The sequence below is a fragment of the Colias croceus genome, chromosome 3 (genome assembly GCF_905220415.1).
Source record: "Colias croceus chromosome 3, ilColCroc2.1".
Taxonomy (NCBI): Eukaryota; Metazoa; Arthropoda; class Insecta; order Lepidoptera; family Pieridae; genus Colias; species Colias croceus.
Genome location: NC_059539.1, coordinates 6043111 through 6114315, shown reverse-complemented (window position 1 = coordinate 6114315; position 71205 = coordinate 6043111). Strand labels below are relative to the sequence as shown.

Below are 71205 nucleotides of genomic sequence, written 5' to 3'. Positions count from 1 at the left end.
GCACTGCGCACTACGCGCCATTCACACTGCTCTGCCCAATGCGAATTGGCCTTTTACAATTTTTTTTAAATATAGATCTCATACTTCTCTGTTTTTAGAATAAATGCTTCGATATGCTTCAATAATAGTGGTGATATCAATATTGCATATAAAGCCCCTCTAAAAATTAAAAAATTACATAATAAACCAACCAAATAATTCTCAGGCGCTACATTTCATTTCAACTAACAATTGAAACGATTCTTCTAACATACTAAAATGTTATTGAAATCTTAATCTAGTATAAAACGTTCTCAAATGTTTACTAAACGCGAAATATAATCGAGTACCTACGGCGTGTACCATTCTCGACGGAGAGCAGTGCACACGGCCGGTCCCGGGCGCTCCCCGTGTGAATACAACTTGTTGCGCGAACTAGTTCCACTTAAACGCAACCTGTCGAATTACTTCCTCCTTTAATTATGCAAATTTATTGCACTGCTGTGTTGTACATTTATATACATAATATATCATTTACATAATCTTCCCTTGAACTCTTGAGACTTGCATTCACAGTTTTTATTCCGGTGAGATATTCACATGGCTACGTAACTAAGGCGTCGGGAATGGGTTAAATGATTTACTTCCTTTGGAGATCCATCCTACTTACCATTTAGTACCTGACCTGATAACTTACATTCATACACCATTATAATTATTGTTGCACTCCCATAAAGTTATAAAGGGCTCAGCGGAAACTGCTACCTGTCTTGTGGGATTTGACAGCGGATGTTGCGAAAGGTGCTTAGTTTTTTACGCGTGTAAAGATTTGTACAAAAGTATCAGAATTTGAGGATGATTCCGTCTCCTGTTAAGAGTCTGAAAAAAGTTTCATTGACACATGTTTTGGTTACAAACTCTTTTTTAGTGTTACTCTCACAGTATTATATTCTAACCTTTTTGTATGCGTCAGAAAGCGTGATTTTTATAAAACTATCCACCGGAAAGACTTTGAACTGAAACAGATTTTTACATAAATGAATTAAGTTTATCAGCATAGACGAAAAACATCGCAATTGTATTATGATTATGTAATAGAATAGGTACAAGTAATCCTACAAAGTATTTTTGTCTAGTATAAGTATGAGTATAAGGCATAAGCTCTCACAACTCTTCAAGCACGCGCTACATTGTATAGTAACATGCGTAATATAAACCTACATCTAATCCAAGCCATACGAAAGCTTTCACGTTAATCACAGCTCGACATCGTTTTGCTATTATAATTTGAATCACTTAAACCCATAGAAAGTTCAGTGACTTTGTTTCGTTATCTATATCATAATAAGGTATTAACAATATAAAAGCAATCTATCATTTAAAATTAATATGATCAGTAATCGGCGCGGCGCGGCGCGACGGATCGCCGGTAGATATGTGCATAGCTGGGTGGAATGGCGGTTAATCAGGTGGCCCGTTATTTTACATTGTGCTCGCCGTGAGTTCGAACCCGACAGAACAGGTTGCCCCAATGACAAAGGAGCAGATTCCATCGTCCGCGATCCGTGTCCGAGAGCACCACATAATAAATAGTCCCGCGGAATAATCCGCTGCACGTCACTCTGGCGCCCACCTACGTAGCCATGTACCTACGTTCAGATTTTAATTTGTCTAGTGCCTCACTAAGTACCGTTATTAATGATTCTTTAATCTAAACGTGCTCATTAAATTATATTTACGATCATCATAGTTGTATCAAATGTATCATGTGATGTAACCACATTTAGAAAAACATTCGATGATAAAATTTTGCAGTCTGAATTTCATTTTACTGATACCAGTGTATATACAATACGAACAAATATAAAATGTATTATTATGTGTGTAAATACAGAAACTTCCCACGTGAGCGAAACAAAAAAATGTATTGAATACTATTATAAATCATAATGTAGGCTACGCCGACAATGGTTTAAACTATGTATTTCCCACAAACAAGTTATCCTAAAATAGTAATAAACTTGGCTAATAGCCGTAGTACAGTATAAACAATCGACTTTCATTTAGGAACAAGGATCTGTGCGCCACCTGCGCGCTGACGTAGCCGCAGTCAATACTTTACTGCTATTTGGAACAATGGTTGGCGGCTCGCTATACTATTGTTGTAAAAGCACATGGTAGAGCCCAGAGCTATGTCTGAGCGCAGCACCTGATTTAAATTACTTTATGAGAATGGTCTCTCAGACATGACTATTGACTACAAGCTAGCAAGTGTTTCTTTGGAGTAAAGACCATCTGTGAGACTTGTTTAAATGTACGTTAAAAGACAATGTTTTGTTTAAATTAATGCATAAGCAAAAAAAACACAGTCAATTAAGGTATTTAATTCTAAAAAGGATAGGCGAAATAATATTGGAATTGCTTCATACTATACAACATAACTACCTATCATAATATGCATGCTAAATCGTTTCTATCCAACGACTAGAATAATAATTAATTATTTAAATTTTAAGCCACAGAAATTCCAAATGTTTATATTGCATACGTAAAAATCATAAATTCAAAAGTCAATAGTAGCTGATATTATTACTCTAATAAAACACCGTTTTATTACACAACAACAGAAGTAGCAAAGAAATTTTAACGAATGCGGCATATTCAAAGATCTATAGACTAGATTACACACTATTTTAAAACATAATGCGTGTAACACCCTGACTAAAAGGGTTAATCGTGTAACGGAAATTGATTTAAATTGTGTTATTAATAATTTTTATATTCAACCCGATCGTAGTTTTTATGTAAAATCCGGTTCGGTTCTAATGGAATAATTTAATGCTAGCGCCGTGTTAATAAAAAAATTAATTATATAGATCATGCCATTAATTGTAGGTTTTCTTTAGTTTTATTTATTCTTTAATTATAGAAACAAACTGACTTAACAAGATTTATAAGTTTTAGATGAAAATGAAATACCGGTGTAGTGAATTACTTTTTAGAGAAACTTGTAATTGCAAGTGCAATTATTGATGACTTACCAGAGCTTTGGTCGTTTATATTTTAATTATTTTACATTCTTGTTGTATAGGTGAAGATCTTTTTATGATGAATGCTTTTCATTGATTTAATTTTGTACTGATTGTACAATTACTTAAAATGTTATCAAATTAAACCCTAAAATGTATTATTATAATAATTTTCAGCAATTTATTCAAAAAGCATATGACAACATATATTTGTCTTAAAACTGCGTACCTCTACTTACTTCGTATATTCCAGTTTATAAATTTACTCCAACAACTTAAACAGATAAATTGGTTATTGACCCATTATTAACGTGGTGAATAAAAAACCTTAATTTAGGAAACACTGTGTTGGCGGTCAATTATTGACCCAGCGGGCGTTATCCCGATTACAGTTCAACAGATGGTTATTTTTTATCAATCGACCCGTGACGGGGCGCTGAATGCGGGGGTGCGTTCTATAACCGTATAATTATAGGTTGTAGTTACGCGAGCGCTTGCACTCACAATTGGTCTAAACGAGTGTTTGCTTTGACGTGCCGCCGCACCACGTCTTGACCACGATTGTCCACGTGCGGTCGCGGTTGCCGGCCGCAACCCGTTCTAGCATTGGAGCTTATTAGAAAATGCCGCAAGCTATTTAACGGCAAAACATACATGCTCGACATGTCGTTAATAATTAGAAGTTATACCTATTATCGTACCTACCCATTTTCGTTTTCGTTCCTCTGTAAATAGTTGTTTTATTGTAATAAATTTCCATACAAACATTACAGGTTTTTTTTTTCGAGTTTCTTCTATTTATTATTTTGAAGCGTTTAACGTTGTCAATTCAACAAGTCATTAACTATCTGTGCCATCTCTTGTTTACAGTTATTAAATACAAATGCCAAGGGCTACATCGATCAATCCAATGCTGTCGCAAGTGATTCTTAATCGATATCTATAGTCGAAAGTTGAGCAGCAACGTCGTGATTCCGAACTTAGCCTCCTTCGAGTTTCGACCGACACATCAAATGTTGTGAAAACGTTGCGTCCGTTTTCGTTCCGATAATCACGGCGACAACTCATAAAACAAAATATTAATCTCTTAATCGTGACTAACGATTTGGATCATCGGTTATTTGCATGTAGGTCAAAAGTCCAGATTATTGCTGGATATTTGAAGTGTAATACTTACGTACTTTCAAATGAACCAGAAAGTGGATGGTTCACATTGTCTACTGTCGTTGGACCGGTCACGCGCTGCGAACTTAACCTAGGTGTAAGGAGACAATGTTCTAATAATAATTGACTCGCTATTGCGAAACAGTTGCATTCATGCGAATATAAATTAGAATCAGCAAATAAAAAAAAAGAAAATAATAAAAATATACTTAATAACAGTAAATATTTACACCTTTTTAGAAGCATTAAATTATCTTATATGTTACTTATTAGGAAAATATTATAACAATTTAATATTTACGCAACTATCTTTTTACAGGATTGTTATATATTATTGTTTAAACATTTCAAGATTGGACACACCTGTTATGAATACACGTAGGTATGTTAAAAAATATTACATTCTATTGGACTTTAAAGTGAGCGCGATCTCTCATTGATATCCAGGAACAATAGCGCTGATATAATAACGTGATGATGCGGCGAAAGGTTTAACAGCTCATATATTACGATTGGATATCGTTTATCTATGGCAGGTGTTGCTGACCGTCTATACTACATTTAAACGCACCTTAGAACACCCATCGTATGCTCAAAAATGATGAGTCCACTTAACACCTTGATCGATCGTTTTGACGGTTGAGATAGTTTACAAGGCTAATGAAATATAATAACTGCTGATAAGTATCACGAATGAACAAAAAGGTATTAATCATATACGATAAACGGGGAGTATCGCAAGCATAGATATAGGCTCGGTGATTTATCCACCTGTTATATAATTCTTCTTATCTACTTCTTCTTTTTGTCTATTCTTATGAACGTACAAAGGGTTACTAAAATATACTCAATTTTTAACCCAAGCTACTGTAAATTGGAAGTGAGAGCTTTTAGAGTCTGTTACTCTGAAAGCTTCTTAAATAATGTATGACGCCGATAAGTGAGGTAATAATTCACTAGTTGTGTTAGAACACTAGCTTTCCGCCCGCGGCTTCGCCCGCGTTTTCAAAGAAAAACCCGTTCCCGTAGGATTTCCGGGATAAAACCTATCCTATGTCCTTTATCGGGTATCAAAATATCTCTATACCAAATTTCATACAAATTGGTTCAGTAGTTAAGGCGTGATTGAGTAAAAGACAGACAGACAGAGTTACTTTCGCATTTATAATATTATTATAGTATGGATAATTTGATTGAGCTATCGCTAAATAGATTTGCCAATCAAATTATGGTTACATAATAATCAGAGCAAGAGTAATTAAATTTCTTATCTCACCATCATTAGGGCGCCGAGTTTGAGGTCAAGTATCGCGATGTCAAAAGCCATTTTTTGATTCTACACGACTTACAACAAAGCCGTTTCGGTTACACAACTCAGTATTGAGTATGTAATTCCTTCATTACACTATGCTGAATGCATACCGCTTATTAAAGCTTATTGTTTTAAGTTCGATATTGCTCCATGCGTTATAGAATAAGTTTGTATCTAGGCTAGCGAGATAATGAGAGATAATACGGCACAATGAAGCACGCGCCACACCGGTTCGTTAGTGTAACTGTTGAGTCACGGACCCAATGATCACCTGACGGGATCCTTTGACAGATATCGAAGTGGAACACGTACTTGTAACTCGTACGTCTGGTAGGTAGAAGTTAGAACACGAGTTTAAAGCTACCTTGAATTTACCATTAAAATAACAATTATACATTATGTAGTCTAGTAAATATACTTCCGATTAAAAAAATGTGTACCTATAGTGAGGGTATAAACTCTACGAAGCCTGACATTTTTCTACAAATTTATTCGTAAAGATATATACGACGTGCACATCAATTATTATTATCAATTTTAAACTAAAATTTAACACAACATAAATCTCTTTAACTCCTTTATTATAACACCATGTTCATAACTTTTTATTTACCCCCAGGTGATTATCAAGAAGGTGGTAATTCGAAAATAATACACTTAAATATATAAAAAAAATAAACCGATAAAAACTAGAACCGCACGATAAAATTTAAGTATAGTTTAGACGAAAGGTATTGGTTCGGTTTCAAAACTAGATATTAGTAGCTTGTGAGCTACCATTACTGTGATAACCTTTTCAAAAATTATAGGGGTTTAGGTACCTTCTAGTCTAATATTATAATCGAACAACATTACAATTGGTTCCAAAACTTTTGAATCTCTACAACTGTAGGTACAAGGTAAATAGTATTTACGTACCTATTGCATACAATGATTTATATCCAAATGTAGGTCAGGTTATAATTAACAACTTTGCAATCATTTGTATTGTTATAGATATTTCGGTATCTAAAATTAAACCTTTCTTGGGTCCTCTTCTATTACAATAGACTGCGCGTCGACCTTCGCGAGCTAGCAGTAACTTCACGACTTCACACAAAGACTGTCAAGAATAATTAAAGTAATTACTATTTACAGTAATTAATGGCCCACATAAGGTGATATGGTTTGATTGATCTTAGATCTATGACGGGATAATTGTGCCTTTCTGAGATATTGCCTCATATTATGTTACAATACATTTTCAATTACAGTACTCCGTATCTACGTTGATACAACTTTACTAATAATGTTACAAAGAGCTATTTATAATATAATAATTTAATGCTAAATTATTAAATGTTCGTTCTAGTTTTGTAGGTAATATTGTTTCGTGAGAATAGATTAAGTTTGCGGCAAATTTACATCTGATTCTCTGATGCCTGATTCACAAGCAAGTCGGTGATAAGCATTGAAACTTGTACCCGAGCTGGACCGATACGTCTCTTATTGATTTCCCATGGAATATTAGAACATATTTATTACACATATCGCTCTATATACCTCTTGACTATTCTACGTCAGAAAGCTTTTTCCTCGAAAAAGCTTCCTACGTTTCATACATGAATTTTGCAAACTATTTTTGTAGGTATGCATTAAAATCAGTATCTAGTTGGAACTCGGAATGTCTTTTCTTCCATAAGAAAAATAATTATAACGATAATATCCTAGCCACTGCCTATTTGCCGCTCATTAAATTCCTGCTTACTTTTTGCGGACCAGTTGTAAGGTGTTTGTTTTATCCTTATTTGTTGGTGTTCATACTCATTAATAATGCTTATCGATTACGATTCAATGCAGGCATAAGTGGCGACGCGGCGGCTCTGGCGGCGAGTAGCAGATAGCCCGGAGCTATCCGCTACATAGACACTACATTAGGGCTCCTACGCCTGCCTGAGCGGCTCCTTTACTTCCACTGTAAGAGCATTTAACATGTAATCGCGTTTTTGCTCCTTTTTATGCAAGTGTCTGGCACAGAATCAATAAATAAATTGAAAATGCGCCTTTTTTATTTCAAGTTTTTTTAGCATCTTATTTATTTATTAGCATCTTAGTAATTAAGTCTTCATTATTTTAGAATAGATTAAATCAAATATACTAATCGTATGTATATTTCTTTGCAAAATACATATCTATTATTATGAGTGTACCTATTTTACCATTATGAGGGTATTTTGAATTTTCATGCGTAGTCAATGAGTATAGCTGTATATTATGGAAAATAAATTGAACATAATTTCTCATGTTATTAATAAAAATGCAGTAAATTGTGTTCATAAAATATTCATTTTAACCGATTACCGAATGATGAAGTTACAAGCGAAGCAGGTTGCCGGTTGCGGGCTGAGGCTGACCCAACACAGACGCCGCCGGCATTTATTCACTGTTATCTTAACATTATTCAGAACACCTTACGGATACCTAAGCAGGCATAATGAACTACCATTTTAAGATCCTTAGCAGTAAATCACGCTTTCTCGATAAAGCATCGCTAGGCTGTAGAAGGCAAGAAGCCGAGATGGCGGTGAGGATAAATAAATAATTTAATTGTTCACATTGTTTCTATAAATAAACATTTAAATCGACTTTTCAGGTAGGTACCTAATTGTGAAATACCCTGAGTTTGCAATACAGCGCATCCTCTCTGATTACCATAAACAAAACAGGCCACAAATAAGTAAAGTTTGAATGCAAAGTGAAGACAGTGGCTCTGCCGCCTGCATTGCGTGGGCGCAATTGACTCGTCACCGGCTATCGTCTCGCATTAGTTCTGACGCGAACTACGCTTTATCTCAACGAGTCGCCGACCGCCTAAAGGCGCCGTCTTCAACAAGATTCACTGTACCAGATACTGAACTTGCTATAATTAATATCAAAATCTAAGTTTAATTAGACATAAATTAAATGAATTTCTAAATAATCAACGCGAATAATGTAAAATGTCAGTGATATGGGTTATTATAAACTAAACAACTACCTACTACAAGTCTTTTATTTTATACTAACGTTTTTTATACTATTATTATTGGTGCGCAAAAAGATGTTTGGTGTCGCAGCATCCCTTAGGCGACTACGTAACATCTTACCGATTCCTACCAAAATTGCGCTTGCTCAGTCCCTCCTGTTTCCTATCCTAGATTACGCAGACGTATGTTATCCCGATCTCAACGAGTGTCAACTAAACTCCCTTGAACGCCTACAAAACCTCTGCATCAGATTCATATACGGTTTACGTAAGTATGACCATGTATCCGAATTTCGCGCTAGGCTCAATTGGCTACCAATTCGTCTTCGCCGGAATACTCATATCCTCCACTTCCTATACTCTATTCTGTTTGATCCTAGAACCCCTCCTTACCTTAAGCAAAATTTTTCATACCTTTCCTCTAACCACACTCTCTCCTTACGATCCTCAAACAATCTCGTGCTATCATTTCCACCCCATCATTCCAAATTCTTCCATTCCTCTTTCACCATTTCCGCAATTTCCCTCTGGAATGCCCTACCAGATTCGGTAAGAAGAGCTCCAAGCCTCCCAATTTTTAAAGCCAGTCTTAAAAAACATTACAGTACTTTGCTACAGGAAAATTAAGAACTCTCACTATTTCTCCTTCAAGTATCAAATTTTTCTATCCTCAGTCAGTATAACATAACATTATAATATAATATGTAAGTGTATGTGTATATATTATATTATGTATTGTATATATTATATATATTTATATATATATTTTATATGTATTTATATATTTATCTATTTATGTGTATTATATTTATGTTTATTTAGTTTAGCATCTTAATATTTTTTGTTTTTAAGTATTTCTTGCACTTTTATTTTATCTTGTGTAATATTTGTACATGAACTTTCACTCTTGTACCACGCCTACTCTCCTACTTCTCAGCTCTCCTTTGCTTTTTGGTTGTCTGGAAGAAATCGCTCATGAGCGATAAGACCGCCTACTGTACCCTGACCTCTTTTGCTGCTTTTATACTGTCTTTCTGTAAATTTCTGTGTGTACAATAAAGTATTTTTATTATTATTTTGTCTCTCTCCATAATACACGGGTATCGCCGTAAGGATGATACCCGGTCCTTTGGAAGGCTTACGTGGGGACACAGGTCCAACACGCAGAGGCCCTTTAGAGAATTTAATGTGTTGTAGGACACCAGCCGCAGCCTGCCCATGGCTGCACTATAGAGATACAGCCCTGGGCAGTCCGCGGCCAATGTAGGACTAGGTATTACAGAAAAATGGAAATGAATAAAACTGGGTTATGGAAGGTGGTGTTAGATGGACTGGTATATTGGGTCTATAGGGACTATGGACGTCTGCCTTTTCAATCTTAAAAATTGAAAATTATGGCAGACGGTGACTCGCCAGTTCGGTCGATGGGCTCCCAAAAAGGTTACCGATAATGGCAACAAGGGGGCAACATCAGCTGAACGGCTAGGGGTGTAGAGAGGTGCGGCACCGGTTTCACCATCGCGAGCCAGCGGGCCCGGAGCGGGTTTCCCCGCTATTACGCCATTAGACACTTCCACCCCCGAGCATATAGCTCTAGCGGCTCCACTCTGGACGGCCAACAAAGGCAAGCCAGAGGTGGGGGATCCTGAACCTCGTCATTGTTCACTCCGAACTGCCACCGGGACAGCCCAGAGGTGAGGACAGGGACCTCCCCCGGGAGCGCTCGGTTCCCGCGGGGTCGCTACTCCCCGACACCTCGCCACAAGGTGCCCTACGGGGTGACTGACTGCACGGCTGGGATATCTATTGTAGATATGCCAACCGGGGGCGATGGGGTCGTCACATCCCTACGCCTTTATTATTATTATGTTTCTCTTCTCCATAATACTCGGGTACCACCAGAAGGACGGTACCCGGATCTTTGGAAGGCTTACGTGGGGACACGGATCCAACACGCAGAGGCCCTTTAGAGACTTTTAATGTGTTGTGGGACACCAGCCGCAGCCTGCCCATGACTGCACTATAGAGATACAGCCCTAGGCAGTCCGCGGCCGATGTAGAACTATTGCAGGGTATGGAAATTTAATAATTGGGCTATGGATTGGGATGCTAAATGGACTGGTACTGGGGACTATGGGAAACTATGGCACCTGCCTTTCTACTAAAAGAAAGTAAAAATATGTTGGCAGGTGGTGACTCGCCCTCTCACTGTATGGGCCCCCGAAATAAGTCGCTGCAATAGTGCGACAAGGGGGCAACATATTGTGAGCAGCTAAGGGTGGAGAGGCGTCCCTGGACTTTAAACTACGATCACGCGCTCCCTGAGGGTCCAGCATCACGTGCCCACTCGCCACTTACGCTTCGCATCCACCCTTCGAGCTAAAGCTCTCGCGACTCCACTCTGGCCGGCCGGTTAAGGCAAGCCAGAGGTGGGGGTCCTGTCCTCGTCAGGCTTCACTCCGACCGGCCGGTGAAGGCAAGCCGGAGATGAAGACAGGGGCCTCCCCCGGGAGCACTCGGTTCCCGCGGGGTCGCTACTCCCCGACACCCTGCCACAAGGTGTCCTGCGGGTTGACTGATTGCACGGGTGGAATATCTATTATCACGTAAACAATAGATATCCCAACCGTGGGCGATGGGGTCGTCACATCCCTACGCCTATTATTATTATTATTATGTGTATCTCATTCCATAATACTCGGGTACCATCATAAGGAAGGTACCCGGTCCTTTGGAAGGCTTACGTGGGGACACGGATCCAACACGCAGAGGCCCTTTAGAGAACTTTATTATTATACATTTTTTTACCTTAATCGATACTAAGTGAAGTATTTGACACACCGTATATTAAATAGGTTTTCAAATTACAGGGTTCCGCTATTATCAAACCTTAATGATCGTTGAACTTGCCCTTTCAAACTTATAATGATCCAATTCGGTTCAGAATCCGAAAGTAGTGGGTTTGTGAGAACAATTTTATTTATTTATTTATTATTCAAATTTCAATTGTTATGCCATTGTTCCGATTGAAAGCAATCGCAATAACGGGTTACACTAACAACGCTTTACAATACTGCTATGTGAACCCGCAATATTTAAGCGATTAAATTTTAGAACAAGTACGTTTATATAAAAGTAACGATATCAGTTTCGAAGGGAAACTAAACGATTTGAATGTTTAGAATTATATCCTAGCATTAGCATTAAGTTCGTGAAATGTATAGGTACAATTATTATATTGAAATTGTGAAGAAAGGGTGAAATATTGAAGGCGAAACTTTTGAAGAATAGAAGTTATGTAAAAAAAAGTAAAAGGATTTCTTTGTGAAGTATATTTTTATTTGTTTACAATTACAATTAAAAAAACAATCTTACCTATTGACAATATTAAACATAGTTAAGCCTCAATCCTCATATGGATTAGTAATTATTTCATAATATACAAATTGTTTAACGATATCATAATTAGAAAATTCGAAAACAATAAAATATTACAGTATCATCTCAAACTCATTAGTGAATGAGAATAGTTTTATTTTAATGGAAATTAATTATGTCCGATACGCATGAGGGAGCGAAGGGGTGGTCGTAACAGTGATGTGATGAGCGTGCCTAATGCCTGCAGGTATCGCACTCTGCGTACCGGCTGTAAGCAAACACGTGGCGAACGCCATAAAAACAAATGTTTTTATTGATTTAATCCAATACTGATTGATCGGAATCTTATTATTGCTTTTTAGAGCGAAACGGAATTGTACCTATACACATTGTTTGTCGACATCATTAAGGAGCCAATTAATGTTTCCATTCCAGCCGTCTCTGATATTATTTTACAAATATTTTTGTGTCTTAGTTTTCTTAATTTAACGATAATTATCGTAAAATCAGCTACATACAATTTAATTAAAATGAATAGGTACGTAACAAATAGAAAAATTGGGCGATAACCTAATAACTAATTATTATTAGTCCTGTACATATTATATTTATTTTTCTCTGCAGAACTTACATTGTATTATGTATACGGGTGGTTTTCATGAGCATACCAAAATTAATTACAAAATTACTTCTACATAGCCCTATATAGTTCTTAAACAATAAATAGGTTCGTATAGAGGGAGCACAGCGCAAGATATTTCAAAAGTGTTAGATAAACAGAGATATGCCCGGACCGGTACTGCGAGCTTATTCACCGGCGCACGTGCGCCCGCGACGCAGCCGCTAATCGTTTCCAGATTAGTGCCATGCCCTTAATCATATCGATAACAATATTTCCATTTGAGAAATGAAATAATAAACATGCGACAGGTACTTTGAGATACGGATCAAGAATATAATCTTGTTAGTTACTTATGTTTTACAGTTACCTCTTGCGTAGCTGTATAAATAGCTTAAAAAAAGATTTTTGGTTATTGTGTAGGTAATCAGCATCTTATAAAAAAAGATATGGACACCTTCAAGAAGAAAGCGTATAAATTCTTGAAAGGCCAACAAATTCTTCGCAAAGTGCCCGACAATGCGAACGCTCATGGGCGGCGACGAGCTTCCAAAAAGTAACTCGCTTGCTCTTTTGTTGGTGATAATATAAAAAAAAATAAAACTGATAAAATTAAGTAAATTCCAAAAATATTTTGTTCATATCGAGTTAGGTAGGTACGTTTTGGGTTTATCTATGTTTAATTCTAATTCTTGATTCTTCGTATTTTACTGTACTTCCGTGTTAGATACCATTCACCGATATAATAAATAGCTGCAATAAATTTCTTCACAATTAAATGCGTAAATCAAGCAATTACCTTAATTTCCAACCCACCCACGAGTTAGATAAAAGAAAACCTATTCTAATAGCCATAAATCCACAACAAGTACAAACACTTACAAGTCCTGTATCAGGTTTAACGGTTGTTAAATTAAGTTGTGATTAATATAAATTCCGTGCAATAGTCGCGGTGAGCAATCACTATTCACTAGCCGGTGTCCCCGCAATAGTAAGTATCGAACAGTTTACGCAGTGGTCTCAGTCAGTCATTAGAAATAGATTGTGTAGATACAGACGTGTTTACAGGCTCTATCTGTCAATAACAAATCCAGTATCAACAGCCCACGTCATGCAATTAATATCGAACTAGCGATATAGGTGGTTGTAGCGTGTCTGTGAGAGACGGAAATTGGAAAACCTCAATCTCTCATCGAAGACAGCTTTAAATCGAACTGAAATATCTAATTCAATAATAACCCCTTTCGTAGCTGTTGTGATTGTAGAACCCAACTAATAAGTAAATCTTCAACAGTCAGATCCTGATGACGAGCAACCCGGATCTTGCAATTCACAGATTTTTTATTTAATTGTATTTTCTATTTAAGCTCTAAATTAAACTCACGATATAGTATTTTTAACATTAAAAAGATTCATACAGGTATTAATAACCTGAAAATTTTCATTCAATTCAAGAATTTTGCGATTAGAATAAAGTTTACGCAATAAATAATGCACTAACAAAATAATTTCCCACATCTATTCCAAAACAACGTCATGTTATAAGTAGGTAACTGTATTCCAAGTATTGTAATACTAGAGAGTAGAGTCGTTCCAGGTCCATCACAGAAAGAAAGCTAATTAGCAAAGACAAGGACTATAATGGACATTCTAAATAATCCACAATAACAAGATATCTTCACTTAGTTATTTCTCCTGTCAGCAAACAGAAATAACGATGTAGGAAGACGTGGAACTATTGCGTGTACAAAACGACTATGAGCACTCAACAAGCTCACTGAATCATCTGGTACAAACAAACTGTAATACATGCAAAAGGTTATTGTTATAAAAAAGAAAGAGATGTCGAACACGAATAGTATGTGCATTCACAGATTGTAAACAACTTAATAAAGATTTGTATGGTAATGTGAATACAATTACATATATCTAACACATAAGTTCGAACTTGTAAGCTTAATTACACAAAGAATTTTTCCTGTAATATTTTATAAAAGGATTTAAAAATATATCTCATCCGTAATAGATTAATAAAAACTATAATATTTTTTATATATGTCGTTTCGCCTTTAACTTAGACCGAATTATAATCGAGATTAAACCGCGCGGGCGCCACTTGCCGATTGTTCTGCTGTCCACGTCGCGACAAACCCTCGGACATTTATTGCAATTATGTGCAAATCCTAATAATGAGACATAAAATGATAACCTGCACTGACATCTTCATGATAAAAGGCTACACAAGTGATGGGCGATTATTTTTCTTGATTGACGGTGCCTATGATCTATATAAGGATGTAGTTTAGAGATAATAGCGAGCTATAACAACTTTAATTAGAATAGATAGCGATAATTATGAAATATTAATATAACAATTAGGTAGATATTTGGTATCCATTATGGGCATATACATTTAAAACAAATTTAAGAGTCCTTACAGTTTTCTTACATTAAGTATAATATTATGTGGTCGCGGAAGAATTCTAATCAATACCCGCGGCCCCATCATTAAAGCGGCTCGACGGAACACAGTAGGGTTTTAGTCGGTAAGAATCCGACATAACCCACGGCTCCTTCCCCGGGGGCCGTGGGTATCTTTGGAAGATTTCCCCACTATAAAAAAGGTATAATATTATGTAACAGACGTACTTTTTTCCAGGCTATGTACTGAGACTAGAAACTCTATTCAATGATTTAGTATTTAGGATGTTTAATCACTAGTACTTAAAACAAGAACTAAGGTATAGCTTGAGGTTCAAGTGAACGTTGACACACGCCAGACTGGTTCGGCGCGGCGCGGGCGCGCGCCACATTAATAACTTGTTGTAAATTATTAAACGCCTCGCCACACCGACAACGCCCTGCCACTTGTTCTATTGTTTGCAATCTCAAGTAAATTGCGGAAATGCTATCTAATTTTGCATACTCTACTGATTGTAGCAAAAGTTACATTTGAACTTTCTTCGCTCAAACGTTATTCATTTACAATTATTAATGAGTGTTTTAATGTGTAACCATTCCAACAAATATTTATCATTTTGTTCAGGGTTATAGTTCGCTTAATAACTGTTAAAATTATAGAGTCGAACGGTTAAAATACTTTTCAGTAAAATGTTGACGCAATAAAAAAAGCAATCTTGATTCAATCGCACGAAATAACGAGTTATCTCGTTTTAACAAACCATTCACATTATTGCGGTCAGCTACCGTAGCACGCAACATCTTTACTCAAGTTAATTTGTACTTTGTAGTAAGTGATTATTGTACATTTTTTAAGTGAGTCATAATATCGTATCATGTTGATTGCTGAGGGCATTTGTTAAGTAATTAATGTTATCAGATCAGCGCTTTTCGCTTTGCATCATTGAGATATTATAGATTCTTAACTTTTGATTGTGTCATAAGGATCATGGTAAGTTATGATTTTTTAAAGAGCTATAACAAAATATCTCGATCATTTCGTAAGCTAATCGATGAGTTGTTGACGTAGCCACTATTAGGTATATATAAAACGTGCTCAGTACTTGTCAATTACGCTACGTTGAGTTCAGGCGACAGGCTCTACCAACGGCTCTACCTATAAAACTAGTGACTTACTAAACGATTATCTGATTTAAGACATCTCTTGTCTGGAAAAGGTATCAGATATTTACGAATAATTGAAAAGTTTTGAATAGATTCATATTTATACAAGTCTTGGAATCGTACCTTCAACAACAAAAAAAAACTGAAAAACACACACGTTATCTGAATATTTTTTCTTTTTATCTGTAAGGAATTTATTTTTATACATATTATTATTAATAATAATAATACTTAACTGGTAGTCATAATAAGTAAGGCTGATCATATTTTATAAAATCGTATAGGTATATGGGTCATATTAAAGTTTTCTAAACATAAAATCTTTATATCTCTGTTCGATCTTAAAATTATATATGTAACTGAATGTATCTATAAAAGACCTTGACTTTTTCCATAAAGCTAGTTTTCTGGAATTTAGTCAAAATCCTCGTATTTATTCATTAAATATTATATATTTATATGTATATATATTTTTTTTAATATTTATTATTTGTATTTTCAGTTTCTTCGAAGATTAATAAAGCTTATTTTATTTGCGCAAGCAATATTACAAAAACCCATATGAGCATTAAGCATGTGCTCGGGCAGCTGCTACGAATTTCAACGCATTCCACACCAACAATAGAATCTGCACAGGTTGCAGTACTAAGCGAGCTTCCCGCCTAAAGAAAAAATCACCGTTGACGCAAAGCTCCGCCATGCAGACGCTTTTTGAGTTAATATTTCTTTGTACGACAGTGAGCAAAAAAACGAAATCATCAGCTGATTTCTGTTAGCAAAGGAATAAGCTACCAACCGTAGATAAAGGAATTATTCACATTGTATTATAATGACTATATTTGGTAAAATGTTAAATGTTGTATTTGTTTCTATTAATCCAATAAGACACCAATTGATGTAGATTTACTAGGTACTGATAAAGGATATTGTACCTACGATATGAGTTTGATAACAAAGCTTACAAATTATATTATACTAAGTAAGTAGTTCCACTTTAAGAAAACTAGGCGCAATGGAGTATAGACTAATTCAAAAATAATGAAAATTTCTTTTTTTTTTAGATTTGAAAATCCATACTAATATTATAAATGCGAAAGTAACTCTGTCTGTCTGTCTGTTAGAAAACACCTAAACTACTGAACCAATTTTCATGAAATTTGGTATGGAGATATTTTGATACCCGAGAAAGGACATAGGCTACTTTTTATCCCGGGAAAATGACGCAATCCCGGAAATCCTACAGGAACGGGAACTATGCGGGTTTTTCTATGAATACGCGGGCGAAGCCGCGGGCGGAAACCTAGTTTTTAATAAATTAAACGTCTATAAACCAAAATGTATCACTACAAGTAAGTAAGTGAGACGCAGATAAGTAGTAAAGGCGTGGTTTAATATTAGTGTTGTGGAGACAGCTGTACGCTCCCCCTTCTACCTGAACACAGAACATTATGTACCTTAGTAGCACGTGTTATATGTGCTCTCTTAAATAAATAAAATATAATTTAAGTCTTTACATCCGGACGACGCAAACGCGAGCGGTACGGATATTTCTATTCTAAACTGATTTAAGTTTATATCGCTCATGTTTATTTAGCGTTAAAATACATTCATTCAAATATTTTTAAGTAAATATATAAGTTTTTAAAAAGTTGTGAGATATAGAAAACTAGACTTTTAAATCTTCTACAGCCCTGTAAAATCACGAATTAATGACTACTTACGGGGTCCGTTCATTAAAACCACACATAATTTATAACTATAACGTTAATTATTCATACAATGACATTTCAAGATATACCAAAGAAAAAATCGTGAAAGCTCACTTTTGCGTATTTACATACTATAATTATAGCCATACGGCATACCTAGTATATACCTAATATAAACCTATGTGATTTTGTTAATTTTCTAACTAGAATTAGTAACAATAATCATTTGTAATCAATAAACAAACGATGTAATTGTAAAGCGTAATGATTTTACCGAATGATAAAGTAATACAATACAGACATTGTAGTTTCTCTTGATAAAAATATTAAGAAAGATCCCATGAATGATTTGATTAGAAAAAATATAATTAATCATAATTCATATGCATTGAAAAACTCTTAATCATACGAGAAAGGTTCGCTAGTCAAACTAGCAGGCTTCATTTAAATAATATCGTTCACAAGTGAAAATTATAATTTGGGCAATGTTCATCTTTAGATACGTTCTTCTATATTTAGGTGGAATATTTATCATTGAACGTACTGAATGACAATAGCTGTAAAAATATTTTAATTTAGCTGTTAAATATTTATGAAACGAACTTAATCGAACTCACACAAATGAAACAGAACCCGATCACGACAGAGAACACAAAAGAAACCGGATCAAAAAACTAGTGCATATTTATGACGAATTAATAAGGAACTAGTTCTCGTTTGTGATCCACAGAATAATCGTTATCGGAGCTATTTAACGGGTCTCCCTTTACAAAGTCAACAAAATAAGCAATCGGAAGCTTCGAGCAGGTGTGTACAATCCCTTTCCCAGGACATGGTAAGTGGAGTAGCTGACTGAAAAAATCGTTACTCTCGTTTATATGGAATTGTTTAAATTATCATAATTTTATTTTAGATCAGTTGTTATCTCTTTATAAATAATGTTCAATAATAATGTAGTTTAATTTAAGTATTTACAAACAGACTATAAGGCTCCTACATAATAATGATGTACCTTATTACAAGAACAAAAAAAAAATTACGGCACAGCAAAATAACACGTAGACAGGAAACATTATTCTTAGGTGGAAATTTCATAATAATATTATCATTTAAAGACGCGTTATATGGAATAGCTTTAAGTTTTACGATGGCCATAATTCACAGTTGCGGTCTGCTCTCTGTTGGCTGTGATGTATGTGTATCGTCTCGCGAGCTGTCGCGGCGCACGTGTTCGAACGTAGATAACTTATTATTTACATTACATATTACATTATATCAGGCTGGAGTAAAGGTTTTTAATTGTTAGATAGCAACAAACAACTTAGCATGCGACAGTAGAACTGCAAGCTCCTATCACGAACTTATATAAGTAATAGGTACACACGGTAGAGTCCGAAAATAAAATAGTGAATAGTGTGTCATAATTCATTAGCAACTTGTAAACTAATATTATGTTATTGAACTCATCATTTTATAAAACTGCAGATATAATGTAAATGATTCACATTTCAGAATAATACCTACTGTATGCGGTTTCTATCTACTTGAACCTAACCACCTTTTAAACCTCAGATTTAGTATAGACGATCATTGTTAAGTTAAAAAAAAAGTCTTCGGAGAAGTATAAAACACAATAACATTTATAAAAGATTGTCAAAAGTTAAAGTACCTATAAATAGTGGTGCACTATATTTATAAGATAACTTCCATATGACCATATCACACTTTTTTTTTTATCATAATTTTGAACAACAACAACAGTTCTTTTATAAAGTAGGTAAGTAAGTAGTACCTAATATATTTAATGATATAGGAATTAGGAACTATTAACGACTACTTCTTTAATTCGTAAAATTATCAATGTGAATATAAAGTTAATTGAATGAAAAGAATTCAATGCCTATCGCTAGGCGGAAATCTCTCTCTCTTGAATTCCTCCCCTACTAAGTGTAGACGTAAATTAAATGTACCTACATTAAATTAAGTACTCATTTTTCAGGAATTGTTTTCTAAATATAGAAGTTCATTTGAATTCCAATTCCAGAAAAATACATTTCTAACTTCAACTCTCTTGGCCCTCAATAGCCTAATTTTTTATATTTAATAATTTAACAAAATACATTGCTTTCGCACGGCCTTATCAGGTCCTGAAAGAAGCCGGTGTGAATACTAGCACACATCTGTTTGCTTTAGCGCACGTGTTCATTCAAGTAACTACGCGTCTCTGAAGGGATCGCTACAGGAATAGGTGACATTAAGCAACCCGTAAATAAACATGGTCTCCCCTGATAATGTATAAAGCAAATCTTTGTGACATTTCTGTGTCATACATACATAGGAAATCGATAGCGAATACGAATGTGTACTCATACATATATTTACTTTTAAACAAACACCTGCAAGTTGTGAAATGTACCTACAAATATCTCCAATATTTGCCTAGAACTAAAATTTTGATAACAATCACTAACTGCATAGGGGTGCTCTGTATTAGTTTGGTTCGAGTTCGATATACCTAGGTACAAGAACAGCCCGCTTTGAGGGTAGAATCAAAAGTTCGATGCCGTTTGATCGAAGCCTGCGTACCAATTTCATCTATATTAATTATTATTTACCATATTTAAACAAATAATACTAACAGTATTTTTAACTTTTATTCCCAGTATTTAGTGATTTCAGCGCCACTTCCTAACTGGCGTATAGAGCCGGAACTCTACTAGCTCTACCCCGGAACTGGCGCTGGTTTACAATATCTTCTAGGTATAACCTACAGTTACTGAACCTACTATATTAGCTACAGATATCAAATAGAATCTGTTTAAACATCAACTCAGAATTTTATTTGGTGATGAATTTCAACAATTTCTCTCTTTCAACAAACCTCTCTCTGATCATCGGGTTTAACTGTTAAAATCTTATTGAATATTAACAGATAAGAATATTATAAATAATGTACATCAACGTAAAAAATGCGCATACGCTTAGTCTATAATTATTGTACTTATTATGATTAGTTTCAATAATACTTGAACCTATAAATCATTCAGCGATCTAATGAAATCCAAGTTAGACAAATCTATTACGCATTCAATAAGAATGCGATCGATTCAAGTGAATAATGTCCCGCTTTCATAAAATTGTTCCTCTGTAGGTACCCGGAATACGAGATGTTTCTGGATGTGTATCGAAATATCCGGAATTATCTTTAATATTAATAGTAAAGTATATAATATATTTAATAGTATTCATAGTTACTTATGCATGATGGACGGCTACTACAACAAATTATTATTATAAATGAATTGTAATAATTTTAATTAAGTACCACAATTTTACCTACAAAAATATGAAATGACCTACTAAACTTCTATCACATTAAGATATTTATTTATCTCAGATATCTAGATAAGATTATAAGACAATTATTGCAAACTTGCAAATGGCACTGTATTAAAGGAATAGATAGCTTACTGAATCTCTTAGTACAACTCACAAATAATGCTTACTTGCAACTCTACATAGGTAATTTCTGTTCTGTATTCAAATGGATTTATTAAAAGCAAATTGTGCTGCTACAAACATTTTTAATTGTTACGTTTTTGTCGGTCATCCCTAACAATATGTTAGGTTGCAACAGTCCTTAATTTCATTAAGAGCTTATTAAGCTGGCACGCGACTGCTGACAGTTGGCACACGCGGACGATATAATCAAAAACTTATGGTCCGGAACGTTACATGTTTTATTTACTACTAGCTGTGCCCGCGACTTCGTCCGCGTGGAATAGCGACTGCATAGTAGTTACTACTTTACATACAATTATTTAGTAAACACGTACTACCATAAACAATTCATAGAATTGTTAATAGAATTTATTACTAATCTAAGCTAAAAAACTTACGTACTTTCCGGAAATCTGGGGATATCCGGAAAATGCCTGTAAAATATCTGGGAAATCCCCCGGAAAATGTGTGAAAATGTCCGGGAAATACCCGGAAAATATGCGGAAAATATCCGGAAAATGCGTAAAAATGTCTGGGAAAAGCGTGGAAAGTGCCTGGAAAATCTCCGGAAAATGTCTGGGAAATGTCTGGAAAATATCCGGGAAAAGCGTGGAAAATGCCTGGAAAATCCCCGGAAAATGCGTGAGGAATTGCCCGGAAAATGCCCGGAAAATATCCGGAAAATGCGTGAAAATGTCCGGGAAAAGCGTGGAAAATGCCACTTCAAATTTGCGAAGTAATTAAAGCAGACAACCAAAAAAAGAAAAAGAAAGCTAAAATCTTTCATATTAAATGTATATGGGATATTCATATTTCATATGTACTTAATGTAAGGGTTTAAAGATATTTTTTTTGATATTTCTCGATTTATTTAAAAAAAAATGATTACGGCCATTATTAGGTTAAGTACTTTCGATATCAGTTTAAAGTTTTTTGTTATCTGTAATACTTACAAAAAAAAAATCGCCTGTGCACACTGAACGATTACACCTTGTACATGAATGCCTTAGCAAATGTTCGCCGTGATTATTTAAATGATCATAATTTTTTTTATTAATGAATCAATTGACATGAATTAAACACTAAATGACAAAAAAATTAACTACAGTTTTGGGTTCGGGATCAATTTAATAATTACACCTGCTAATATTTTTTTACATATTTTCATTGTATAAAATCGTAACATAACTTCCTTTATGTATTGTTCTATTAACACATAGATAATATCTTCCCAAGGTACTAAATTTTAATAAAAAAGTTGTTTTTGTTATTTATATCTAAAAAAGAGTAGTTATATTAGACAGAAATAAACATAAAATTTTTATAAGTTTTATGGAAGCTGAATGTAATGCAAATGGGCAAATGTAAAAGTAAAATTAGGTTTTTAAAATAAATAAATGAAACAACTACCAATTACAGAAAAACTTCTTTTTCGGTTGAAAATTGCTGGATCATGAGTATAATTCTTTATCTCTTACCTTGGGCAGTCTGGAAGAGATCGCTAGTAAGCGATAAGACCGCCTTATGTACATACCGTGTTAATCCATTTGGTATGATTGTAAATATTTTACTTGGTGTGGTACGTATATTAAATTGATAAATAATATGTACTCTGATCCCAGTACTATCTGTACCGCGAAAGCCATAACGATAATAAAACAACAGTAAAGCACGAATAAAAATCATACTTGTACAGTAGTTGTGAGTGCAATATTTACGTTTCAAAATAACATTTTTTTTGGTACTAAAACGTAGATTCTCACGCACGCACGCTGATACGTGGTTGGCTGCCCCTTTTCTCATTCCCGAAAAATATCCTCTAAAATTACCCAAGATTCTTCCAATGATTGTACCATACGTTGGAAATTAACTTTAGTCAACAATTGACCACGCGCCAGGATACTTATTTCTACTACATCCTCACGCAAATCGTTAATTTTTTATGAACATTGAATCTGTAAATAAAAAAAATGAAAAGATTACTTTACCTTATTTTATTAAAAAGCTACTAACAAATAAAATTCTATCAAGAACTTAAGTGACCTTCTTTGGGCGTATAATATAGTCTTGTAAAAGTTATACATAAAAATAAAATTTCATCATTTTCTTATTTTGTCGTAACTTCAATTCTAATTAAAAACATGAGTCTAACTATATAATTAATTATGTATAAAGAATAAATATAAAAGCCACATTTTACCTTTTGTGGGAACGCAAGAAGGATTTTTTAAAATGTCACAATTAACTGTTAATGGTGTCTTGTTTGACATCAAATAATAAACATCTACCCTCACTTGTAAAATTTTATTTAGTATATTCACATCATATAAGTCACAAAATATAAGCACCTGAAGTGGACTCTGGGAAGACATGGGTTAAAAAGTTAAATAAATAAGTACAATTAAAAACCCCACCAACATCATATTATTTAATTCTTAATTATAAATTTGCAAGAAGCGTTAAATATGTAAATTGATTTGATTTTAATGAAGTCTCATAGATGGCGCTGTTTTAAATTTGTCTTTATACTACTAAGATTCATTAAACTGTTTCTCTGCCAAAATTACGTAAATGACGTAGTTTTTATAGTGTAAAGCTAGATAATAGCGTGGCTTACCCAAAAACAACATTTAAACATGAGTCTTTAGATTGTACGCTGTGTAATACACGGAATACGTTAGAAAAATAAAGGTTCACAGCTCCTCCCCCGGAGGTGATAGCGTGATAATGTGTATATAAAAGCCTCACCCGACCTGTTAGTAATATTCATGCAAAATTTGAAGTCAATCTATGCGGTACTTTTCGAGATTAGCTCGGACAAACATACAGACAAACAGACAAACAGACAAACCGACAAACAGACAAACAGACAAAAATTCTAAAAACTATGTTTTTGGCTTCTATATCGATTATAGATCATGGATTATGTATTCTTTTAAAAAAATATTCAATGTACAGTTTTGACTTTCCTACGATTTTATTATATGTATAGACAATGCCATTGCACATCACCAGTGATAAATTATATTTTACAGAGATACATTAAGTACTAGAAAAATGTTTAAATTGATGATTTTACCAACAAACAAGCTCGTAAACATATTAATCTATAATAGTTTAAACTAAATAATAATTATCAAGCCTTATACATAATACAATCTCGTAGAACTAGAGCTGATAACTTACTGGCACAGGTAAGTAAAGGCAAAAGATAGACATGAAGGCAGTCACGAAAAAGTTAAATACACTTTCTTATAAATGTAAGTTATTTAAATTACAAATATTCATTTATATTCTGTAATACTTTTCTGGTATAGTAATTAGCAGATATATCAATATAATCGTTTCGTAATAAAAATATTGTTAAGTAGGTAAATAAATAAAATAGAATCAATAACTCAAACTACATAAAAATTACAAGCATACCTAACATAAATGAAACATTTTTCGACAATTTGTTGATGAGCTCAGACAGCCACAATTACATTGGATATGGTCACGCAATGTTGACCATACGCGTCAGGTGATGTATGATGATAGTTCGATAGTAATTTCGTACCAACCCCTCATTCATGACTAATGAATATTCATATGAGATGATATGACGCAATTATACTAATGAATTAAATACACAACTACAATTAGTTTAAAAAAAAATATACCATAAACAAAATATGATATTAATAGGCATTAGCTTCTATTATATATAACTAGCTATATTATTAATACCTACAGAATTATCTGCTAACGATGAGACCCAAATAGGTATACCACCAAAAAAAATACTCACAGATATATTACATATTATTATTAATGTACCGTGTACGTAGTATATTATTATTAGTCTGTGATATTAGGTATAGAGCTGACTCGTAGCCCGTAGCTATAAGAATGTAGAGTGTAGACTGTATCGCACACTAATATAATTAAATTTTATAGAGATATATAAAATATAATAATATTCAAACATACTTTAATTTAAATTCGATAAAAACAGTATGATATGTTTATAGTTTACGTTCTCAAAAGATTGATTACATAGTGTGGGACGTGAGAATCTATACCGATAAAATATATTGTAATATTTGTTAGCAATACTGGTAACAAATAACATTATTTAGTTCCGGTCAAAATTCATTGTGCAATGGGTCTCCATGTTAGACTATGCTTGTTTTGAAACAGGGATTAAGTACATGATATTATTAATCGAGTGTTCGGTTCCCACAGCTTCCAGAGGGGTGCGTCCGGGCGACCTGCCACGGGCGGCTCGTTGATTTGTGTGTTATTGTTGGTGATGTGCGATCAGTTTCCCTGCACACTCCCACGACAGGGAGCAGATGCCGGGTGCGGCAGTGCCGGCGCCTGGCGCAACCGCCGACAATACAGTTGCAGTGTTGTCCCACGAGTGACCCTCCGGGTCGCTGTGGGAACTCTTCCGCAAATCTGCACAAGCGACATATTTGCATTCATTTAATGGATGCTGCCTACGTTAAACGCGCTACTATGCTGTCATATGTTACACATTCTTTCATATTTATGTACACATCCGTAAAATAAAGAATCTATAAGTACTTAAAATGTGTCTCGTTTAAATTCACCTTTACAACTTTAAAAATGCTATCGACTCCCTAGATAATGTATTGTGATACAAGAAACAGACACTTGACCCGTCAAAACAGCACATTATTCAGCGTGTGATGAATTAGCATAGATTTGCCTGTGGATCGTCGCCTGGAGACGCCATTGCATATGCGTCCGAGCTCCGCACCTCACCTCCACTGCCCCGACGCCAGCAGATGCTCCATAAATATTTTATTACGCATCGCATTAGACACGGGTTGCTATACCGTCAAACTTTTCATCGACACATCTGTCTGCTGAAACATGGAAATTTATCAATTCTGAAATCGTTTAGGGAAATATATGATACAGCCAACTTGACTACATCAATATTTTTCTTGAAATCTGTCTGTTTCAGGAAATCTAGACATAAGGAACTAGGTTGACGGTACACCAAGATTTTGTATAAAGGGACGCTAAAGCAATCAATAGGATCAACTACGAGGGCCAAATTATTTGTTTGTATCATGCAAACGTTTGTAAAAAAATGTTTATTTTTATGTGATCAATCGATGGTGTTGAATATTCATATTTGATATTCCGAATAAATAACAAGTCTTTCAAGTACATACTTACACCTATTTTGCAATTATTAAAATAAATAATTATCTTCTACACAAATTAAATATTTCAGTATAGGTAATACAAAATCATGATGAAACTAAAGAAAAATGTATACTTTCTATTGAGTTTTAGAAATAGAATATAGTTGCTTACAATTCTCGTTCATTCTGAATTAAGCGAAATTCAACGTTGAACTTTCATGCACTTCGTTCTGTATAATGTTACAATTTGAATAGTTGGTATAAATTACGTTTACATTTCGGTTATCGAATTCGAATGATAATATCTTCAATAACAAATGCTTGTTTTTGCAACCAGGAACGGAGATTGATGTGCAACAATTATGGGATGCTCCTCCGCAATCAATTCCGAATGTGTTGCATTGTCAACTAGCTTTTTCAGTAGTCTGCTATGCTAATTTATAATGGGCACACATCAATTTTGAACACAAACATACAATAATGTTTCTAGATTTTTTTTGACTAGTTTAGAGAATTTTAAAAGTTTCCAATGTAGTACCAACAATCCTCCGCCTCGTTCTGCTTGTTTATTAGAAGAAAAATCACCAAGTATGAAATTACAGAATTAAAACGATAAGTTAAATATATTTTTAAATAAAGGGTGAGATGCTTAATTAAAATCTACTAAGAGAAATTATGGGCGAAAGTTCCATAAAATAATTCTATATCCATCAATAGGTCCTACAATTTCTATTAACCTCTACAGAACCTACCTACTTGATTCTACTTCTGGGCCTCAGTTTCTACAGAAAACTTATAAATTCGAGTAGATTCTAACTTTCATAGGTTTTAATTTTTTTAAACTAACTATTACCTACATGTAACATCAAATAATAACACTATTTATTAGGAATATCTACTTAATTAAATGTATGTGTACCAAAAAAATATTGTATTTAAAATTATTAAAAACAATATTTTTTTGGTACGTTGAAAAAGTTATATAATATTACAGTATGCCCTTGAAATAATGCTGTTACTTTAAACTTGATTATAGTAGATAATAAAAGTTTTAATTTTCGTTTCCCTAGTTAGTGTTAAGAAAATTATTCTCAAAATATCTAATATTTTAAATTTTAAACATAAGTTACCATGCTTTAATTCGTCCGTCAGCTCCACTGACGTACGCTGACATAATATAGATAAATAATACTAGCTTTCCACCCGCGGCATCGCCCGCGCAGTTAAAGAAAAACCCGCATAGTTCCCGTTCCCGTGTGATTTCCGGGATAAAACCTAGCCTATGTTCCGGGGTAAAAAGTAGCCTATGTCCTTTCTCGGGTATCAAAATATCTCTATACCAAATTTCATACAAATTGGTTCAGTAGATAAGGCGTGATTGAGTAACAGACAGTCAGAGTTACTTTCGCATTTATAATATTGGTATGGATTATATCCAAATTCTTGAGAAATAATTTTAACCTTATTCGTTCGGTACGTTATACAGAATTCGTTTTAAAGGGCTTGTCGCATAGACGAAATTGGGGATGAAAAGTATTTCGGCATACAGGGTATCACTTGATCTGTGATAATTATAAATGAGGTGATTTTAAGTGAAATTATAGTTTATGAATGATTTTGCACTTTGCATACTAACATTAGATTAACTCAGTTAACAAAAAACAGTAACTAAATAATATTGTTTCTTTTTTACAAAAATATATCACCAACATTGCTGAAAATATAAAATAATATCTGCTCAGATCCAGGTGGGCGACGCCGCGGTAACAGCTAGTCTATATCTTTCAGTTTATTATCCTCAATGAAGAGAATAACAAAGCAAATGATTATAGGTACCTAGAAATATTGCTATAAATATTTTATCCTTAACATAAAAACAAGGCAAATTTACACTTGAAAGTGTGCTTGATAATGACGTATTCGATCATCATCATAGCTTGTGAAAATCTGATTTACATATCAATAGTGATGGATGAAAAGCTAACAAATATAGGGTCATAGGGAGTAACGTGACAAAAGGTGAACATATCATAGACTTTCATCTTATAAATGTAGAGCAAAAGCAGAACTAACGCGCCGAAGTTAAAATCGATTACGCCTCCGCTTTAAAGCTATGAATATTTAAAATGATCCGCATGATTGACTCATTGTTAGGATTCGGTGCCATGAGATGAACCGTCGTATTTGATCCGGAAAGAAAGTGACCTATTGTTGTTGTATTATAAGGTCGCTGTCAAACTAAACGTGCAATACTTGTTGTAGGTACTTACCTACCTAGTAATGTATCGATTGTAGATTTAAGATAACTGGAGTAAGTGGGTAGGTATAAATGGCGTCGTGGTTTAAGTACAACGTATTAACATACTTAGATTCATATGTTGCTATCAAAATTACTTTTGACTAGATTAACAAAGCTTCATTTTTTTTTCAATACCAATTTATAAAGTAGGTATATAGCTTTATTACTAGATATATTTTCATATTTTAAGGGATAAACTCAGTTTTCCTTTTCCTAAATAATACAAATTAATTTCCTGGAACGCCCGAATTCTTGAGGTTGGAGACCTCGAGAGGCTGTGTCAAGTGTCACGCTTTAAAATAACCGAGATGCGTAGAGTTCAACAGGCACGACTGGTGACCGGCTATTGTCCGGTGTCGCACGACGAGACGAATCGCAATATTCATGACCCAAGTCAACCTGGTCACGAAAGTATCCATTAACGCCCGATTTAGAAAAACTGCTTTTTATATCCAAACTATTTTTCTCACACCAACGTTTTCATTATTAACTGTTCCGTTCAATTTCATAGTATTTTTTATGAATTAGGTATTATTTGTCACCGGTGGACCTAAGACCGCTATATAATTTCCTCGATTGGATCCGATTAAAATATTTGTAAGTTCATTGAACATTTGTGCACTTAAAATAGGATCGTTTTCAATTAATTTATTGTCCTAATTATTTGATTACCTATCTAAATGTCAAATTTTAATATTCTGAACATCAAAATTCGAGATCCCAAAAACGTTTGAATATTTTTTCATAATCCCGATTTTTTTAATTCAGAGGTTATGTTTGCCATAAAATTGCAACTCCGAATTTCTTCACTTGTACGGTTTGTATGACCTTTTACAATCCAGATCCAGACGAATGAGTTCCAGACACACGAAATCTATATGCACAAAACGATGCAAATGCACAAACAGTACGATGGGAAACAAAAAAACAATATTCTGTAGGTAACTATTTCTGGATTAAGAATCCGGGTAACAAAAAAAAATACTTTAAAGTTTGGTTTTAGTACATTCGGAAATTGATTCGTCTGAGAAATTAAAAAAGGAATTTTAAAAGATGGCAAGCATTATGTGCATGAGATCTGATTTAAAAAGTTCTACCAACCGTTTTCGCGGTTTTAAGATTCGGGTAAGAGAAAATATTATTATATTGATCAAATGTTAAATATATGATCAATTAAGCAATTTATGGTCATTATAATTTTTATTGTTTGAGGTGGAATCGGCTAAATTTGTCCGTTTAAAGTGGGTAAAAATCGAGTCTAAAGCATTGAGGTCTAAAGTAGTCGGTTAAAACATACATAAAGGCTGCTATTGCCTAGAATCTATCTTTTCTGGCTACTTGCTAGCTAGGCAATAAACGAATTATTTTTTTCTGTTTTAGGTACAGCAATTTTTACTTGAATAAAAAAACGCCAAAATATTTAAAATAATAGTTTAATGTAAAATAATGACATTTATGTACTACACTCATATACTATAAACTAACAAGTATGGATTGCTATTGTCTGCCATAACATTTTGCATCACAATACTATGTTGTGAATATAAACATTTTATGATAAAATTTATTTTTCCAAGAAGCACCTGGGCATCTATTAATGAACATTCAGTTTGTGATTCTAAAGTGTGATCTAGCATCAAACAACATTTTAATGACTTTTAAAGTATTTATATGAAAATCATGACAGACACTCTAACCACTTATCATAAATTTTATAATATATTAGATTATCAGTTAACATATAAAAATAATATTTAAAGAAAGTTAATCAAAATACTTTTGCAACATCATACAATAATATTTAACAAATAGTTTCAATGGTTACGAAATACATTCTTATTCAGATTTGCTTTTTACTGTATACAAAATTTGATTTGTTTGATGTATCAAATATAATGCACTAACAAACACAGCATTGGCCCTGAAACAAAAAAATTAAAACATTAATAAATAAATAAAAATATACCCGCCAAATTGCGAATGCCCTCAAGTCGGTTAAAAATGGCGAAAGACATGATATAACATTCAAGAGTATATTTTTATGCTAAATTTCTGCATTATTTGAGGAAGGTGTCATGTAAAACACAACTAGTACTAAAATGTGATAATGCTCCTCCCAATTACATATAAATTTTTCAAGTTGTAATTTTTCTCTTGATTTATCAAATACCATAGCCATATTTTATTGGTTTTTAAACATCTTTCTATTATCTAAATTATAAGGTATAAAAAGATATTCAATATCATTGTTTAAAAATTCATTGTTTTATTTTTGTATAAGATTTAACATAATATATCACCAAAAATACTCACTGTCCCTCTTTGAAATACTCCTTCAGAGTATTTGAAAAGCGTTTTGAATATTTAACAAATTCCCTCTTTCTTTGCTCCAGAGCTTGCTTGCCCGGCCCTGGGGTGTATGTGGAAACCTCATTCACCGCATCAAGTAGTTTCTTAATAGCTGATGCTATTTCCCTATAAAATAATAAAATAATTATATATTAAGAAATCGATAGATTAAATTTGGGATATTAAGGTAATTATTTATTAGCACCATACTTACTTAATTGTTTCCAGGAATGTCTTACGGTCTGTTATTTCATCAGGAATTCTACTCAAAATTTTCTTGAGAGCTGCTGACTTTTTATTTAACTCTTGGAATGCTTCTTCTGATCTGTTCAGTCTTAAATCTGCACCTAAAATTTTAAAGCAACATTATGTTACATAACTAATATTATAAATGTTTGTGAGGATGGATTTATGTATGTTAGTGGCTCTTTCAGGCATAAATCACTAAACAAATACTGATGATACTTGGCAGTGATGTAGCAATTGCCCATCAGTCTTCCCTCCTTAGTACTACAATATGGAGAATTGATATAATTCTACAGATGTTAAGCAAGTTCTGCACTTTTTGTTATTTATTATTTTAACATTCATCTTGGTAAAATATATTCTACATTATCATAGCAGATAATTTTTAATATTCTCTACAAAAAAAATAACATACACATCAAGAGGCAAAAATTACTTTAAATTATTGTATAAATGTGGAACATAAATAATAGGTAGGTATTATTGGTATTATTGCCAAATCATAATGAAAATACTTCAACATACATTCAGCTTCAGTGAGAGTTCCTTGTAAACGAAGTAAACTCTCATTCATATTCACTGGAATATCCGCTCTTCTCATAATACCAGCCACCAAGTCATAGTTGAGACCTGGTAACGCAGCCTCAGCTTTAGTTAAAGCCGCACGCAAAGTTTGCGATCCTCCCACATGATACTTTTCCAGCTAATAAACAAAGATTCCACTTGCATTTAACAATATTATTGTAAACAATTATATTTTGACATATAGTTGTATGTACATATAGGAATTTGCAACCAAATAAAACAAAAATTTAAATTGTATGCTTATTTAATAACTAAACCTAAATTGCCCCTGCTTGCCTATACACATCAAAATTAAGGAGCCAATTAAGGGTGCAACTGCGCTGCAGGTATGTGAGTAACCCGCATAAGGAAACTGCTCAACCCTATTAACCTTAATAATATAAAAGTGTAAATATGGCCACAAAGCACAAACTTTAATTTCTCTTTCTATCAAAATACATCCTACAGTATATTATAGCATTGATAATATTTACCTGGGTAAGTACGGGGCGTATAAGAACAGGTAAAACCAAGGAAGTGACAGGTAATTCATCACCCATTGTCATTCTGACGAAATTATATAGAGAACAGCTGCAAAGTGAAAGGTTTTATGTTTATATTAAAATTATACAATATATGAAAACTTTTAATATTAGTCAGTGATATTATCACAACAAAACTAGCACAAGATTAATAAGTAAATATCACGACTTTAAAATTTACAGCTGCTAGAGTCTGGGCGATTATAATGACAATGACTGTGACATAAACAGATGACAGCTGACATACACAATTGACCTTTTTGACCACAGATGACATTTTTCGAAATAATTATTATTTTTTATTCTAGTCACAGAACAGTAGAACTGCATGTTCTTACTGTTCTGTGTGTGTGTGATTCTAAAGTAGCCTACTCACGATTCAATTTCAGTAACAATCTGCTGACACAATCTGCAGTGAGCTGACAGATTGTGTCGTGAATAGTATAGTTGAGGGCACGTTGGGGGCGTAACCCAACATGTTGTGTATTGGATCGGCGCGGAAGCAACCCGACAAATTGTCTCAGCAGATTGTGTGCGTGTTGAATCGTGAGTATTGTGATTGCTCCAATCTCGGCTCAATCGCGCTGCGCAGTAATCGCAAAATGGCGGTTTTGAGATAAACGCGGGAAAGACATTTTTACATATTTGAGGAAGATATTTATATTTTATAGCCGTTTATACTTTATAGCCCTTGAAATCTATCAATAAAATTGGAAAAAATACAAGCTTTACAAAGATAATTATCTTATATTTCATAAATTAGTATATCCATTAATAATGCGTATTATTGCGTTGAGGTTTAGCATCAGGCCAGGCATCAACGTGACGTGCACACGTTGTGGCAAGCAATCGCGGAATGAAATTGTATCAGCAGATTGAGGGTTGGATGAATCGTGAGTAGAGAACGCTCAATCGCGACTTCAACAAATTGTGTCAGCAGATTGTGGGTTGTGTTGAACCGTGAGTAGGGCCTTTAATTCTACAAGCACCTTGTTATTCAGCTTGTTGTACATTAAATCACAGATTAAATATATCTCCCTGTGGGTGCGGAAATAAGTCTGATATTGCCTCTTAGGATATTGCTATTAACAAAATATGTCAAACGTCAATTCGTCGGTAAAACAGACTAAAACTTTATGTCAAATCAAAAGACAAAAACATCAAAAGTCAGAAGTGAAGCTTAGAAGTTTTAAATTTTTGTTTATCTAAATATTCATTGAGCAGTTTAAATTTGTTTTAAAATTGTAAACAGTTTAAATTTGTTTTTACTATATTATCAATAAATCAATTTTAAAAAATATGGCTAAAAATACCTCAAGTTCAGCATTCCGTAAAATCGATATTGATCAGTACAATGAAGATAATTTTCGAGAAGATGAAGCTGATCCCTCAGTTCCCGCTGGGCCTGATGAAGGAGAAGTTTGTGCGCTTCTTAATCAATATCCTTTTAATAATATCTACTTATTTCTATCAATAATATATAGTAATAAATTCAAGTGAAATAGCCATCATTGGTACCTTATGAGTCATAACACTTATCTAAGCTAAGCAAGCATAATACAATTTTTAAAAAGGCCTTTGACATATTAATTTCTTATTAAATAATGACTTTACTGTAGGGTTGAATATTTTTGAGATCAATAGAATGTATAGTTCAGGATACATCGCCCATTTTTGCAAGTGACTACTATCAAGCTGATTTTCCGTTTGTAGCTTTATTTTGATGAGACACCGAATAATTTCGTGTACGAAACTCTCGATTGTGGTAGCTAACAGAGATAACAACTATGATATATAAAAGAGCTAGATACGTTACCCGCTCTCTATTTTGGCAAGAAAAAACTCAGGTAAGTGCCCGAGTTTCACTTAGTCACGCACCATTCAGCGTCGTGGCTGGACGTTCTTTTTGTATTTTAATCGGCAGTTGTTATTACGAAGTACATGAGTGAGACATGTATTATGTCTCGTGCGTGAGAGTGAAAGAGAGAATAACTGTATTGGTGATAATGCGTTAGTAAGTAGGTATGTATTAATTACGCTGTTTTTTAGTGCAATGATGTTGGCGTATGCCGCGTCTACTAGTATAATAGGTCATTGGATAACAAGGATAAAATTTTTTGATTTGATGGTTCTCAAATATTTATTACGCAATTTGTAGGACAATATGTCTGTTGAATTATATAAACATTAACTAAGTTAAAACAAAAAAATCAGCTTGTTCGTAATCATTTATGATGACCTCGTTATCGATACACTTTGGAAAGGGGGACTCTTTGAACAAACCATAGATTTTGTAGGACAAATATTTTTTCGAATAATTTAGGTAATCTTGAGATTGAACAAAAAAAAATTCATTCAGTTAGTAATAAATATTTGAGAACCATCAAATCAAAAATTTTTATCCTTGTTATCTCTGTTAGCTACCACAATCGAGACTTTCGTACACGAAATTATTGGGCGTCTCATCAAAATAAAGCTACAAACGGAAAATTAGCTTGATAGTAGTCACTTGCAAAAATGGGCGATGTATCCTGAACTAGTACAATTATCTGACAACTAGCAATAAGATGATGTTGAATGAATCTGCATCCTGAGCTTGTTCTTGTGCATTGACAGTGATCTGGCATTAAATTACTAAAAGTTCTTTAATTTTTTTCATATAGGTAACTGTTTCTTAAACATGCCTGTATTTATAACTGTTAATATTTGAATATTTTAGATGTTTTTTTTAAACTTAAGGGCTCCACACCAAATAATATAAGAGGGCTCTGTAAAGTATGCTATGCCACTGTTTCTGAGAAAAGACTGTCACAATTTTATGACCATACTGCTATATTTTCTTAACAAAAATTACCAATTTATACACATTGTTATATTATAAAAATAAGCAAACTGTTACACCTATTTTCTTTACACATAAATACAGCTAAATATGTTGATGCACTCAAGCATGTGTTAAACCATGCTCCAATTGGAACATCAGATCAACAAGTAAAAGTAGGTATATTACAAAGTATTTGCCTTTTTACTCACATTTACATAAATTAACGCAATTTTTTTCTTTTTATTTCAATTACTCGTTTTTGATATATCTTATCAATTTCTGGCTTCTCTTTCATATTTTCTAACATATTTTGAAAAATAATGCATAACAAATCTTAATACCTTCTTTTTTTACAGGACAATGCATTAGCATTGACATTGAAAGTTCTGCTAGCAATCAAGTCTGCTCAAATTGAAGAAGTTGTTGGAAGTCTTTCCTTGGATGACATTGACATATTGATGAAATATATTTACAGGGGATTTGAATACCCATCTGAAGGATCGAGTGGACATCTACTCTTGTGGCATGAAAAGGCATTTAACATTGGGGGTTCTGGATCCATTGTGCGAGTGCTGTCAGATAGAATGAAAGTTTAATAAAGTTTTGTTTTGTATTATGTCTATATTGTGTACTACCTATTATTATTATGTTTAATAAATTATTCCATAATTCGAAATATTTCTTTATTTGACTTAGGAGCAATTTCTCATTTTGTGGTTAGGTAGGTACATATATTATTTTTCGAACAGTTATATAAAACATCTCAATTGTGTTCTAATGCCTGAATTTATGCTGTTTACACTAAGCATTGTCATCATAAGATGGATGTTTCAAACAAGGAATCGCCCCTTAATTCATTAAAAACTTATCAAAGCAGATATAAAATTCTGATATCTTCCCAGTAATTCATTTGTTATTTTGCACATAGGAATATTTATTTTTAAAAGACATTTGATAAAAAACTAGGTCTCATCTGGAATATCAGATGGGTGAAGGACAACCCTAATTCGGATAGAAGACTATAATATCATGTGAGGTAGGTACCTATAGTATTTTTTTTTTTTTTTTTTTTGTAGTCGCATTTTTTTATTGTTCAAATTTGAATGAAATTGTATTTACCAAAAGGGACAGACAGAGAGATCAGAGACCCATCAATGTAGATAACAACACATAGTAGAGCTTTATCCTAATAGTTTTTTTTTATTATCTCTATGTAAATAAAATTATCGTGTCACAATGTTTCTCATACTCTAGTCTCCACCGAAATGGCTGAACCGATTGTCATGAAATAACTAGTGAGGCAGAACGATGTTTGCCAGGTGAGCTTGTATTTCTGTAAAAATAAAATATGAGATATATCTACTTAAGTTGTAAATAGCATCATTTTCTTGATATATCTACTTACAAATAATAATTATAATCACTCTTGATTTAATTTTTATTTTAGTGAAGGAAATTTCGTGAATGGAAAAACAGGCTTTTTGGTCCTCGGCGTTGCGACACTACCGCATTACAAAATTTGGTGAATTATTACATTATATTACATGACCTGGTTACCTAACATGCTCAATATTATTTAAAAAAATTAATTTTTTTTTCTACATTAGGAAGTAAGTTCGAAAGTTCTCATAATCAAAAAAGAAAAATAACTTATTATTATTTCAATCCGATTTATAGAAGGTACATTTGCGCGAGGAAGTAAGGTAATGATTAAGGTATTTCATGAATAACACCTGATGCATTTTGCTTGAACTAATAAACATTAACAATGACTGCAGTGAATGTACTGGTGCCGTACACCGAGTGGCGGGAATAAATACGAGTCTGAAGAAAGTAACAGTTCGTTCGGCAAAAGCAGCCTCTTAGTTGACCAGATAGAATGCTGCGTATAAAAGCCTCTCTCTTCATATAAAGTAGATAGTTCCAACTGTGCCTCGGTCGTCCGCTCACTCGCAGCACAATGGAAACACCGGTTAGTACTTTTTGTTTTGTTTTACTGAATTACTGCTTGTCGCTCTATAATGAGCACATTTTTTATCGGATGTTATTTGATATACAGGTTACATAAATATTGCTTCCTTTTAAAGTTAAGTAACATTAAAAGAATAAAAGCTATATTATGTAAACAACTAACTATTACTCTACGGAAAAAAAGAATCAATTATATAACTACCAGACCAATTCTGAATCCCTTCTATAAAAAGCTCTTATAAAGAATTTTAGTTAATCAATTAGTTTTATAGTTAACGTAACGAATTAATCGAATAATTTATATCCTATTTTTCTTGTTTCAGGTATTAACAATATTACTGATTTGTATCGGTACATCATTCGCATCCCACAGCTCATACACAATACCAGTTGAAGGGTATGAAACAGAATTACACGACCTTGGTGAACACGTGGAAAACCACGAAACACCAGTCAGAATAATTAAAATAACAAAAACCGTCGCTGTTAAAGTCCCAGTACCGTATCCAGTGAAAGTAGTACAAAAAGTGCCATACCCAGTTCATATAAATAGGCCATATCCCGTTCCAGTACCTCAAATAATAAAGGTACCTCATGATGTAGCCCCGAAACTAAACCACGAGAATCATGCGCTCGATATAGAACATAGGGACGGCTCCTTCCAAAATCCACACAATTCTTATCAAGTACAAGAAAATCATCCTCAAGATGACGCGCCTAATCCATATGAACAAGACAGTCACGCGTATAATGGACCCTCACATAATAGTTATAATCCATCCGTTGCAGAGGAATATAATGGAGAAGGTCCTGGAGACCATTACAACAACATACCGAACAACTACTATGAATCTTCCGATGATCAAGACGGACACAATACATTAGAATCAAAAAATTATGACATAGCCATCCAAAATTACTTAAACAACATGAATTCAAATAATAACCATGGGGCTTCACGTTCATATCATCATTAACTAATATGATATCTTTATATTTATATAATTGTACCTGATATGACACTTTCAAAGAAGACCTCTAAATTTTCAATGCCATTTTAAAATGTTGGTCATTCGTATACTGAGGGTGGGTATGTTAAGTAATAGTTAATACATGGAGATAAAATATCAATAAATTTAATTTCCATAGATCAACTTTATCCCCGATGGATAGATTTTTCAGTTGAAAAAGTATGTTGAACGAATTAATTGTATATGAATGTGTATGTGTGTATATTTTTGTAAAAAAAGAACGCCTGTTATTTAGCTTTTAAGAGCTTTTGTTGCTACATGTGTAATTATGATTGTTATCATTTGTTGGAATAAATTATTTCTGTTATGTAAATAAAACATATATATACAACATTTAAATCTAATTTAATTTCATATAACTCGTACATTAACTGGTCACATAGACATTTAAACTAAACTAAAAATTCTACTAACATTTATTAAAACTATAAATACGATCTGATACAACGAAACTAAGCTAGGCGTTAATACCGAAAACCATAGAAAACACCGTTATAAACTATCTTAGATGCTAATTATCATTTACTTTGTGTGTTACGTCACGTTTATAGATTAGATTTATTTCAAAAAGGTGGAGAGAAATGCACGCGTGCACGTTTCCCGGCGCTGTTGTCTAGATCGCTAGAATTTTGATCGTCATTAAAATGTTTATCAGCCGCTGGTCGGTGTATCACTTCGGGCTTCTCGTCTTCGTCCGATACGTACATTCTTGTGAGATCTGAAGCGACCGATGCAGTTTCGCAGGAACTAGAAAAAAAGATTAGGTTCACATTTTTTACAGTGAATGTAGTTACGAACTATCTTTTCTTTGGGGTTAAATAGGTCATACGAATTTTTTAAGTTTTAGTAAGAGATCTATATTTTTAAGAAAAATCTGTATGTATCTGGGTATACCTGTTATTACAATATTCTGATTCCGCTTGACTGATATTGAAGTTAGAAGGCTCTTCCTTGACTTCATTGTCGGTAGGGATCAAAAGAGTAGACTCGGCTGCTACATCACGCTCCTCTTTATTTATCTCTGTTGTTCTAGATGTCTTCGCCGTAGTTTCTTGCCCATCTGGCTTGTTCGCAGATATTTCACTTTGAATAATCGTCCTATGGGAAAAAGTATTAATTAATAAATCTCGGGAACTACTGGTCCGATTTGAAAAATTCTTTCGGTGTTAGATAACTCATTTATCGAGGAAGGCTATAGGGTATATATTATAATCACGCTACGACCAACAGGAGTGGAGCCACGGGGGCGAAACCGCGCGTAGCAGGTAGTAATTAGATAATTCTTAACGTGTTTTTTATCCAAGAAAAAACTCAACCATGAACAACTAGGTATATGAAAATTACGACGACACAATAGCCAAAGCATTGATTTATGCCCAAATTTTGGGTTTAAATCAGACTTATAATTGAAAATTCAGTTGCACTAACTTGTTTTAAAAAGTATGTGTATTTTTAACCGACTTTATATAAAAATCAATAAAGAACATGAAGGATGGAAGTGAATTATGAAAACTGATAGATATCGATCAATGGTTTAATATGAGTACAATCCATACTTAATATTATAAATGCGAAAGTAACTCTGTCTGTTTGTCTGTTACTCAATCACGCCTAAGGCCTAAACTACTGAACCAATTTGCATGAAATTTGGTATGGAGATATTTTGATACCCGAGAAAGGACATAGACTACCTTTTACTGCAAAATATATACCACGGGCGAAGCCGGGGCGGACCTCTAGTTGATATACATTTTACCTTTCCAACTCCAGAGTAAGTTTAAATTCTTGAGATTTTTGTACAACGTCCAACCAACTAGGAACTGCGTGTTCGTCACACGCCATGTTAAATGATGAACCAGGCCTACAATATATAAATAAATAGATTTATGAAAAAATCACTTATCAAGAAATTGCTACAATTCAATTTATAAATTTATCATTATAATTTAATAACATCCGGATATTAACTACTGATATATATATATATATATATATATATATATAAATACCAACTTGGGCACTAAGTTGATCCAGCCCGACTGCCGTGCATTCCTGACTCCACCTTTACCCCAATATTACTCGACTCCGGTTGCATAGATCTTGCCCGGAGTGGCAACGGCGCAAAGTTTTGGGCGATGTTGCCAAACGTATTCATGGAGAAATTGATATACTCAACATTTTTATTGCTAAGATCTTGAACTGAATCGACTCCGTAACGGCCGAAATTCAGAAACCCATAAACACTTGTTGGCTCCGTTTTATATACCAAATGCAAAGTCGTATGTTGATCAGATCCATTTATATTATCAAAATTACAGCTTTATTTGATCCGACAGAACGAAACTGTATATTAAGTAACGTATATTAATTTTTCGTGATCACTACAGTATTTGTTGGCTCCGTACACAAACATATTATAGTTAGGTAATGTTCCATACATTGCTAAATCCGCCTAGACTAGACGAACTCGACTCAGTAGCGGTTCAAATTTTAAAATGCTCAAACACTTCTTGACTCCGTTTGGTATATAAAACCAAATCATTAGTCGTATGTTGTACTGTTCCATTTATATGCATTTGCATGACATTGATATGGGGATATGAAATTAGGGCTAGAAAAAAATCTCCTGAGTTTTATGGAAGTTGAAGAAGTCGACCGTAATTCAATTGAAACTTATAGAAAACGTTGTGAAACTGAAAATACGGAACCCTAAAAGGATAGATATTTGGATGAACCTTTCGTCATTCAGTCACGGTGATAATTCTCAAGTAGTATGCAACCTACAAATAACAACCTACCTCTTGAATCAGGGCAATTCTTTGGCGATCGCTACACGTAAGATCCATATTGTGATCCTTCAATAGTCCATTAAAATGTTACATTTTTTAGGCCTAACCTTGCGTTTTTTAGAGGACGCAATTTTATGGGGGTGGGGTCGCCACCCTTGTCCCACGGCCACCATCTTGAAAATAGTGGTTGAAATGGTTTTTACGATATATCTCTTTAACCATTTATCTGATAAAAAAAATTGTTAGCAGTATTTGTTGCCAATTAAATTCTCTACAACTTTGGTCCAGTCACTTTTTGTCATAGAACTATAAATAAAAAAGTTATAAACGAAAATGTTCATAAATTAGAGATATTTATATTTTTCAATAAAACTTTTTTTTATCATTTTACGAAGAAATTATATCAGACCATTTTTGTAGATTATTTTTCGAGGAACAACTTTTACATACAACATTTTTTCATAAAGTCAATAGCTAAGGTTTTACAGCCTCTGAAGTGAGTACTATTTTTTAGTACTCCTAACTATACATCTTCTCTTAATATATAAAAATCAATGCCACTTTTCGTTGTAATTCCATAACTCGAGAACGGCTGAACCGATTTCGATAATTCTTTTTTTATTATATTCCTTGAAGTACGAGGATGGTTTTTATGTAGAGAAAACGTTAACATGTACCACGGGCGAAGCCGGGGCGGACCGCTAGTTATACATATATATTATGTGTGTACTAATAATAATTATTCATAAGTAATTGTTTCTTTTTTGTTATTATGATAACTATATTAAATAATTAATTAATTAAATAATAATTAATTAATTATTGACGTGTAGCGTTCGCCTTTGCCCTGATTCTGATATCAATCTGATAAAATAATTAAAATGTTAGATTTAGGTCAAACAAATGACGACTCATATTCCTGCACAAATTATCCATTGCGGAGTAAATATGATTGTACGCAGATCGCCAACACGTTTAAAGAGCAGTGGTGCAGTGGGTACTGCCGGTGGATCGCATCCCTATCTATCGAAGTTAAGTTCGTTTTCTACGAATTCTACGCCAACTAATACTCAAATAACTTACAGAAAACAGAAACAACCGCTAGAACAAGATTGCAGATGTAGTGATGATAATATGTCGGCCGGAGTTGAGCCGTATTAGTACATTACTTGAAAAATATGTATGCTCAAATGAACAAATAGTAAACAAAATTCATTCAATTAAACATTCATTTCAACATTTCATTCAATTAAACAAAATCATTTCGGTGGTATGGCGACCATTTAGAATCGTCCGAAAAGTATGGCATGGCGATTTTCGTAAATGGCTGCACGACGATGGTTACCTGTGCAAAAGTTAGCCTGACAAATGGTTGAAGTGTTTTTTTTTTAAATCAACGCATTCGCGTCGGTATAGAGGGCTTTATGTCACACCGGAAAAGTATGGCATGACACTACCGTCTACATCTTTTTTATGGCCTATCGGTAAATTCTAAAATTTTTGTGTTACAAATCGTTTGACTTTCGCTATTTTTCCGACGAGTTCGACTAACGCCTACGCGACTAAGCCGCCGGTTCCAGCGTTCACACCATCATTTTTCTTTTTGTCATTGCGTACTAAGACCCCTGTAGAACCGCCATCCTGTTACAAATGACTCGAAATTTTGTGTCAATATCTCCCGGTCTACTAGGTTTGCGAATCGACAGCTCCCTAAAATGGAATTATCACATCGACCACCTAAATAATAAATTATCAGCACTTCTTAGATCTCTGCGTAATATTACTTCTTGCATTCCTCATAAATTACGCCACACCATCTACAACACGTAAGTAAAGCCGCACCTAGTATTTACAAGAAGTATGGGGGAGTGCTTACAAAAAAAAATTAGCGCCACTCCAAATTTTGCAAAATAAAAGCATTAAAACTATCTTTAACTGAGTCGATACATATCAAACTCCGGTAAGTCCATTCTAACAGAAATGTGGGAATCGAGGTATTTTTAATAATTTAAAAAATCAATATGTTTGGACCTTTATAATTTATGGCGGATATAATAAAATACATTAGAATTATTTTAACGAAGAAAAAGAAATGTATTTCTTGATGATTATGCCACAAAATTAGATTTAAATCTGGACATACAGGCGTTTGATATGTACCAGCGAAACTTACCGGGTTTTGAAAAACATCGTCTTGGACTTACAGGAATTTGAAAAATCTCTAATAGACTTACAGGGATTTGATAGAACTCAGTTTTGGGACGTACTGAGGTGGTGGAAATGGGTAGATAGTTCGTCGCGTTGTAAGTATTGGACGTTAAAATAAAATATGTAAATTAAAAGATACAAATTATTATTATTATTAACCTTTATCATCCCACTGCTGGGCAAAGAGAGGGGTCAATAAATCAAAACGGTTGAAAAAATCTCAGTACGGCCCTGGGCTTCATGGCTGGGAATAACTACTGTGCATGTGCTGTGTGTCAAGTTTCATTTATCTTTTAGCTGTTTTCTGAGCCTTGTCTGTTTTAGCTTTTGGGATTGTTTTTTTCCTTGCTTTGTCTAGAACCACCACCTCTATAATAAAACTGTTTTCTTCCATCATTTATCAATTAAAACGTTTTATAAGCATTGGTAACACGTGTTAGCTTCAACAAAATTGAGAGAAATGGCAGCCATTTTAGTGCCATGCTGCGCTGTGATTGGTCGAAATGGACTTACCTGAGTTTGATAAACCACTGTCGACAGACATACCGGAGTTTGAAAAAAAACATTTACTTTAAACCTTATTTTAATAAAGATACGATTGACTTACCTAACTTTGAAAAGTACAGACTTGTTTAGTTTTACAATTCAAAATTGGCACTATTGTTATCTCAATTTTGGCAGGGAGTGGACTTACCGGAGTTTGATATGTATCGACTCAACTATCCTTTTTTAACTTCAACAAATAACAAATAAAATCTACGACGACACTAAAATAATGAACTTAAAACAATTATACTTTTATAATACGTGTATGTTCATCCGCAAAGCGCTACATAAAAACATAAATACAAATATTATATTCTCAACATCAAATCGCCACTATCCTAATAGACGAGCTAGCTATCTTGCCCTCCCGAAGATCCGAACAAATTATGGAAGGCGAACGGCAACATACGTTTCTATAACGGGAATAAATGTCTTTAAACCTTCAAATGGCTAAGGCCGCAAGCAACCAATGGCTGAGCTCGGTGGGCTCTGATTGGCTCATTTGAATCGGATCAACAAAAGCTAAAACGCAAAAAAGGTGGATTTGTATAAAAAGCACGTAATTATTATTATATCTATATATATATATATATAAATACCAACTTGGGCACTAAGTTGATCCAGCCCGACTGCCGTGCATTGCCGACTCCACCTTTTCCCCCATATTACTCGACTCCGGTTGCATAGATCTTGCCCGGAGTGGCAACGGCGCAAATATTTGAGCGATGTTGCCAAACGTATTCGTGGAGAAATTGATATACTCAACATTTTTATTGCTAAGATCTCGAACTGAATCGACTCCGTAACGGCCGAAATTCAGAAACCCACAAACACTTGTTGGCTCCGTTTTATATACCAAATCCAAAGTCGTATGTTGATCATTATCATTTATATTATCAAAATTACAGCTTTATTTGATCCGACAAAACGAAACTGTATATTAAGTAACGTAGATTAATTTTTCGTAAACACTACAGTATTTGTTGGCTCCGTACACAAACATAGGTAATGTTCCATACATTGCTAAATCCGCCTAGACTAGACGAACTCGACTTCGTAACGATTCAAATTTTGAAATGCTCAAATACTTCTTGACTCCGTTTTATATACCAAATCATAAGTCGTATGTTGATCTGTTCCATTTATATGCACTTGCATAACATTGACATGGGGATATGAAATTAGGGTTAGCAAAAAAATCTCCTGAGTTTTATGGAAGTTGAAGAAGTCCACCGTAATTCAATTGAAACTTATAGAAAACGTTGTGAAACTAAAAATACGGAACCCTAAAAAGATAGATAATTGGACGAACCTTTCGTCATACAGTGACGGTGATAATTCTTAAGTAGTATGCAGCCTACAAATAACAACCTACCTCTTGAATCAGGGCAACTCTTTGGCGAACGCTACACGTAAGATCCATATTGTGATCCGTCAATATTTATTATCGGATTACGATATTTATTGACGTGTAGGGTAGTGTATTGATGGATCACAATACAGGGTTAGTTTTCAATGACCTGCCAAAGTTTAAAATTAAGATCTAGATATTAAATCAAAGGTACATTTGAAACATTATTGTCGAATAAAATAAAATAAAAATAATAGCATTCATTTGAAAATGTCTTAAAAATTTCCTAAATCGTAAACACCCCCAGAATCAATGCACTTGTGTGCGTGCGCGCATTGCCAAATTTATGTGTGTGCTAACTTCTACCTATCTAGGTTGTTGAACTGAATTGTGCTTTTGTAATGTCCACACGTTCGCTTTTTAGTGGTGGACAGGAATGAAATCTAATTTAAAAAAAAGACGTTTTTTTTCATTAGTTCTAAAATGTTATCGATTCTGAACCATTTCTGAAAATTTGGCCGGTCATTGAAAACTAACCCTGTATATCGCTGGATTTCTGGAACTCCTTGTGATCTGATCCCAGGACCTACATCGCAATATTTATCTTGCCGTCATCACGTCCGGCTCGTACAAAGAACGTTTCAGTACTGACGCGATACGTATTGATGGTGTAGGGTGTGCTGTGATCCCTCCCAAGATACATCAGTAAATATCAAGATAATTATCATAATATTTATTGACGTGTAGCGTTCGCCTTTGCCCTGATTCTGATATCAATCTGATAAAATAATTAAAATTTTAGATTTAGGTCAAAAACAAATGACGACTCATATTCCTGCACAAATTATCCATTGCGGAGTAAATATGAGTGTACGCAGATCGCCAACACGTTTAACCAGCAGTGGTGCAGTGGGTACTGCCGGTGGATCGCATCCCGATCTATCGAAGCTAAGTTCGTTTTCTACGAGTTCTACGCCAACTGATACTTAAATTACTTACAGAAAACGGAAACAACCGCAAGAACAAGATTGCAGATGTAGTGATGATATGAAGGATATTCGGTCGGAGTTGAGCCGTATTAGTACATTATTAGAAAAACATGTATGCTCAAATGAACAAATAGTAAACAAAATTCATTCAATTAAACACTCATTTCAACATTTCATTCAATTAAACAAAATCATTTCGGCGGTATGGCGACCATTTAGAATCGTCTGAAAAGTATGGCATGGCGATTTTCGTAAATGGCTGCACGACGAGCGATGGTTACCTGTGCAAAAGTTAGCCTGGTACCAATAAAATAATAAATAAAATAAAATTTATTAGTAACTTCAAATATAACATTACAATATTGCTCTGCCTTCTGAACTAGGTAATTCCTATATCTCAGAAGGCAGTGCCTTCCCTTGCAAATTCCATGTTACATTATATTTGGCAAGCTAACAAAATAAATTTTAGTGACTAATGATGAAAGAATACAAAGTAAATGATTAAGAAAATAAAAGTATACGATTTGAATTGCACAATACAATGGTTAAATTGTTTTTTTTTAAATCAACGCATTCGCGTCGGTATGGCGGGCTTTATGTCACACCGGAAAAGTATGGCATGACACTACCGTCTACATCTTTTTTATGGGCTATCGGTAAATTCTAAAATTTTTGTGTTACAAATCGTTTGACTTTCGCTATTTTTCCGACGAGTTCGACTAACGCCCACGCGACTAAGCCGCCGGTACCAGCGTTCACACCATCATTTTTCTTTCTGTCATTGCGTACTAAGACCCCTGTAGAACCGCCATCCTGTTACAAATGACTCGAATCGTCTCCCGATCTACTAGGTTTGCGAATCGACAGCTCTCTAAAATGGAATCACACATCGACCACCTAAAAAATAAATTATCAGCACTTCTTAGATCTCTGCGTAATATTACTTCTACAACACGTTAGTAAAGCCGCACCTTATGTATTTAATAGAAGTATGGGGGAGTGCTTACTAAAATAAATTAGCGCCACTCCAAATTTTACAAAATAAAATCATTAAAACTATCTTTTACTATCCTCTTTTAACTAAAAAAAATCTACGACGACACTGAAATAATGAATTTAAAACAATTATACTTTTATAATATTATGTGTATGTTCATCCGCAAAGCGCTACATAAAAACATAAATACAAATATTATATTCTGAACATCAAATCGACACTATCCTAATAGACGAGCTAGCTATCTTGCCCTCCCGAAGATCCGAACAAATTATGGAAGGCGAACGGCAACATACGTTTCTATAACGGGAATAAATGTCTTTAAACCTTCAAATGGCTAAGGCCGCAAGCGACCAATGGCTGAGCTCGGTGGGCTCTGATTGGCTCATTTGAATCGGATCAACAAGAGCTAAAACGCAAAAAAGGTGGATTTGTATAAAAAGCACGTAATTATTATTATTACTGATGGTGACACTTGTGGCTCCGTTCGGATCCACATACGGACGGTGGTGTGGCAATGGATCCACAAATACCAACCGGATCAACAAGTGAAAACGGATCAAATAATTACTAACTATATGGCACGTTTGATCAACATAGTGCCCGTGGAGATATCTATATATATATATATATATATATATATATATTAATATAATCTTCATAGATATATCTAATAAAACACAAAAGAAATACGTACATGGGTGTAAAATTGACGATAGATGCGATATGTTTCTGTTTGTGAATTTGAAAGAAATTTTCCGGAATAGACGTCATTGGAATGTCCTTTGGCTCGGGAATGGCGGTCACAGATGAGCTCAAAACGCTACTTTCCGATATATCGCTCAAGGAGAACTTTAGATTTGCTAAAAGAGAAGTCGCGTTTATTATTATGATACTTTTTTTTTTTTCGATAATTATTTTAGAATCATCGTAAAACATTTTGAATGTTAATAACTACATAATTAGTTAAAAAAAGGAAGTAAATCGTTTAGCCACAAAGACATCAGAAAAAATAATTATAACTTACATGCGTCAATAGACGAAATTTTGCTTGCAACTTCATAGAGTAAGTCGGGTGTCCAGAAATAAGGTATTCTTATGAAAACTTTACCAGTATCAACGGGCATATAGAAACCTAATTTATGTAAAAGCTGCAGGAACTTCAGATCCTTACATATGGCCGCTTGTTCGCAATTCCATGGTACTAGAGGCACAGACTGATTGAACACTGAAATTAACAGGTTACGTGAATAATACACTACGAAGATTACTATATGTTTTCTTCGGAATTGAGGAATTTAAATAAAATTGTCATTTATTTTGTTACTCACAAAGGGAATGATACGAAACGGATGACATGACAGGCAATTCTTCAATCTTTTTGGGCACTGCATGATACATTTTTTGTGTTTTAGTGGTGTCCTTAACGGCAGTTTCACTCTCAGCAGCTTTTTTGGCTATTTTCTTTTTTTCTAAATATATTTTTGTAAAACACGTTTCGAGCAGGACACTTTGAACCCAATTCAAAAACTTCGATTTTCCATCCTTCGTCATGTATTCACATAGTTTTCCTATATTATCGTCATCTTTCACTTCTCTGATTTCGGAATTCTTTGAACTTTTTCCGGATTCTTCCTTTATAAGCTTGTCAAATTCATTTTTGTCTATAATTGATTGTTTATGGAGCTGCCTAATGACCGCGTCGCGAGTTTTGATAATGCCATCTTCTTTAAATAATCTTACAATTTCACCCACAGTATCTGTTGATGTGCTACTTTGCATGTATATCCAATTAAATGCTGATAATTCGTCGTCTGTCCACCTAAAACAATTTTACTTAGTTAAGAATCATTCAGGATTTGCATTTTAAAATTATTTAATCTAGTTCATTATGAAAAATCCTTTACATTGTACTTTATTGCAAATAATAAAAGATAATATTTGAACAAGAATACGACTTCACTTGTATTGTATAAACTATAGTATACGCATAAATAAGTAGGTATATAAAATTATAAAATATCATACCTGTCCTTTACGCTTGCATCATAGTTGACAATGGCCCTACTAGAGGACACATCTTCATTTTCAATAAGTTCTTTAAGAATTTTGTCGTCATCAAAACTTTCTGTATCCAATCGGAAGCTTGCCGTACGTTGTAACGTATGCGGTTTCTTTACAAATGTATTTATAACATATTCTATTAGATCGGACCAATCCTGAAATAAAAAAATATTTTCATTTTTGTATTTTATATAATAAAAAAAAATATTAAAATAATATCTACATGTTTATCTACATTTTCAATTAATAAAACTCAAGGGAAATTTTAAGTTGTGTCCTTTTCTATTAATCCAAATAAATATACACTTACATCGCAAATTTCAAACTCAGATTTCCATATAGATGTAAAAGTTTTCAATATTTTCGGTTGGAAGAGTGAAATCAAACAGCCCAAGTCACCGCCAACATGGTGCATCAACGTGAATACGCAATCATTTACAAATTCTCCGTTGCCTTCGTAATCTTCTAACAAGAGTCCATACTGGTACATAACCTCTGGTGTAGCGAACCTATAATTATATACACGCTATAAAACCTGTAGGTATATTAAATAAAGCGGAGTACTATAACGGATGTATTCTTTTTAGCTAAATCTTAAATAAACATTTGGTAACTGCGGAAGGGTAAGTCTAGACTTCACGTTTCAACAAAACTCTTAAAATTTCATTTTTTTATAAAAAAAATGTTATAGCTATTGATTGAGTCTGTACATAATTTAACCGCCTTTCATTAAATAATAAAAGTGAGAAATAAAAAATATAACTAAAGATCTTACTGCTTGATGTGGTCAATTAATTTCGCAGATCCCTTGTAATCTGGTAATTTCATAACACTGTCCAAAAACATCAATAAAATGTGATTCGTAACCACGAGGTCCTAAAACAATCAGAAAGTTAATATTATAAGATACAAAAAAGGGGATTAATAACATTTAATCTATGTTTTAACATACCTGTAAATATTGCTTGGAATGGTACTTCGGATTATAATGACGCAATAGAAGTACAAGTAATGAACGTAGCTCTTCCGTTTCACACATTTTCATTTGCAAGTTGATCAATATATTCTTATCATGTTGGCAAATGTGAACCGACTTTTTATAAACTTCAATTGCTTGGACGAACTCTCGTATAGCTGTCACCACCTAAAGAATATTTTTGGTTTAGCAAAATGTAGTTTAGTGGCAAATGTAGAGTTAGATCAAAGGAAATACTAAGAACGTAATATGATTAAATTAAATTTTTACTTTACACTTAAAATCATTAAATGTAGTAACTAGTTACAGTAAAATAAATTATATTAAAAATAAAAAATTGATTACCAAATGCAGTCTGCGAATACTTGGCTTTAAATCGTTGCCGTCTAATTTAATGGCTAGTTCAAATTGTTCGCACAAATTGACTCCTTCCGCTGTTAGGTATAACACAATATCGAAGGATAAAACAGACGAGACGTGCTCCAAGTCTATGTCTATCTGAGTCGCGAATTTAAGAAAATACGTGACAAGCCAGAAAAAATGTGAGGTATCTATTTGCAATTGCAAATTTGTCAGGATCTGCGTGTGTAGCGTTCGAACCAATGAATTGTATCCCTTTAAAAGGAAATCTACTGTGAACTCTTTCAAGACGTTAGATATGTCGTCATCCGTTGGCGTATTGTGCGTCAGCCCTTGTACGTTTATTCTGCAAATAAAAACTTATGATATATTATGTATAAGTTAGATATAAGTTACATATTATGTAATATTGACATGATTTTAAAAGAGCAACTATGGAGTTTCTTGCCGATTCTTCTCCATAGATACTGCTTTCCGAATCGGTGGTAAATGTTAAAAATACTTATGTAATGACGATTCGAAAGTGCTACTAAATAGTAGTCTAATTGAATAAATAAATGTTTGAGTTTGAGTTTGAAAACGATTTATTATTTCAAATATTTTGCGTATCATTTACAATAACATGCTTGACAGGAATATACGAACATATTAGCTTTTCCTCTTTTGACAATTTTCTTCCTTTTTCTCTCTTGCAACGTAACACTTGCACGAACTTTGTTATTCGGTCTCTGTTTTGGATTGTGAGGTTTTTGATGTACCGGCTTTTTTGATGGTAATTCATCTTCATTACTTGAAGTCGATATAACCTCTTGATTTTCAATTTGTGTTCCATAACCACAATCAGACGTTTCCGAATTCATTTTTTTATTCATACCTTCCTCATGTTTTTTGTTATCCATTTGATTATTTGTCATTTGATTATCCGTGATCATCCTTTCCTGTAGAAATAAAGTTATATTTTCAAGAATTGGTTAACAATTTATCCTATATACTTTACTTTTTACTTTTACTTTACTTAAAAAAACTCACATTCGACTGTTTCATGTCGTCATATGAATTTTCTTGACCGGAATCTAGCATATGGCTGGATGATTTATCCTCCCTCCTATCTGATGGGAAATTTTGTTCACTTATATTCCTCGATGTGTCCCAACTATTATTGGGAGAGTTGGATTCGTCGTTCATTTTACCGCTTCCACCCGTGTCAGAGGAATCAGAGGTCGGGTCCGATGTCAGCATTGGAGACGAGTCATCACTACCTATATAAAATAGAAGAGTAACAAAATTTGATCATACCTCCTAATAGTACCAAAAATTATAGTCATTTCATTAAATAATACGGTCTATACCACGCACAGGAGTTGTATACATTTTGTATGTATGAATGTCGTACCTCTATTTGGTGGCGAAGTATTACTCTCATTATCCTCCGAACTCTCCGATAGCGATGCTTCAAGCCACATGTTGAGAAGTTTATGTAATGTTGTAACATGCTGATCTTTATAAAGTAAAGCTATCAACTGAACCATCGTCACACCCCAATTTATCTATAAATAAAACAAAATACAAACACGAATCTCGAATCTTGAACTATTTATTCTTATTCAAATTTTATCAATAGATTAACATCAAAAAGTAACTTGATGTTTTATTAATCACTATATTATCTCTTTGTTACAATAAGCAATTAAGCATGCACTGGATTTTTGAATAGAAGTATCAATTTTAAATTATTACAAACCGATCGATCTTTAGACGTTCTTTTAGAATTATCCCGTAAAATATAAAAAGCCTATATGGGAACAAACAATACATGAAATTTAAGTAAATTTGGATTAGAAATGAAGATCAGAAAATGAATGCCCTTCCTAAATGAAATTGCACCACCTGAATAAAATAACAAATTATAATTTGAAATCAATACACCACGATTATTGTTTAATTAATCATCCATAAATCCATAATCATACAACAAAAATACTCATTTGATAAATACAGAAAAGCATTAAAGTTAATTCTATCATATTTTGATCCATTAAATGGTTGACTTACCGAATCTGGGATCGTCATTAATTTAATGAGAATTTTGTCAATGCTTTGACTAAAAATATTCCATAATATTTGATTTTGAATAGTATGTGGAGGATTGTTATAATTTGAAATACTGTTCACGTCTTCTGGGATATGAAGAATATTCCGTAAGAACAGTAGAGTGTTACTGATGTTAGCACAACTCTCTGAAGATAACTTCGGCTTCTGTTCAACATCAGAGTTCTTCTTCAGAAACTCTATGACCACTTTCGTCGCCCGATGGTCAATAAATGCAGATTTTGTAGAAGCGAGAAGGCTGTTGATTTCAAATATAGTGTGCCTTCCGATATCAGTGTGTGATATCGTTTCCACGCAAAGTAAACATTCAACAGGTATAGTTAAATTCACAAGTATCTTGATGAGTAACTCGATAGTTTTATCATCTTTAACATTTATTAAAAGGGGTATTATATCTTTCTTGATGTTTTGTCCAAAACTTATGCTTCTACGATAAGTGCGTAAATTCTTATCCTCCGTTAAAATGTTATGAAGGATGGACTCCAACGCAGCTGAAAGTTCACGATATTATTTAATTACAACAACACATAAATATCATCTAGAAATATCATTGAATTGAGTTTAAATAAGACGACGAATTGTAGATATAATAGCATAATGCATATGAATAAATAAAATATTACCATTGCAATTTTCATTTATGTGATATCCTTCTGCATGTTGAAATCCAAGATTACTGAATGTACTATGAATCTGAGGTCCCCTAAGAACCCACTCCATCTTGACTCTGCAAATAATAAAAATGAAAAAATAATCCTTATACATTTAAATGAAAAAGTTTTTTTTTTTAATTGAAAGAGAAATATTACACATCTCTTACTGAGAACATAGGTATAGGTAAAAGTAAAAATGATATTTGAATTACACAGCGTAGCAGAGAATTACCAACTATCTCTTTCGTTCTTACTGTTTCAATAATTATTATGCTATCTATTTCACCTCAGTCTTTAATGTGGTTTATAAGAATTGTGTATGTGTGCAGTCGCTAGCGACCAGCCGACCAGCACAAATTTTCTGTTTGTTTTGTGAGCATAAAACGTACCTATCTATTAAATACTTACTTTTGAAAAATTATTGCCAAGTAGGTAATAAGTAGGTGCCAATTTTTAACCGACTTCAAAAAAAGGAGGAGGTTATCAATTCGGCCGGGTATGTTTTTTTTTTATGTATGTACACCGATTACTCCGAGGTTTCTGAACCGATTTACGTGATTCTTAGGCCCAGTAGTTTTTATTTTATGAGCATTTTTGTCTGTAGGTATTTGTTAATTTTGCAAGTGCAAGTTTGAAGTCGGTTGTTTTTAACGCAGTTATAACTTGTTTTCTTCATATTTTTGTTAAGGCACAAATATTCTAACAAGACGAGACGTGTGCAAATTATAAAACAACACTTCTCCGGGGCGAGCAACTAGGTAGTTCATAGTTGTAGATATTTTGTTTAAATAGATAGATGCATAAAATAACATTAAGTACCATTATATAATTATAAATGTCCCAAATCCGAATATAATAACAATTAACACATTGTCTAATTTCAATGACGACGATCTGTATAATTATTATATTGAGAGCGTTCAATGTTTTTTATTACTCAACGCTTACAATATTATAATGAATAAACGTCCTAACATGTAAGTAGGATAAACTAAACTAAACGATATGTATACCTATGTGGTGTAATTAGTTATTTTATGTGCATTCGCGTACATTATAATATTAACCTCCAACAAGCAGCTATTATAACGTGAAAATAAACCACGTGTTTCATTCCAATCCGTACTAATCCTTACTAATGAACACAGATTAGGTATTGCTTGACCGGAACCGCTGTACCGAGCCCTAGGTATTATAGTATAATACTAGGCATATAATACTAGGTAGTACCAAGCTACTACAGTGCGACATAAAAGAGATGAAATTAATTAATTTAGAACTATTTTTTTTTCATTATCTGGCAACCCTGAATTTTCAATGCAGCTCCACCAGCTGTCAAGTTGAATAATTTGTTGTTTTTTGGTGAAGTTGAGAATTCTTAAGATAAAATAAGAAATTTACTCAAAAAAGTAGAAATCATGAAAAGGGTTAAACGTAGCGGTGTCCGTGATGCCATATATAAAGTTTTCGTTCGGTGTTTGTCATAATTTCAAGCTGAAAAACGAGAAAAATATTTGGAAAACGTTTACAAACGTACAGCAGATTATACCGGTGAGAATCCATTTATTTTTGCTCAGTACTACGTAAAATTGAATATTCCATTAGTGACGAGTGTTTAATGTACGTATGTATGGCAATTATTACGTTTTTGCAATTTAATTTGAGGTTATTTGTATGAAAACAAAAACTAGTTTTTATAGTGCCACCAGCACAATTTGAGTCAAGAAGTTATATCCAATCCAACCAGCCTTAAAATAGTATAGTGATAACTATTTTCATACAGCTATCTATGAATCCTTACTTACTACTTACCTACTAGAGTGGCGCAGGGACCCAAAGTGAGTCTTGGCCTCCGACATAAAAAAAATAGTTTAAGCTACTAAATAAATATGTTAAATGTACTATTTGATTTTATTCATCTTAATTCGTTTGTTATAGGGGTTTCTGAAAGCACAGTACGCAGGATAGTGGAGCAAGGGAGTAAAAATGAAGGAGAATATCTACAAAAAATAAATAAAAATAACTATGTAGTTTTCAAATCACCTTGTTTTTTTTTTACCTGACGGACCCAGAAGGAGGATAATGTGTTTGAGCTGTATGTATGTTTGTTTGTTCGTATGTTTGATTCTATGTGCGCCTCTGCAGTCTAAACGGCTTGACCGATTTTTATAAACTAACTAGCTTCCGCCCGCGACTCTGTCCGCGCGGAAAAATGAAGAATTATTTTTTTCTACGTATATTTCCGGGATAAAAAGTATCCTATTTTATGCCCAGGATAATAAGGTATAATTATACCAAGTTTCATCGAAATCGAACCGTTAGTTTTCACGTGATGCCTGGAATAATTTCGTGTACGAAACTCTCGATTGTGGTAGCTAACAGAGATAACAAGGATAAAATTTTTTGATTTGATGGTTCTCAAAAATTTATTACGCAATTTGTAGGACAATATGTCTGTTGAATTATATAAACTTTAATTAAGTGAAAACAAAAAAATCAGCTTGTTAGTAATCATTTACGATGACCTCGTTATCGATACACTTTGGAAAGGGGGACTCTTTGAACCAACCATAGATTTTGTAGGACAAATATTTTTTCGAATAATTTAGGTAATTATCTTGAGATTGAACAAAAAAAAAATTCAGTTAGTATAGGTCTACCAGAATCTGATGGCATATTTATATTTAAGAAATAAAAGATTTTCATGTGGCAATTTATTTGACAACTATCAAATTGGTTGTCAAATTATTTGTCTTTTTTGCAGTTGATGAATAATTTTTAGGATTTTGTCTAAAAAATCTTCGAAAATGTCGAAAAAGCCGCTGCGATCACAAGCAATAGGTGTTGTTTATAATATGTATAGAAAAACATTCGATGAAAAAGGGTCAAACACATCACAATTTTCAAATTTGAAGATTTTATTGGTACATTGGACTTACCCGTTTTGATACTTTAAATTAAAATAATATTATATGTAGGTAACTATAATATTGTTTGTTGATTAGAATATAATTTTATGAAAACTTATTACAGGAGTTTCCAATACGGCTAATAGTCAAGTCCAAGCTGTCCAAGTCAATTTTATAATGTGTGTATGTTAATACTTACGAAAATTAACATAGTTTTATTTTATTTTTTATTTTATTTAATAAAAAATTATGAGCAGTTTTGATCTACATTATGATTATATCGATATTTTCACATGGCATACTGGTAATGAATAATATACAAATATAGGTATGTGTTAATAGTAATATGTATTACCTGTATAAAAGTAATATGTATAATTGTATATTATACATGTAAGTATGTACCTACATAATATTAAGTGGATATCTCATTATTAAGTACAGTATTGTCCATTTATGTAATGTGACAAATGATATTGAGGACAAAATAAAAAATAAGCAGTATCAAGATCGTTCAGTCCATTTTCCCTAGGGTTGCACACTCCAAATTTTGATTTCCCTAATTGCCATCAGATTCTGGTTTACCTATAATAAATATTTGAGAACCATCAAATCAAAAATTTTTATCCTTATTATCTCTGTTAGCTACCACAATCGAGACTTTCGTACACGAAATTATTGGGCGTCTCATCAAAATAAAGCTACAAACGGAAAATTAGCTTGATAGTGGCTTGATAGTAGTCACTTTCAAAAATGGGCGATGTATCCTGAACTAGTAGGTATAGATTCCAAATACATTTAAGTAAAATTTGACATAGGTAGGTCATTTACAATCAAGTTACAATACTAATGTATTTTTGTCTTAAATTTACACGATGATGAATGTTTAATGATGAAACAAATTTAAATCGCGGTATTTATTACTTTTTATATTTTTGATTTTTATTCTATATTATCAAGATCGCTTGCGTTGCAATATCAGTGTTGCTATATGAGCGACGTTGGCGCCCTCATTTTTTGTCACCTCTTTTGTGTCGCACTGTACGTAACTAATATTATATTATACAGGGTGTCCCACTGTTGGTATACTAGGCTCAAAGCAGGTTATAGTTTTGCATACGCAGAGTACGTAAAAAATACTTATAAAATTACAGACGCAGTTATTTTTTCAAATACATGAATTCTTAAAACTGTGTACAGTGTATGTGTACAGTGTATGTGTACAGTGTACATCCATAACAAGCAACCGCTTTGCTACCAGCACGTGACCTATCGTTTAAGATTATGTTTTCATAGACAAATTGCTCACATTAGCGAAGCGGTATATGCCGGCTACGCGAAGCTAGAGAAGAAAACATGGATTTTCAGGAAAAATCTATACATATAATAAATCTGTAGAAGGGTCAATTCTGTACATTGAAAATATTGAAAAAATAAATAGCAGGGGGTGTTACTGGATCGATACAAAGCCCAAATATGTGATTAAAAAAATTTTTGTCTGTCTGTCTGTCTGTATGTTCAGGCATCACGTGAAAACTAACGGTTCGATTTCGATGAAACTTGGTATAATTATACCTTATTATCCTGGGCATAAAATAGGATACTTTTTATCCCGGAAAAATACGTAGAAAAAAAAAATCGTAATTTTTCTTAATTTTTCCGCGCGGACGGAGTCGCGGGCGGAAGCTAGTTTATCAATAATTTTTTGCTGTAATTTTGTAGTCTAAGTTATTTTTTACGTGATCAGTGTATGCAAAACTACAAGTCCCTTCGCACTTAGTATACCAATAGTGGGACACCAGTATATTATAGATGTATAGCTATTTAGTATAATACTAAATAGTTACTATTAAGTATTAACTAATATTATACATGCAAAAGTGTGTTAGTTTATTTGTTAGTTTGTCTTTCTTTCACGTCGCAACGGATAGATATTATTATTTTTTATCTCATCATTAGTATAATAATAAGATTACCTTCAGTGCGTCTGTCTTCTTTAAGCCTAAAACACTGAACCCATTACGATGTATTATAAGTACAATGATAGTTTGAGACTCGAGAAAGATATTATTATATTTTTTATCTTGGAAATCCCCGGGGGGCGGGGACTATGCGGGTAAAACTCAGAAACTGCATATATTATTATGCCCGCGGGTGGTCCAGACTCCAGAGTACCTAGGAAAAACAAGTTCCTCTTAACAATAGGTCCCTTTTCCATAGATATCACCTATTAATGAAATTAACTATCTTTTAAATTATAAGCCTAATGATAAGCTTAATGAGTGTAAACAAATAATAGCAAAAAAGATTTTTGTTGTAGGTATTCAATTTTGATTCGGCCCGATAGATTTTGAAATCATTTATTAGGGATTTCTTATTTTTAAAAGCCTGTCGAAATCGAAATTAATAATTGGAATAGGAATAACTAATCGTAATCCAGTTTGTAGTACTTTTTTAAATAATGACGCAAACGATTTTCATTTAACTGTAGAGTACTTTACGCCCACGGAACACGTTTCCAAAGCCTCGATACTGAAGTACCTATATTATTTTACATTTCCGAAATACGCACAGATTGAACCGATGCCGTGCACGTGTTCCATGGTATCGATTTATACGTAGGAGTGACTTAGTTACTCAACGATTAATTGTTTACGTCTTACGAGAATAATAAATAAAACTTGTATCAATTTATATAGGTATTGAAACTTTATTATATATTATATATATTTATATATAGAATGTAATACATATTATACGATATTATAACAAAAAGGAGGTTCTTAAATTGTCTGATTTTTTATAATTGTTTGGGCTTACTACCATATAACTTTTGAACCTATTTTTTTGAAGCTTTCCGGTTGGTCCCATTTAAATTTTTCCCAGTTCTGAGAATTCGAATGCGATTTATTTTAGGTACTATAGATAGGTAATCCTTTTTAATAAAACTAGATGTAGAGCGTGCAACGTCAATCAAAGTGTATCTGTGTAAAAATATATAGTTTTTAAATAAATATATTTATATTCCTTGTAGCAAACTACCGATTTTGAAAAGTGCCAGTTACACACAAGTGATATTGTTTTTTTTTTTGATTCAACCCGGACGGAACCGGGACGAACTAAGGGGATGAAAGTTAATGATAAGCGTATTTATTAGTTATACGATTTGTTTTAAATTATGTAAATTTAAATAATATGGTGTACTTGTACCTAGTTGGTGATAAGTAATATTAATAAAACATATATGCCTTATATTGAATCGATTTATTAATTAGGGTCAATAACCGCATTTAGTAGGTACCTACAAAAAGTAATAAAAAAAATACTAAGAGTGTAATTAATACAATTTCAGTAATAAACGTGATGTACCTAACCTAATTTACCAGATATTGATGTTAAAAATAAGATATTTATAGTTTAATAAATAAAAAATTATCGTACTTATAAACTTGTTTTAATTGTTGTTTGCCTATGCAAACGCAATACGCCTACAAGCTCGCAGTAGGTACAAGGTAGCTACTAGGTCACGCGAGTCGCGTGTCCGACGCACGTGCCCGCCCCGACCATTACGTATATAACAGCTTTGTACACGTTTATTAGAGGGAGATAGACTGAAACCCACTTCGCAAATCTATGAAGTCTAAATAATACTTAGCAATGAAGACGGTCTTATAGAATATCACTTTTAATGTAAAAATGATATTCTATACTTTATTCATGATATGGCCCGAATTAATATACCTAGGTACTTGTTATCAACAAAAGGCGCATTTGATTATTGCGATTCAACCGCAACTCTTTCTAAATTGCAGAACTATAATGATTGCTTAATTGTTACACCTAGAATCATTAAAAATTGTCAAGAATGGAATCACATTTTAAAATATTTTCCGAATTTAATAAGAAATTACATGAAAAAATATAGAGAAACATTTTTTTTTTCTTAAAGGTTATCCAATCTAAAATTGTAAAAATATACATATTACTTATTGATTACATATTTTTAAATAACTATCTGTGAACATTTTGATATTTTATGGTACCAATGTCAGGGATATTGGCATCTTATTGTTAAAAATTATCAGTTTACTTAAAAAAATAACAAATGACCAATCTGTTTAATTAACATTCTTCTTCAATAACAATTACTTAAGTACAAAGACAGTTTAAACAAAAAAAAACATTTTTTTTCTTTTTTTATGCATATTTTTCTATCACCTTTTTTATTTAGTTAATATAGCCTTTAACTGTTATACAAATTTATGATAAAAAACAGCATGGAAAAATATTTTAGAATAAACTAACTAGGTAGGTAATTATTTTTAATTTTTTTGATAAACAACAATTAATGTTTCTTTCCATCTTTCTAATTATTTATCACAACAATGGACGCTCCATCTGAATCTGAATGATTCTTCATAAAAATCAGATTTATTTAGGATCTCATCTTTGTACAGTAGACCCATTTCATTTGTTCTTTACTAATTAGCAATGTGTTTATATTATTAAATTCTGTACAACTAGGTACATAACAAACACATTAAGTCCATAAAGTTATTACTACAAATGATCCATGTATATTTGCAAATTAAAAACAATTATTTAGTCTAAGCTATTACTTCTATTGACTTACCAGCTTTGTTAATATCTGTTTTGAAAAACGCCAACATTGGCTGCAGGTCACAATTTTACGTATAAAATAAGATTATTTTGTATTCATCCAAGCTAGAGGAATTTAATAGTACAGTTGTTCATATACAGCACCAACTCTACTAATTTACAGACCAGCTATAGTTACCTCCTTGAAGTACAAAACTTTGGTCTGGAAATTGGAAGGCTCTTCAGGTTCCGTAATATAACTATAGATTAAGCCAAATCACAATTCACATAAAGTTCTATTAAAGTTAACTAGCATATACATGCATTTTAAAGTTAAAGAAGTTACGTAGAGGATTTCAAGCAATTATTTTTAAAATTCCTATGATAAATATTACGACGTCGACGTCGGACGATGTTTGATGGAGACTTACGTAGTATTTGTAATTTTTGTAGGTACCTACGTGGTACCTACCTAATCTCTGCTAATCTCTGCAAGTAAATATAATTTTGTCAGTGTCATTTGTCACAAACATCAATGTCAAAATTGACAAAATAGACAAAATATGTATTTGTGATCCACAGAGCTTCTTCATTTTGTCTATGGGCCTACACAAAAATTCCAAGTTTCAAAATCAGGTAATAATACGATCCATCTACTTGGTAAAAATCGAGGATTGTGACCAACAAAGCTCAACTGCGCCTAACGCGGCTGGAGGATTCGAGGCGTTTCAAAAATTATTTAGATTTTAGCTATCGTTTGTTTACAAGTAGGTAAGTCATCAATTTACGTTTGTGTTTTGCACAAGTTTGCACACATCTTCCCTGTTTTTTTCTTTATGTGAAACAATTTTACAAAAATAGTGAATACCTAACATGTTGAGACCTAAAGATTAAGGAGGCTCCCTAACATAATTTCTGGCACTGAGAGACGTGTGAGAGACCGGTTAGACTTAGACCGCTACCTACGGTGCTATACACTAAACAACCGTCAACAACCGTAATAAAGTTGAATATCGCGTGCGCTCTGTGATCGCGTTCGAGCTCGAAACTAAATCTCGTAAGTCCTAATTCTTATTTCGTTTATAACTAAAGTAATAATTGTTCTAGAGAAAAAATATCTTGGGATAGGATAGTAAACTATATTTTCTTACTGTTAACATTTATTTTAGACTTATAAAATGTAATAAATAATAATCCTTAAAAAAGGCATACTTTTAGTATAAAAAATGAATGGAGCGAAAATGTTACAATTACGTAACTGTCTTGTACAAGGAAAGAAAAAGACCCAATAAATCATATACTAAAGTTCCATTTTGATTGTATGTGTGACTGTTTCTGAATATTAATGCAAATTCACATAAAATTTAGAGAGCTTCCCCTTAACAATATTGAGTCGCCTGTTATTTATCTATATTTGACCTCTCAATTTTTTTTTTGTTTAGTATTATATGAACGAAAATAAAACCATAATATTATATGGAATAAAACAAATAACATAATTTAAAATATCTTTATTTACAATAATCCTGAGAAAAAGTCAGAAGCATTTTTAACAGAGCTTGATGGTAAGTTGTTACTCATATCTTTTCTTTTATTTTGTTTTTCATTAACATTTATAAGGCTATCAATAGATTCAAAATATGAAATGTTCCAAAATTTAACATCATTATTATGAGAACTAGAGGCGATGTATTGACCATCATGACTTATATCCAATCTTTCTACAGGTAAGGTATGCTGACCAACAACTCCGAGTTGGCGTTGAGGAAACATATGAGCTGCCCTTATTATGCCATCTTCTCCAGAAGAGACAACAATATTCTGAGTTATGGGAATCATACACTGTATGCTATGTTTCTGTCCAATATATTCATCACTGTGGTAACCAAATTCCTTCCAATTAAATAAATAAAATTTTCCAGTAGAAGATCCCACTAACAATTTAGTTTCTGATCTGAATAATCCTAAACATGTCAGTTCTGCATCATATTGTTCTGATGATATATAGATTTTACTAAAAATAGATTAAAAATTAAATAAATATGAATTACAGATTTAATTATATATGTAATAAAAAATAGTTTAAAAAAACTAAAAAACACGCTTTTTATAGAAAACCGAACTAAAAAATAGAAATTTTTATCAAATTAGTGTATTGTCATCGGTCCTCAATAAATCTACTAAGTTTGAACGAAATCTGGCCGTTTAAAGTGGGTCAAAATCGCGCCCAAAGAAGTCGGTTACAAACAAACATACAGGTGAAGCTAATATAAAGCGTGTAAAAATGTATGCAGTATGGTGGGTTAATGATATAATCTTACCTTGCTTTTAGATCAATGGATGTAAGCATTCCATCTCCACCAGCACAAACTAAATATTTTTGTGCTTCATTTGTAATCATATCAGATATGTAATCCTCTCCAATTTTTAAAGTAAACACAGGATCAGCTTTTCTCATGTCCCAAAGTTTAACTGTTCCACAATCATCACCTAAACAATAACATTGTATGAATGTTTAGTATCATACACAGGATCATAACATACATTGATGGTTGAAAAATATAATACTTTATCTGGTGCTTACCTGTTACTATTTTATTATTATCCAAACTAAGTAATTTGTATACTGGTTCATCATGTGCATTTTCAAAACATTGTTTGAGTTTTCCAGTTTCAACATCAGTCGCAATGATTACTTTATCCTAACAAGTAAAACAAGTTTTCAAATAAAAAAAGCGAAAAATAAAATAAATCATATTCCAAAGAATACATTATTCTTTACAAGCCACACTGGCTTCCATCATAATATAACACAAATATAAGATTAAGCTATTGCATAGCTTCTATCGCGGGCCTTGAGCGCGGGGACCGAATCGAGAAATTCCGTAACGAAAAAACCTCACGCTCCCCACTCCGACGGGCTCGGAGGTGTGGCTTGAAGGCATGCTATGCAATAGCTTTACCGCGGCAATCCCCGAGTGCCACACATCTTTTTTTTTTAAATTTCCTATTTTTATTTATATATACAGTACTGATTAATGTAATAACATTTTCCTTACTTACTTTTGCTGTAGAATACATGGTATCACCTTCAGAATCAAATTCCACATCTCTACATGCCTTTAAATGTAGCTCTAAGGTATTTACAAGTTTTGTTTCATCATTACTATATTCATAGAGTAATATATCGCCTAGAATATTTGCTAAAGCAATTACATTTTTAGAAGGGTGGAAACAAATGTCAACTATGAAGTCTTCTGTATTAATGGTAGGTGGATGATCTCTCGGTTTATTTTTTTCTGCTTTAATAGCCCTGACCAATTCATCCTCGTCTTCAGAATTATCTTCCTGATTTTCCTCAGTGTTAGCTGCATTATCGTCACTATCTACAATTAAAGATTGATGGCATTTTAGGAAAATATAAATAAGTCGTCAATTTACTCTAAGAAAGAACATAGGTAGTCAATATCTATTCAGTATTAACCATATCGTAATAATCGCACTGTATATCAAGTTTTTTTTTTTTTGGCAAGAGAATGTACTTATTATTTTATACATTTTGTATATAACAAGCTTTGGTGTTGTATAAAACTAAATGCTGCACAAGCTCATAAATAGGTAACAGACATGATGATGATGTGATAATGAAATACAGGCATTTTTTTTCTTTTGTACTATCAAAAGCAAAATCAGAACCATTTTCAGATTGCTCGTCAATTTGTTCATCCTCCATTTCTTCACTCATATCACTAATACTACTGTCGGAGTCATCTGAAGAATCTTTGTCAAATTCACGGAAGTTAATCGTCATTTTAAAATATTTATTTTACGATTTCAAACTAAAAAAATAACCTCAATAGATTTCAAGGATCATAAACACAAACTCGTGAGAAATATTTTCAGATTTCAATACTTTAATGAAGAGATGTTTACACATGTGTCAACTGTCAATTCTATACATAGGTAGGCCCGAGGCCGTAAAGTAGCCTACTCACGATTCAATTTCAGTAAAAGGCCCTACTCACGGTTCAACACAACCCACAATCTGCTGACACAATTTGTTGAAGTCGCGATTGAGCGTTCTCTACTCACGATTCATCCAACCCTCAATCTGCTGATACAATTTCATTCCGCGATTGCTTGCCACAACGTGTGCACGACGCACGTCACGTTGATGCCTGGCCTGATGCTAAACCTCAACGCAATATTACGCATTATTAATGGATATACTAATTTATGAAATATAAGATAATTATCTTTGTAAAGCTTGTATTTTTTCCAATTTTATTGATAGATTTCAAGGGCTATAAAGTATAAACGGCTATAAAACATTATATAAACATCTTCCTCAAATATGTAAAAATGTCTTTCCCGCGTTTATCTCAAAACCGCCATTTTGCGATTACTGCGCAGCGCGATTGAGCCGAGATTGGAGCAATCACAATACTCACGTTTCAACACGCACACAATCTGCTGAGACAATTTGTCGGGTTGCTTCCGCGCCGATCCAATACGCAACATGTTGGGTTACGCCCCCAACGTGCCCTCAACTATACTATTCACGACACAATCTGTCAGCTCACTGCAGATTGTGTCAACAGATTGTTACTGAAATTGAATCGTGAGTAGGCTACTAACAATCTGTTGACACAATCTGCAGTGAGCTGACAGATTGTGTCGTGAATAGTATAGTTGAGGGCACGTTGGGGGCGTAACCCAACATGTTGCGAATTGGATCGGCGCGGAAGCAACCCGACAAATTGTCTCAGCAGATTGTGTGCGTGTTGAAACGTGAGTATTGTGATTGCTCCAATCTCGGCTCAATCGCGCTGCCGCGTTAACTATAAAAGGCCCTACTCACGGTTCAACACAACCAACAATCTGCTGAAACAATTTGTTGCAGTCGCGATTGAGCGTTCTGTACTCACGATTCATCCAACCCTCAATCTGATGACACAATTTCATTCCGCGATTGCTTGCCACAACGTATGCACGTCACGTTGATGCCTGGCGATGCTAAACCTCAACGCAATAATACGCATTATTAATGGATATATACTAATTTATGAAATATAAGATAATTATCATTGTAAAGCTTGTATTTTTTCCAATTTTATTGAAAGATTTCAAGGGCTATAAAGTATAAACGGCTATAAAATATAAACATCTTCCTCAAATATGTAAAAATGTCTTTCCCGCGTTTATCTCAAAACCGCCATTTTGCGATTAACGCGGCAGCGCGATTGAGCCGAGATTGGAGCAATCACAATACTCACGTTTCAACACGCACACAATCTGCTGAGACAATTTGTCGGGTTGCTTCCGCGCCGATCCAATACACAACATGTTGGGTTACGCCCCCAACGTGCCCTCAACTATACTATTCACGACACAATCTGTCAGCTCACTGCAGATTGTGGCTGTTTTCCAATTACAGAGCATAATGCGACTCAGTGGCGCACAATGCCGAATTATGCTGATGCTTAATTGGAACGTGAAACGCACTAGCAGGTTGCGCTAAGTTCAGTGTTGAAAAAAAAAATCATAGAGTTAGCAATAACCTCATTAATGTGTAAATAAAGTGGTATACATAATAATTGGTTGAAAACTATTTACGGTTATTTTAAGTAATTTGGATTTTGATTACCTATTTCATAAACATTTTTTTCAATGTTTGTACCTTCATACATACTTATATTTATTTTTTTAACACAATTTGAATTAACTTTGATTATTTCGAAAAAACTACAATGAAACGAAAGCTTTAATTTTTTTTTCCAACAATTAATAATTACTAACGATAAATCGATTGCTCGCATCAATTCACGCGCATTACTTTGAAGAGTGCTCGATTGTGCGAAGCGTTGCTGTAGTTGGAACATTCAACGTTAAGCATTATGCCGCATAATGCGCTCTAGTGCTGTAATTGGAAAACACGGTGTGTCAACAGATTGTTACTGAAATTGAATCGTGAGTAGGCTACTTTACGTTTCAACACGCACACAATCTGCTGAGACAATTTGTCGGGTTGCTTCCGCGCCGATCCAATACGCAACATGTTTGGTTACGCCCCCAACGTGCCCTCAACTATACTATTCACGACACAATCTGTCAGCTCACTGCAGATTGTGTCAACAGATTGTTACTGAAATTGAATCGTGAGTAGGCTACTTTATTTTGATGATCACATATTATATAAATAGATAATAATTAGAGAGTTCTTGATTCCTACAATTTTATTGTTTTTGGAATCAAGAACTCTCTCACTCGGACCGTGTTTTGCGCCATTATGCACAGACTATTAATTAGTAGTATTATAACGTCTTTGGAACAAACGGACATAATTAGGTAATGCAAAAATATGATTTTTTTACGTGATTGATGCACATAAAACACATCTCTCTATTATAGACAAGATAGAGGTCAATAACATAAAAACACAGAATACATAAAAAATTGCGGGATAAATAAAAATATATCTGTAGTCTACTATTCATAGTTAATCTGTGTTACAAGTCACTGTCATTGTCTTTGGTCATAAATCCGTTCAAACTTCAGTCTTCAATGCGTACCCAGTGTTCGGAACCGTACAATAATTATTGTACAAACACGATAATTTTGTGCCTACGTACGATGTACGATAGCATAGTATTATCGAGCGATAATTTCTATCATGCAAAATTCTCGAATTTATATTATTTCACCCATACAAATATGAAATTTTGACGTGTTTCATATCGAACTTTCATGGGAACAGTGAAATTTTGGGTATTTACCCAATGGGTTTCAGTGTCCTGTTGATTTGACAGCAGTAGTTTAAAAAAGATTAACTGTAGAGAACTTGCATACCTATCAATATTACAATTTATATGATTTATTTATTTATAATTAACTTTATCCTAAAAACACAATAATTTCTATCCAAATATATGCTAAATTTACGATAATTTTACGCCCCTGGTACAATAATCGGTTCGCTTCAGGTTGCTAACACTGTGCGTACCTACCTACCTACCTAGGTACCTAATCAGTAATCCGTTTCTGTTTACACAACCACAAGTGCCTATGTTTATTTTCGTTTTTTCGTTTCGGTGTTAATTTAGCATTTTATAAATTAAACGTATATTGTTCTAAGTTTCTTCAAACATAAGATTCCTTCTAAATCTTTTAATTTGTTTTATTTTATAACTACAGCCTAAGATAGCCCTGTTATTATTTAACCGGCTTCCCAGTTAAAATTGAAAATTCCATGCTTCTATAAAATTACAAATTTGGACAGAGAGATAATTAATTCATCTGTACTTTACTGTGGTACTTTACATACACTGGTTAACAATTCTCACCTCCTGCCTTGATACAATAATTAATATATTTAATTTAATTTTAATTATAGGTACTAGGTATAAATCAGAAATATTAATATTATGAATTATAACAAATTAATCTGTAATTTAATAATAAGTACTCAGTTAATCATTACAAGTTTTTGCTTTGATAAAAATGGATATGTTGCTTATTGCCCATGCATGGGTAAGTTTTCATGAATGCATTGAATAATTAAATATTTTTAATATACTTAATTAACTGTGTCTTATTGAAAATATTTTTTTCTTGTTTCAGGTCGTTTTGGAAATCAAGCAGATCACTTTTTGGGTGCATTACAATTTAGTAAAGGTTTAAATAGAACTTTAATTTTACCTCCATGGGTTGAATACAGATATGGAGAAATAAAGTCTTTACAAATCCCTTTTGATACATATTTTGATATTGATTCATTACAATCTTATCACAAAGTAATTAGTATGGAAAAATTTATGCATGATTTTGCTGTTGATATTTGGCCACCAAATAAAAGAATTGCATTTTGCTACACCCAAAGAATTGGTGATTTAGAAAAAAGTTGCAATGCAAAATCTGGAAATCCATTTGGGCCATTTTGGGATACGTTTAATATAGATTTTGTTGGGTCGGAATTTTATGGACCTTTGAATTATGATGCCCATAACAAAATTATGATGGAGAAATGGGCAAACAAGTACAATCCTCAAGACTGGCCTGTGCTTGCTTTCACAGGTATATTTTTTACTTTAATTACCATAAATATTTAATTACAGATTATTTAAAAAATATTTATTTAAATAAAAATATTGAAATTACGATTAAGACAATCTGACATCTATACTGTTTTACTTTGCAGGAGCCCCTGCCAGTTTTCCTGTGCAAGCAGAAAATGTTCATTTACAAATGTATGTTAAATGGAACTCTAATATGCTTCATAAAGCTAAAGCATTTATAAAGAAAAATATGGGTGGTGGTGGTTTCTTAGGTATTCATTTAAGAAACGGCCAAGATTGGGTAAAAGCTTGTGAACATGTAAAGAATAGCCCTAAATTATTTTCTGCTCCACAATGCATTGGTTATAACAATGAAAGAGGGATGCTCACAGCATCTATGTGTCTTCCTAAAAAGAAAGAAATTATTAAGTAAGTAGCCATAACATCATGTGAATTTTCATAATGTCATAGCTTTGCATCATTTAATATTTTTAAATATTTATTTTCAAAATATAATAATTTGATCATGCCTATTGGCATCTATCTATTGGCATATTTATTCATACTTCAACTAAATTGTCATTCTTGAGGAAAATTAAATATCGTTTAAAAAAAAATTGTTACAGGCAAGTGAAGCGTGCACTGAAGAAGTTAAATGATATTAAGTATATCTTTGTTGCATCTGATTCAAATCACATGATAGAGGATTTCAATGATGCCCTGAAAGATTTTCATATTACCACGTTGAGATTTACACCAAATGATCCACATATGGATTTGTGTATCTTAGGACAAGCTAATTATTTTATTGGAAACTGTGTTTCGTCATTTACAGCATTTGTAAAGAGGGAAAGAGATTCTAAAGGATTACCATCAGAATTTTGGTCCTTTCCAAGTCGTAAAAAAAATAAACATGATGAACTTTGATTATCGTATAGGAGGTAGCAACGTTGACAAGTGAGCATTTTAGTAAGTATAGTTGGTTCTTTGATTTGCTGTTCCTCTTGCTATTTCGGTTACAGTCCGGGCTGTCTGGCTGGCCGCAGTGGTTGCGTTTATTAGTGCGCATCTTATCTGCACAGGAAAATATCCTTAATTTAAAGTCATTTTTTAACGCGTAATTTTTAATCTTTTGCCTTTAGATAGATCCATTAGACATACATTTTTTATTGCAAGACGTTTTTTTCGTTGTTAAATAGGTGCCAGACGCAATTTTTATTTCAAAATAATTAAAATATCATCGAAATAAGTGAAATTCTATCAACATGAGTCGCCGTGAAGGATAAGTAATCACTGTGTTACTTGGGTCGATCAACTTTTATTGGTCCGACGGTACACGCATCATGTCCCTGAAACATGAAACCATAAAGAGTTAAATTGGTTTTAATTATATTCCTTTTAATATTTTCTAACATTATTGTGAACAATATTTTACTTGTTTTATTAATTTGTGCGTAGTTTCATGGTTGTCAGGAGACTATTTGCAATTTTCCAGTACTATCACATTTGTCCCCAAGCAACAATGCATTAACAAACTTCGCATCACGAACACATACTATCACGACCATAAATACCAAAAACACTTCTTGTTTCAGTTCATAATTATTGACATAAAAACATACAAACAATTTTTTTTTATTGGATATAATACGATTTTCAGGCATTTTACTTTTGTCCCCATAAATCATCTACATGGCACAGAGACAACCGTAATTTAGTTATGAAACCAAAACACAGATGGCGCGGTAGATTCCTAAACAACAAGCTAAACACTTTAATTAACTGTCGGGCTCAAACGCCATTTTGATTTGTATAAAATCACGGCAACAGTCGTCCGAGCGACGTTGGTGAGTGTGGGGTGGCTTTTTTGTCAGTCCGTCAGACAACTGATTAAAACGTAAGAACTTGATGCATTGTTATCAATTATACTACACGAGATGCGCTTTCGTCTATATTTTAGGGTGAGCTGAGATTAATATATAAAATAACATTAGTATTTGCTTGGCGGCTCAAAATTTTAAAAATGTCCCGCGGACAACCAGTCACTTGGTCAACCAAATTGGTTGTACCATGGACAATTTGGTTGTCCCTAGGACAATTATTATATAAAAATTATACTTTAACAGTTAAATAGTTCATGTTTTGTTTATTACTCGGCTGTTTCGGGAACACATTTTTATTACGCGATTTTATGTCTAGTTTAATTGTAATTTTAACATTTCAAAAATCAAGACGCTACTACTACAACTCAGGCCCAGATTCACAATCATGACTTTACTTTAGAGCAAAAGAGTCTTCACAAAGTAAACTTTGTATGACCAAAGTTTACT

At 33.4% G+C, this 71205-nt stretch overlaps 6 protein-coding genes across 12 annotated transcripts; 3 read left to right on the top strand and 3 right to left on the bottom strand.

Annotated features, from left to right (window-relative positions):
* Nucleotides 1–30161: 30161 nt before the first annotated feature.
* On the bottom strand, nucleotides 30162–32633 carry LOC123706389 (programmed cell death protein 10). Its single transcript, XM_045655646.1, has 6 exons — nucleotides 32615–32633; nucleotides 32398–32494; nucleotides 31865–32042; nucleotides 31308–31440; nucleotides 31058–31219; nucleotides 30162–30665 (listed from the first exon to the last, which is right to left on the bottom strand). Exons 2-6 carry the CDS (start codon nucleotides 32467–32469, stop codon nucleotides 30581–30583), a joined length of 630 nt encoding a protein of 209 aa, XP_045511602.1. The 5' UTR covers nucleotides 32470–32494; nucleotides 32615–32633; the 3' UTR covers nucleotides 30162–30580.
* A 1069-nt stretch (nucleotides 32634–33702) lies between these two features.
* Nucleotides 33703–35945, top strand: LOC123705784 (actin-related protein 2/3 complex subunit 5-B). Its single transcript, XM_045654798.1, has 3 exons — nucleotides 33703–33884; nucleotides 35370–35442; nucleotides 35626–35945. Exons 1-3 carry the CDS (start codon nucleotides 33745–33747, stop codon nucleotides 35863–35865), a joined length of 453 nt encoding a protein of 150 aa, XP_045510754.1. The 5' UTR covers nucleotides 33703–33744; the 3' UTR covers nucleotides 35866–35945.
* Nucleotides 35946–36069: 124 nt separating this feature from the next.
* On the top strand, nucleotides 36070–38554 carry LOC123705783 (putative uncharacterized protein DDB_G0282499). 3 transcript variants are annotated; one of them, XM_045654797.1, is made up of 4 exons: nucleotides 36070–36305; nucleotides 36717–36972; nucleotides 37048–37241; nucleotides 37564–38554. In XM_045654797.1, exons 3-4 carry the CDS (start codon nucleotides 37230–37232, stop codon nucleotides 38215–38217), a joined length of 666 nt encoding a protein of 221 aa, XP_045510753.1. In that variant the 5' UTR covers nucleotides 36070–36305; nucleotides 36717–36972; nucleotides 37048–37229; the 3' UTR covers nucleotides 38218–38554. The 3 variants fall into 3 exon arrangements, with proteins under 3 accessions (XP_045510753.1, XP_045510751.1, XP_045510752.1); XM_045654796.1 differs by lacking the exon at nucleotides 36070–36305 and adding an exon at nucleotides 36405–36588 and having other exon boundaries at nucleotides 36717–36791; XM_045654795.1 differs by having other exon boundaries at nucleotides 36717–37241.
* Nucleotides 38555–38597: 43 nt separating this feature from the next.
* LOC123705782 (protein timeless) lies at nucleotides 38598–61265 on the bottom strand. Of its 3 annotated transcripts, XM_045654792.1 has the most exons (18): nucleotides 60856–61265; nucleotides 58199–58397; nucleotides 53284–53387; nucleotides 52604–53151; nucleotides 51945–52098; nucleotides 51581–51810; nucleotides 51197–51489; nucleotides 50537–50897; nucleotides 50168–50359; nucleotides 49991–50091; nucleotides 49526–49724; nucleotides 49180–49370; nucleotides 48483–48973; nucleotides 48179–48379; nucleotides 47849–48014; nucleotides 40028–40132; nucleotides 39166–39369; nucleotides 38598–39018 (listed from the first exon to the last, which is right to left on the bottom strand). In XM_045654792.1, exons 3-18 carry the CDS (start codon nucleotides 53378–53380, stop codon nucleotides 38835–38837), a joined length of 3717 nt encoding a protein of 1238 aa, XP_045510748.1. In that variant the 5' UTR covers nucleotides 53381–53387; nucleotides 58199–58397; nucleotides 60856–61265; the 3' UTR covers nucleotides 38598–38834. The 3 variants fall into 3 exon arrangements, with proteins under 3 accessions (XP_045510748.1, XP_045510747.1, XP_045510750.1); XM_045654791.1 differs by lacking the exon at nucleotides 58199–58397; XM_045654794.1 differs by lacking the exon at nucleotides 58199–58397 and having other exon boundaries at nucleotides 61021–61265.
* Nucleotides 61266–62317: 1052 nt separating this feature from the next.
* Nucleotides 62318–64756, bottom strand: LOC123706183 (WD repeat-containing protein 55 homolog). Its single transcript, XM_045655348.1, has 5 exons — nucleotides 64518–64756; nucleotides 63885–64207; nucleotides 63406–63523; nucleotides 63143–63311; nucleotides 62318–62835 (listed from the first exon to the last, which is right to left on the bottom strand). The coding sequence occupies exons 1-5, from the start codon at nucleotides 64630–64632 to the stop codon at nucleotides 62337–62339; spliced, it is 1224 nt and encodes a 407-aa protein (XP_045511304.1). The 5' UTR covers nucleotides 64633–64756; the 3' UTR covers nucleotides 62318–62336.
* A 2488-nt stretch (nucleotides 64757–67244) lies between these two features.
* On the top strand, nucleotides 67245–69873 carry LOC123706184 (GDP-fucose protein O-fucosyltransferase 1). Of its 3 annotated transcripts, none has more exons than XM_045655351.1 (5): nucleotides 67245–67456; nucleotides 68222–68351; nucleotides 68442–68894; nucleotides 69019–69304; nucleotides 69502–69873. In XM_045655351.1, the coding sequence occupies exons 2-5, from the start codon at nucleotides 68246–68248 to the stop codon at nucleotides 69800–69802; spliced, it is 1146 nt and encodes a 381-aa protein (XP_045511307.1). In that variant the 5' UTR covers nucleotides 67245–67456; nucleotides 68222–68245; the 3' UTR covers nucleotides 69803–69873. The 3 variants fall into 3 exon arrangements, with proteins under 3 accessions (XP_045511307.1, XP_045511306.1, XP_045511305.1); XM_045655350.1 differs by having other exon boundaries at nucleotides 68215–68351; XM_045655349.1 differs by lacking the exon at nucleotides 67245–67456 and adding an exon at nucleotides 67908–68132 and having other exon boundaries at nucleotides 68215–68351.
* The last annotated feature ends 1332 nt before the right edge of the window (nucleotides 69874–71205 follow it).

Excerpts from the sequence above, each read along its gene's own strand:
- LOC123706389 (XM_045655646.1), bottom strand. The coding sequence starts at position 32,469 with ATGACAATGGGTGATGAATTACCTGTCACTTCCTTGGTTTTACCTGTT. Across the intron at positions 31,220-31,307 it reads ACATTCCTGGAAACAATTAA|GGAAATAGCATCAGCTATTA; the intron begins GTAAGTATGGTG and ends ATTATTTTATAG. Across the intron at positions 30,666-31,057 it reads GAGTATTTCAAAGAGGGACA|GGCCAATGCTGTGTTTGTTA; the intron begins GTGAGTATTTTT and ends TTTTTGTTTCAG.
- LOC123705784 (XM_045654798.1), top strand. The coding sequence starts at position 33,745 with ATGGCTAAAAATACCTCAAGTTCAGCATTCCGTAAAATCGATATTGAT. Across the intron at positions 33,885-35,369 it reads GTTTGTGCGCTTCTTAATCA|AGCTAAATATGTTGATGCAC; the intron begins ATATCCTTTTAA and ends ACACATAAATAC. Across the intron at positions 35,443-35,625 it reads CATCAGATCAACAAGTAAAA|GACAATGCATTAGCATTGAC; the intron begins GTAGGTATATTA and ends CTTTTTTTACAG.
- LOC123705782 (XM_045654792.1), bottom strand. The coding sequence starts at position 53,380 with ATGGAGTGGGTTCTTAGGGGACCTCAGATTCATAGTACATTCAGTAAT. Across the intron at positions 52,099-52,603 it reads TAATGACGATCCCAGATTCG|ATAAATTGGGGTGTGACGAT; the intron begins GTAAGTCAACCA and ends TTTTATTTATAG. Across the intron at positions 50,360-50,536 it reads GTATTCGCAGACTGCATTTG|GTGGTGACAGCTATACGAGA; the intron begins GTAATCAATTTT and ends AATATTCTTTAG.
- LOC123706183 (XM_045655348.1), bottom strand. The coding sequence starts at position 64,632 with ATGACGATTAACTTCCGTGAATTTGACAAAGATTCTTCAGATGACTCC. Across the intron at positions 63,524-63,884 it reads CCATGTATTCTACAGCAAAA|GATAAAGTAATCATTGCGAC; the intron begins GTAAGTAAGGAA and ends TTTACTTGTTAG. Across the intron at positions 62,836-63,142 it reads TCCATTGATCTAAAAGCAAG|TAAAATCTATATATCATCAG; the intron begins GTAAGATTATAT and ends ATCTATTTTTAG.
- LOC123706184 (XM_045655351.1), top strand. The coding sequence starts at position 68,246 with ATGAATTATAACAAATTAATCTGTAATTTAATAATAAGTACTCAGTTA. Across the intron at positions 68,352-68,441 it reads TGCTTATTGCCCATGCATGG|GTCGTTTTGGAAATCAAGCA; the intron begins GTAAGTTTTCAT and ends TTCTTGTTTCAG. Across the intron at positions 68,895-69,018 it reads GCCTGTGCTTGCTTTCACAG|GAGCCCCTGCCAGTTTTCCT; the intron begins GTATATTTTTTA and ends TTTACTTTGCAG.